Raw genomic sequence first — 72,089 nt, 5'->3', positions numbered from 1 at the left:
CACCTAGAAGAATACAGGAAGACATGCTTGCAATCTTTCAGTTGTACCAGAAGTGGGGAAACCGTCAAGAAAGCTCCTCTTCCAACTCTCCACCAGATGACTGTCGCTGAGGACTCAGGGAAGATGTCCGATATGATTCAACAGTCCGTTTACCAGGCTTTCATCGACCAATCCTTAGTGATGACCAACACGGTATACAATGTTGTCTTCAGTTCCTTGGTCAGCGGAGTAGCTCAGGGGTATCAGGGACCAACGTACGCCCCGCCCATCGTAGCTCCAGTAAGAGGCTCACCAGGAACATCTCACTCGGCTCCTCAGCCGATACCGACGCAACATGGAAGATACAACGCCTTAATGCCCCTAGGGTATAACGGTACGCCATGCTACCAATCGCAAGCGCCGTCTCACTCGATGCCTTGGGGGGCACCAGTGTGGCGGAACCGCCCAACTTAAGCTGGTTTAAGTGCGCCTAATCGCTGTCGGAACAGCAATTATCCGAAACGCACCTAAAACAGCATAAGTCCGGTAGTCCGTCGAGTGTCCCTAGGACTCCTCGAAGGATCCACGGCGTGTTTCATAACCATACATCAGGATAATATCCGCGATGGGATAATATCAACAAACATTACATTTTTACATATATATATAAAAGGTACAAGTTATTACAGGACATAAGTTGAAACAAACTTAGTGATGCAGTGTTAGACAAGCTCTAAGATTTAAACATAAATAGTTCAGGAGAAGATGCGCATGTAGAACTTTTTCTCTAGGGTATTGTGAGACTCAGGTCAATACCCTAGGGCTTCAGGGTCTCCTCCTCTGTAACCTCCTGTGGAGCTTCTGAAAGATAGCCACAAGGGGAAAACCCTGAGTACGGGGTACTCAGCAAGTCTTACCCGACTAACCAATATAATAGTTTTCTTTGGAATGCATGTCAGCCTTTGGGTGTGCTTGGTTGACACAATTTTTGCCGAAAAGCTTACTACGAGTAAAGCCTTAGTTTTATCTTTTATTTGGGTTAAGTCATTACCTAACCATTCTACATGATAACAGAAGTAAAAGCAACCATAGCTGTTAAATCATACATTAATTGATAACAGGAGAATACATATTGCATGAATTGATACTACGATGCTCAACAGTGATCAAGTGCATTCATAACCGAGAATTGCGGCGATCCGGATCTAATTACATCCTGCAGGAGAGTACCCTGATCACCAGCGTTATACGACTGTCCAGGTCGTATCTAACAACCTCTCGATTAGCAAACTCAATGGTTAGGAATACGACTACCCGGACCCAGGGATGCACCCCCCACATGGGACCCCACGTCTGGCCCGATCACCATGTGAGTTTCAGGCTACACCCCTGCCAATCTCCAACACGTCAAGCGCGGGTACGAAGTATTCCTGATCATAGAGTTTACTAATCTACTGGGCTTTACTGGTCCCATACCCAGTAAGTGATCAGATGCTTATCACTTGATCAAAGGTTAAGACAACGAATCAGGCCTTAACCAATTAATCTAGCAGACAGAACTACATCTCTAGCTTCTGTCCGTTTTCACTTTCCAAGTTATCCTTTATAAGCAACATGTATGACTTAAGAGTTTTCCTTAAGGTTGGTAAACCAAGCATTGAAGCAAGTAAGCAATTCTAGACTTGGGTATCTTCTACGGTTTGAACAAGTGGCAAAGATGTCCTTAAAACAAGGCATGATCATACACAAGAATAGGTTTCAAGCAACTCCTAGACTTAGTGCATACATAAAGCAAATAACCTATAACTAGTCACATGAAATAACGACTCCAAAATAGATAGGTATAAATGCACCGGGGCTTGCCTTGTTCGTTAAAAAGATTAGTAGTCTCCGATGGGTGGGCTTCACAAGGAACTAACTCAAAAACTTCTTCGGATTCCGAAGGTCCTTCTGAAAATTCCCAATAATCTCCTTCCGGTGCTTCGGGATCTATGGCATAATACATGCAAGGTTAGCAATGCAAAATTTTGAATAACAGACTATACAACTTTCCTTCATGATAAAGTTGCAAGCCAACAAAGACTATACGACTTATCATGATAAAGTTGCAAGCCAACACACAAAAATCTAAAAAGATTAACCTACAATTTTATTTTTCTTATTTAACCCTCCTTATAGCTTTTTCTTTTTATTTTTAGAAAAAGTTATAATTATTTTCTAACTTGAAAATCTAATTTCCTTTGAGTTAAGAATAATTTGTGATTAAGAAAGTGTTATGTATATTTTATACATTTTATAAATATTAAGTATTTATTTAATTACCTTAAAAGGAAGGCATTAAATAAATACCCAAATTTTTATTATTTTTCTAGGGTGTAAAAATTTTAATGCGTAAAGGAAAATAAAACAAGCCTAACAAAATTGGTTTCACTAATTTTGGACACTCCTAGAAATATCTGTGATTTAAATGGTGTAAAACGGATTTAAACGAATTATTTCACTAAAGGAAATCTAATTTTTTCCGAAATCGCCCGGAAATACTTTTCTCACCCGGCCCTTCTCTACCCTCTCTCACGCGCACTGGGCCCCACGGCGCGGACCCCACCTCTCCTATTCATTCTACCCGCCGGCTCTTTCCTCCCCCCCCCCGACGGGCCCCGCGGGCCGATTTTCTTTTTCCTTCTTCTTCTGCGGCCCAACACCGGCCCAACGGCCTTCTTTCTTTTTCCTCTTTTCTTATGCGAACGCGGACTGCTTCACTGGGCCTTCGGCCCTTTTCTTTTACGGTCGACCGCGCGCGCGTCACTGGGCCTCAAGGCCGCGGCCCAGCAACCGCCCGCGCCCGATCGGCCTGCTTCTGCTCCCCCTCCCCTTCTCTCCACTGACGCGCGGGCCCAGCTCCAGCGCCTTCTTCTTCCTCCCGCCAAAACGCACCCGTGACAGGGGGCGGCGCAACCCGCCGGCTGGCTCCCTCCCGGCGGCGGAACTAGGCCAAGACACCACCTCCAGACCCTTACGCACCCGCGCGCAGCGACAGCTCCCCGGAAGATGGCCGGAGCCATTCCCTCCACGGCGGCGGGCGGCGACTCCTTCGGCCGGTCATGGCTATTCACGACGACGGCACAACCGACTCAAACAACTACCTCTACCCCATCTTAGGACCCTAAGGACTCGACTACGACTACTCAAGAAGGAAGAGAGGCAGCGCGAGGTGGTTCTCACCGTGAGCGGGCGGCGCGACGGCGGCGGACAGAAGCAACGGCGAGCACGGTTACTTTGGCATGGATGTTGGACAACAACTGGTCCGGGGTGTAGCTAAGGTGTCTATGGAGGAGTGGGCGAGAGGAATCGACGGGAGGCAAGACGTGGCGGTGGAATTTTGCTCGGCGGCAGTGCTTGACAGAGGAGAAGCTGGCGGCGGTAAAAAGGACGGCGGTGAAACGGCGGCGTGGGAGCGGTAATTATATGAACGGTTTACCGTGCGCATGGCTGCCACCGTGGTCTACCCCTAGGCTTGCGTGGTGAGGAGGTGGCCTAGTCGTCGTGCTGGCGAGCTACCGAGAGCGGCGGCGGCGACACGTCGAGCTCGGCTCTGCTACTCTCCCCTTTTCTGATTTCTGGCGCCCAAAATTCAGTGCTTCTCCACGGTGGATTTCCAATCCGACGGTGCACCGGTGTCTTAACCGAAGTTGCAGATAATCTTGAGTCCTCCAACTTTTATTTTGGTTCGACCCCGAGATAAACATCCAACACAGTGCAATTTGAATTCTTTTACCAGCTCCGACTTAATTTCTACTGAACTTTGAGTTTCAGTTCGTCAGTTCACAGTGGTGTCGATCTCACTTGGTAAACCAATTCAGTGACCTAAATCTTGTTCTTCCAGTCCAACTTCTTCTCAAACGTGTTCTATAATCTCCCAAGTTTCCATTTTGCCCAAGAACACCTACCCTTCTTGATCTACATTGCTCTGAATTCAAACTCAAAGTTAACCCTATGCTGTCAATTTTCAGACTTAGCTATATTTCAGAGTGTCAGTTAACTGTGATAATGTGCTGACTTTGGGCTTGAATTTGAATTCCTTCCTGTTACTGATCCTGGCCAACAACACCCAAATCTTGTAGTCCAAAGTTCATACTTCAATATGGTATAGTTGTCCTGGTGCATTTATTTGGAAATTTCTCCAGAAATCAATTTCCAAAATAGACTCTGAGGCTGTTTTTCTGCAATTCTATTTTCGGACGGTGAACAGTAAACTCAGTTTTTCTTTTTCTTTCTTTGATTCCTCTGAGATATTTAGCACTATTTCAGTTCCAAATTTTTGATCCTTCAGTTCCAAACACTCTTATACTTGTATTCTACATTTTTGCCAAATTTTTCTGAATTTCAAATTCAAAATTCAAATTTCGGTCAAATTTGACCCGAATTTGATTTTTTTGCCAATTTCTTTTCCTTTTCTTCTGGAATTGCTTCTAATTTCTTAAAGTCATTTTAATGCCTCAAATGGCAGCTGTTACAGCCTCTTCCCCTTAACAGAATCTCGTCCCGAGATTCCTGGGGTTAAATTCTTGGTTTTGAGAATGGAAAGGAAACTGCGTCAGATCAATTATTCTTTCTTTTTCTGTACAAGGATAGTGGGGTGGTGGCTCTTGTTCCTCAGTTCTTGACGGTTTCAAATAATTCCGGATATTTAGACTCTAGGTCTTCAGCTTTTTCCCAAGTAGCTTCATCCGAAGTATGGTTTTTCCATTGTACTTTATAAAACGTGATACTCCGAGTTCGAGTATCTCGTGTCTTTTGATCCAGAATTTTAACAAGTCTTTCTTCATAGGTTAGATCCGGCTCGAGCTCAATTTCTGGATCTTCTAGAATTTCTTCTGGAACTCTTAAGCACTTCTTAAGCTGGGATACATGAAATACGTCATGTATAGAAGTAAGTTGGTCTAGTAATGACAGCTTATATGCCACTGGACCTTTTCGTTCCAGAATTTCATAGGGGCCAATGTATCTTGGGGCTAACTTACCCTTGACTCCAAAGCGTTGTACGCCTTTCATGGGAGATACCTTCAAGTATACAAAATCTCCGGCATGAAATTCCAAGGATCTTCTTCTTTTGTCTGAATAACTCTTTTGCCAGGATTGGGCTACTTCTAAATGTTTGCGAATCTTCTGGACCTTCTCCTCGGTTTCCATAACCAAGTCCGATCCTAAATGTGTCCTTTCTCCTACTCCTGACCAATTTAAAGGAGTTCGGCATCTTCGTCCATATAAGGCTTCGAAAGGTGCCATCTTAATGCTAGCTTGATAGCTATTATTATAGGAGAACTCTGCTAGGGGCAAACATTCATCCCATAGCTTAGAGAAGGTAAGGACACATGCTCTCAACATGTGCTTTAAATCTTGGTACATTTTATTGGTCCCGGGATGAATGGAGAACTTGGACAAATGTGCTTCTTCTAAGATTAATCTCCTCAGGTCCTCATCTTCAGGAACCACTATCCTGTTCTTGAAGTACAGTCCTCCATCCTCTTCTTGATTAAATTCAGGAATCTTCCCCTCGGCTTTTTGCTGATAAAGTATCTTAATCCATGGATCTTCTTTTTGGGCTGTTATAATTCTTTCTTTTAAGGTATCTTGAACCATAATATTCTGAAGTGTGCCTTGTTTTACTATTTCCAAACTTAATTCTTTCATTTCTTCACATAAGGTCTTCAGGTTAGACTGGACGGTAGTGCAGTGGCATTGGGCCTTTCTGCTCAAGGCGTCGGCCACCACATTAGCCTTACCAGGATGATAATGGATTTCTAGTTTATAATCTTTAATCAGTTCCAGCCACCGTCTTTGCCTCATGTTCAAATCCATTTGAGTAAAGATATATTTCAAACTTTTATGGTCAGTAAAGATACGACATTCACTACCTAAAAGATAGTGTCGCCATATTTTTAATGCATGCACTACGGCAGCAAGTTCTAAATCATGGGTAGGGTAATGCTCTTCATGACGCTTCAATTGACGAGAAGCATAAGCAATAACCCTACCTTCTTGCATCAGAACACACCCTATGCCTGTCCCTGAGGCATCACAGTATACATCAAAGGGTTTCTCTAGGTCAGGTTGAGCTAGCACTGGGGCTGTAGTCAGCAATTTTTTTAAGACTTGGAATGATTCCTCACACTCAAGCTTCCATTCAAATTTTATGTCCTTCTTTAATAATTCTGTGATTGGTTTAGAAACCTTTGAGAAATTGGGAATGAATCTACGGTAATAGCCAGCCATTCCCAAGAAACTTCTTACTTCATGAACAGAGGTTGGTGATTTCCAATCCAGTATATCCTTGACCTTTCCGGGATCTACTTCGATTCCTTTTTCGGACAGTACATGCCCAAGGAATGGGACTTTCTTCAGCCAAAATTCACACTTACTGAATTTGGCATACAACTGGTGTTCCCGGAGTCTATTTAGAACAACGCGCAAGTGTTGCGCATGTTCCTCTTCATTTTTAGAAAAGACAAGGATATCGTCTATAAAGACGACCACAAATTTATCTAGCTCCGGCATGAATACTGAATTCATGAGGTACATAAAATGCGCTGGGGCATTTGTCAGTCCGAAAGACATAACCAAATACTCATATAGTCCATATCGGGTTGAAAAGGCTGTTTTTGGTATGTCCTCGGGTTTTATCTTAATCTGATGGTACCCTGACCGAAGGTCGATTTTTGAAAAGACCTTAGCTCCGCACAACTGGTCGAACAACAAGTCAATCCGTGGCAGCGGATACTTGTTTTTGATGGTTACCGCATTCAAAGGGCGGTAATCCACACATAGCCTTAATGTGCCATCTTTCTTTTTAACAAATAGAGCTGGGCAGCCCCATGGTGAAGTGCTGGGTCAGACAAAACCCTTATCCAACAGTTCTTGGAGTTGTATTTTTAACTCCGCTAGCTCTTTAGGTGGCATTCGATATGGTCTTCTAGAGATAGGAGCGGTACCTGGTTCTAACTCAATAGTGAATTCTACCGCTCTATCAGGCGGTAGCCCAGGCAAATCTTCTGGAAATACATCTATAAAATCATTAACCACAGGAATAGATTCTAGAGTCACTGCTCTAGTCTTTTTGACCATTTGGTCCAAACAAGGATGAGCAGGTAATTGGAGCTCAAAAGGGTGGCCTTGGTCATTTTTCATGCTAACGACCCGAGTAACCATATTATTTTGAACTTTATGTTCCTTCATCCAATTTACTCTCAAAATAAGATCTATTCCTTGATCTTCCAGAATCAAAGGGTAATCTCCCACCTTATTTCCTTCTAGGTTTAAAATCACATTGCGAGCTACTTGATTCGTATTCTGTGTGGCCCCAGTAGCTTGAATAGCATACTTAACATTTAATGTATGAACCTCTAGTTGATGTTGTGTAACAAACCTTTTACTTATAAAAGTATGCGATGCGCCTGAATCAAATAAAACCATAGCAGGATAATTGTTAACAAGATACATACTTGCTAGGATAGGTTCTCCTTCTGGAATTTCTTCTACATTCATATAGTGAGCTTGTCCCGTCTTGGTATTGACGAACTTATGACGGACAAACTTTTGTCCAGTGCCTTGGCCCGAGGTCTGAGCCCTTAAGTTTGTGTTTCCCCCAACTTTGGGAAAACGACAGTCTCGGGCGAAGTGCCCTGGCTTCCCACAGTTGAAACAAACCTGTGGAGTTCCTGAAGGAGTAGGGTTACGAAACCCGAGAGGTGGTGCAATTCCAGGACGAGGGGCAGCACTGGGAGCTCTAGCATTCCAAGACTGGAAAGGCCGTTGCTGAAATGAAGGGCGATACATGGGTCGGGGAGGACCTCGATATACCACCTTCATTCTCTGTGGAGCATTCCCAAAGTTTCCAGAAGGAACATTCTTCCTCTTCAATGCTTCTTCTTTCTTCAAGGTTTCATCTAAAATTTTCATCTTTTCTTCCGCGGTAATGGCCGTACTCACCGCAGAGCTATAGTCGGCGAAAGTGCAGGTGGATAACTTTTCCTGCATTCTTGCGTTAAGTCCTCGAAGATAACAATCCCTCTTTCTGGATTTAGTGTTGACATGCTCTGGTGCATATTGGGCTAGGTGGTCGAATTCACTGGTATATTCCAGAATACTGCGATTTCCTTGTTGTAGTCCTAAGAACTGTTCCAGTTTCATTCTCATGATACCTTCCGGCACGAACTGCATCCGGAAGGCTTCCTTAAAATCCTCCCACATAACTTCCCTACCCACTGGCTGCCTGGCCAGATGGCTTGTCCACCAAGTTGCTGCGGGGCCTTGAAGCTGAAGCCCTGCAAATTCGGCCTTCTGAGTGGTAGTACATTGGGGGATTACTCGAAACTTTTGTTCCATGGCTTGAAGCCACTCGTTAGCTTCCAGTGGATGCTCGGCCTTCAAGAACACTGGGGCACGGGTTTCCAGAAATTGGGTGTAGGACACACCCTGCTTCGGATCTCGCCTACGTCCACCGTTGTCAGTGTTCTGTACGATCATCTGGAGTAATTGGGCTTGTTCTGCCCCAGAGTTCATCAAACTGGCTATGGCGTCAGCCAACGTGGGTGCTCTTGGTAAATCCTCTTCCTGACCTCCAGAACCTGAAGCTCGTGGTTCTCTGGGATCCGTCATGCTGCCAAGAGTAACAAGATATTAATATCTAAGGTGCATTTTATCAACAATTTTCTGCACACTAATATGTCACACATCACAGTATGGTCACATACAAACCATACTTTTATACATACTTATTTATAATACATGCCCTGGAGTTACTTTTTACAAAAACCCTTCGTACTACTTGTCCAACACGCATATCTTACAAAAATATATTACAACACTTCTCAGACAAAGTTCACTTTAACCATCATAAGGGAAAATGCCTAGTTCTTCGGCATTTAGTCCCAGTCGAGCCATGGCTTCCTGCAGGATGTCTTGGTCCACGGTCATCAATGTTTGCCCTGGGGGAGCGACTGGTGGGGCTTGATTGACTGAATTTTCGTTCCCGGACTCCGGCCCGAAGTCACTCCAAGTGCGGGAAGGATCAGACGCGGAGGTGCTAACTCCAGAGTTTCCTTCCATTTCTTCAGGATCCTCTTCTTCTTCTCCGCCTGCTGGTTCTTCTTCTCCCCATTGCTGCATGGGTCCATAGCCCTGAGGATCTAGTCCATCAGCATTGGCATTGGCCCAAGCGAACTGTTGATTTCCCGCAGGGACTTCACCCTGGTCGTCCTCCATGTCCACGTCAAACCCCTCCAGATTCTCATGAGCATATAGATCTATCTCAGGATCTGCTGGTGGCACCAGATCTTCTTCCATTTCTATCACAGGTACTAGTTGATCCGCTTCCTCTGGGTTCGGTGGCTGAGGCTCTTCTGGTGGTGGAGGTGGGGGGATATTGACAATATTTTGGGCAGGTGCCTGAGCCTGCATTTCTTCCAAGGCTAGATGAAGTGACAGGATCTCGTCTAGCTGTTGGAACCTTTTCGCCTCCAGCCTATGGACATTTGATTCAGCTTCCTCCCTTGCTCTATCCGCTATGCTCCTGCTGGCTTCGATGAACCCTTGCATCACTCTGAGTTTTTCTTCATAATCCTCAATTCTTCTGGATTGCTCCCGCATTGCTTTTTCCATCTCATGCTCTCTTGCCATTGCCACCTTCTTGTACATCTCTTTGTCATATCGGGCACCCATCAATTCCATCTTAGCGTCTTTGTTCTTCTGCCTCTGGTTATAATATTCTCTGATGCAGGCTTGATGCAAGTTGTACATAGCTGTCATATAATCAGAAGCAGCAGCAACCAACACATCGTGCTCCACTCGGGAAGTGTTCTTCAAAGCTTTAATCCTCCTCCTCCATACCCCGTCATCTTGATGTTTGATAGGATAGAATCGAGCGGAGCTCGACCCTACCTCCACCTTGTGGTTCTCACATAATTCAGTAAGAGCAGTCATGGCCGCCCTTTCTATGGTGTCGTTGAATTCAAAACCCGACTCCATTACCTCCTCCAAACGCCAATTAGGGCGGGTGTCATCATCTGGAATATGCACATACACAGTGCAATATTGCTTGTGGCCAGTATCTTCTTTTCGCCAATAGTACTCCGGGGGATTGTGAAAGCCCAATTCTTGTAACGTCTTCCAAAGCAACTGCACGAATCCCGGTTTATCCAAGTAACGACCGCGGGTCCACCCATCCTTATCCGTGTAGCCTTCTTCAAACATCCTATAAAAGAAACGAGGTCAGGTCTAACGGCACTCACCAAACCCAAAAGTTTTGAAACATGCAATGCAAACATGATGCAACGATTCCTACGTACTTTCAGACTCATATACACACTCGTAGGAAAATTGGTGGCATCGTAATCTCTCCCTAAATAATAAACTACCGAATACTAGCGACATGCAGCAAACAGTTAGCATCTGCAAAACAAACAACCAGTTAACACTACCGCCACCTGTGACTCTTGTTTTTATTATTTTAAAATAGAGTCTTAGTTTTTAAAAGGTAATATCTGTTGATTATCCCAACCTACGGCTCTGATACCAGCTATGGCGGAACCGCCCATCTTAAGCTGGTTTAAGTGCGCCTAATCGCTGTCGAAACAGCAATTATCCGAAACGCACCTAAAACAGCATAAGTCCGGTAGTCCGTCGAGTGTCCCTAGGACTCCTCGAAGGATCCACGGCGTGTTTCATAACCATACATTAGGATAATATCCGCGATGGGATAATATCAACAAACATTACATTTTTACATATATATATAAAAGGTACGAGTTATTACAGGACATAAGTTGAAACAAACTTAGTGATGCAGTGTTAGACAAGCTCTAAGATTTAAACATAAATAGTTCAGGAGAAGATGCGCACGTACAACTTTTTCTCTAGGGTATTGTGAGACTCAGGTCAATACCCTAGGGCTTCGGGGTCTCCTCCTCTGTAGCCTCCTGTGGAGCTTCTGAAAGATAGCCACAAGGGGAAAACCCTGAGTACGGGGTACTCAGCAAGTCTTACCCGACTAACCAATATAATAGTTTTCTTTGGAATGCATGTCAGCCTTTGGGTGTGCTTGGTTGACACAATTTTTGCCGAAAAGCTTACTACGAGTAAAGCCTTAGTTTTATCTTTTATTTGGGTTAAGTCATTACCTAACCATTCTAAACGATAACAGAAGTAAAAGCAACCATAGCTGTTAAATCATATTAATTGATAACAGGAGAATACATATTGCATGAATTGATACTACGATGCTCAACAGTGATCAAGTGCATTCATAACCGAGAATTGCGGCGATCCGGATCTAATTACATCCTGCAGGAGAGTACCCTGATCACCAGCGTTATACGACTGTCCAGGTCGTATCTAACAACCTCTCGATTAGCAAACTCAATGGTTAGGAATACAACTACCCGGACCCAGGGATGCACCCCCCACATGGGACCCCACGTCTGGCCTGATCACCATGTGAGTTTCAGGCTACACCCCTGCCAATCTCCAGCACGTCAAGCGCGGGTACGAAGTATTCCTGATCATAGAGTTTACTAATCTACTGGGCTTTACTGGTCCCATACCTAGTAAGTGATCAGATGCTTATCACTTGATCAAAGGTTAAGACAACGAATCGGGCCTTAACCAATTAATCTAGCAGACAGAACTACATCTCTAGCTTCTGTCCATTTTCACTTTCCAAGTTATCCTTTATAAGCAACATGTATGACTTAAGAGTTTTCCTTAAGGTTGGTAAACCAAGCATGTAAGCAAGTAAGCAATTCTAGACTTGGGTATCTTCTACGGTTTGAACAAGTGGCAAAGATGTCCTTAAAACAAGGCATGATCATACACAAGAATAGGTTTCAAGCAACTCCTAGACTTAGTGCATACATAAAGCAAATAACCTATAACTAGTCACATGAAATAACGACTCCAAAATAAATAGGTATAAATGCACCGGGGCTTGCCTTGTTCGTTAAAAAGATTAGTAGTCTCCGACGGGTGGGCTTCACAGGGAACTAACTCAAAAACTTCTTCGGATTCCGAAGGTCCTTCTGAAAATTCCCAATAATCTCCTTCCGGTGCTTCGGGATCTATGGCATAATACATGTAGGGTTAGCAATGCAAAATTTTGAATAACAGACTATACAACTTTCCTTCATGATAAAGTTGCAAGCCAACAAAGACTATATGACTTATCATGATAAAGTTGCAAGCCAACACACAAAAATCTAAAAAGATTAACCTACAATTTTATTTTTCTTATTTAACCCTCCTTATAGCTTTTTCTTTTTATTTTTAGATAAAGTTATAATTATTTTCTAACTTGAAAATCTAATTTCCTATGAGTTAAGAATAATTTTTGATTAAGAAAGTGTTATGTATATTTTATACATTTTATAAATATTAAGTATTTATTTAATTACCTTAAAAGGAAGGCATTAAATAAATACCCAAATTTTTATTATTTTTCTAGGGTGTAAAAATTTTAATGCGTAAAGGAAAATAAAACAAGCCTAACAAAATTGGTTTCACTAATTTTGGACACTCCTATAAATTTCTGTGATTTAAATGGTGTAAAACGGATTTAAACGAATTATTTCACTAAAGGAAATCTAATTTTTTCCGAAATCGCCCGGAAATACTTTTCTCACCCGGCCCTTCTCTACCCTCTCTCACGCGCACTGGGCCCCACGGCGCGGACCCCACCTCTCCTATTCATTCTACCCGCCGGCTCTTTCCTCCCCCCCGACGGGCCCCGCGGGCCGATTTTCTTTTTCCTTCTTCTTCTGCGGCCCAACACCGGCCCAACGGCCTTCTTTCTTTTTCCTCTTTTCTTACGCGAACGCGGCCTGCTCCACTGGGCCTTCGGCCCTTTTCTTTTACGGTCGACCGCGCGCGCGTCACTGGGCCTCAAGGCCGCGGCCCAGCAACCGCCCGCGCCCGATCGGCCTGCTTCTGCTCCCCCTCCCCTTCTGTCCACTGACGCGCGGGCCCAGCTCCAGCGCCTTCTTCTTCCTCCCGCCAAAACGCACCCGTGACAGGGGGCGGCGCAACCCGACGGCTGGCGCCCTCCCGGCGGCGGAACTAGGCCAAGACACCACCTCCAGACCCTTACGCACCCGCGCGCAGCGACAGCTCCCCGGAAGATGGCCGGAGCCATTTCCTCCACGGCGGCGGGCGGCGACTCCTTCGGCCGGTCATGGCTATTCACGACGACGGCACAACCGACTCAAACAACTACCTCTACCCCATCTTAGGACCCTAAGGACTCGACTACGACTACTCAAGAAGGAAGAGAGGCAGCGCGAGGTGGTTCTCACCGTGAGCGGGCGGCGCGACGGCGGCGGACAGAAGCAACGGCGAGCACGGTTACTTTGGCATGGATGTTGGACAACAACTGGTCCGGGGTGTAGCTAGGGTGTCTATGGAGGAGTGGGCGAGAGGAATCGACGGGAGGCAAGACGTGGCGGTGGAATTTTGCTCGGCGGCAGTGCTTGACAGAGGAGAAGCTGGCGGCGGTAAAAAGGACGGCGGTGAAACGGCGGCGTGGGAGCGGTAATTATATGAACGGTTTACCGTGCGCATGGCTGCCACCGTGGTCTACCCCTAGGCTTGCGTGGTGAGGAGGTGGCCTAGTCGTCGTGCTGGCGAGCTACCGAGAGCGGCGGCGGCGACACGTCGAGCTCGGCTCTGCTGCTCTCCCCTTTTCTGATTTCTGGCGCCCAAAATTCAGTGCTTCTCCACGGTGGATTTCCAATCCGACGGTGCACCGGTGTCTTAACCGAAGTTGCAGATAATCTTGAGTCCTCCAACTTTTATTTTGGTTCGACCCCGAGATAAACATCCAACACAGTGCAATTTGAATTCTTTTACCAGCTCCGACTGAATTTCTACTGAACTTTGAGTTTCAGTTCGTCAGTTGACAGTGGTGTCGATCTCACTTGGTAAACCAATTCAGTGACCTAAATCTTGTTCTTCCAGTCCAACTTCTTCTCAAACGTGTTCTATAATCTCCCAAGTTTCCATTTTGCCCAAGAACACCTACCCTTCTTGATCTACATTGCTCTGAATTCAAACTCAAAGTTAACCCTATGCTGTCGATTTTCAGACTTAGCTATATTTCAGAGTGTCAGTTAACTGTGATAATGTGCTGACTTTGGGCTTGAATTTGAATTCCTTCTTGTTACTGATCCTGGCCAACAACACCTAAATCTTGTAGTCCAAAGTTCATACTTCAATATGGTATAGTTGTCCTGGTGCATTTATTTGGAAATTGCTCCAGAAATCAATTTCCAAAATAGACTCTGAGGCTGTTTTTCTGCAATTCTATTTTCGGACGGTGAACAGTAAACTCAGTTTTTCTTTTTCTTTCTTTGATTCCTCTGAGATATTTAGCACTATTTCAGTTCCAAATTTTTTATCCTTCAGTTCCAAACACTCTTATACTTGTATTCTACATTTTTGCCAAATTTTTCTGAATTTCAAATTCAAAATTCAAATTGCGGTCCAATTTGACCCGAATTTGATTTTTTTGCCAATTTCTTTTCCTTTTCTTCTGGAAAATCTTCTAATTTCTTAAAGTCATTTTAATGCCTCAAATGGCAGCTGTTACAACCAGCAACAGTGGCCGAACCAGGGCAGCTAGTCGATTACAGACAATCTCTGGTCCAAGGTTCTTTCCAGTCGGCCAGTCACCCGACAGTCCCGCAATATCAACCAGCTTCGTCAGAAATTGGCCAGGGGACAGACACTGTAGAAACACTCAGAAGTGCGGCGCTGATGATGCTATACGATGGGACGGCAGATTCCCTACGCCACCAACTGTCAACTGCTCAGCCGGCCACGCAGCCGCAAAATCCGCTGCACACTTTGATCCATCACCCAGCCATCGCACCGCCGATCCATCAACATGTGCCGATCCCTCAACCAGTCGTTCATCAACAGCAAGTGGATTGGACAGCAAGGATAGTAGAGGTGATTCAAGATCAATTCGGGTTGAAACCGAAAGTACAAACCTATCCGTACCAGATGCCATACCCACCTGCCTACGACCTGTTGCCGTTTCCCCATCGGTACAAGGTTCCTGACTTCACCAAGTTCTCCGGGCTGGACGACACATCAACCATGGAGCACATAAATAGATTCATCATCCAATGCGGGAAGGCCGCCACACAAGATGCTTAGCGAGTGCGTTTGTTCTCGTCGTCCCTATGCGGATCAGCCTTCCAGTGATTCACTACGCTACCGCCTAATTCCATTGTCATATGGGCCGATCTGGAGAAGCAATTCCACAAGTACTTCTACGTGGGAGTCCACGAGATGAAACTCTCAGATTTGACCAGGCTCAAGCAAAGGAGCGATGAACCAGTGACCAGTTACGTGCAAAGGTTCAGGGAGATCAGAAACAAGTGCTACACCCTAGTCCTGACCGATGCTCAGTTGGCCGATATCACCTTCCAAGATCTCCTGCCGCACATCAAAGAGAAGTACGCCTCTCAGGAGTTCGAAAGCTTAAGCTAGATCATCCACCGACTATCCAGTCAAGAAAAGTGCGCCCTTTCGACCAACGGAGGAATTTTCATAAGAAGGTGGCATACTTAGAGGGATTTGAGTCAGAGGAGGAGGCGGAAATTAGCCTAGCAGAATGGGTAAAAGGGAAAACACCAATATCATGCCTGTTCGGGAAGAAAGAACCAGAGGCATTCAATTTTGACACGTCAAAGGCCGACAAGATCTTCAATTTAGTTCTCCAGGAGGGGCAGATCAAGCTTTCACCCTACCACACAATCCCATCGGCCGAACAACTCAAAAAGATGAAGTATTGCAAATGGCACAATGCCACGTCTCACGACACAAACGAGTGCAAGATCTTCCGACAGCAAATACAATCGGCCATTGAGCAAGGCAGACTCAAGTTCGAGGTCCCGACAAAGCTAGTAAAGCCAATGAAGATTGATCAGCATCCTTTCCCTACTAACATGGTTGATACGGGAAGAAACGCACTCCAAACAAAGGTGCTGACACCGGAATCGGCTAAGAGAAGCGGCACCGTGGACCCCAGAAATCAAGCTACAGTCGAGGATGTCAAAGGGAAAAGACGAGTCGAAGACGAGGGCGAAGGATCAGAAAGATCACGTAGACCTATCACCTCCCAATTCTTACTCAACAAGTATCAGCAGCAACATGAAAGTTCCAGAAACCACGAAGAAATGATGCCCCGACACGAAGATCACTGGCGGTGCCCGTTCTTCATCCACTGCTGGGAAAATAACCTCAGGTTACCATCAGCCGATAATTGCCCTGAGTGCGGCAGTCAGTATCGAAATGGTCGCCCGTTTAGGAGGTCACGCTCCAGAGATAGAGGATCAGAACCGATTAGCAGAAACTGGCGTGAAAAGGACGATCGGCGCCTTTCAGTGCGTGATCGGCTGGGAGGCAGAGTCGACCGGTATGATCGGTCAGGGGGCAGAGTTGACCAGCGCGAACGGCTGGGAGGCAGGGCCAACACACGTGATTGGCTAGAGGAGATGGCCGATGCCAGGGTGTTGGATGAAAACCCCCTAGGACGAGAACCAGATTGGGAGCACACGAAACCGTAGGTCAAACCGGTGAACCCCAGATGGTGCCCTGACGGTTTGACCAAATCCCAGAAATGAAGGATCCAACATTTGCGCCAATGGGAATAACAAGAAGAAGAACAGAGGCAGATGATGGATAAGAGGGATGAAAGGTCTCGGGTTTGGTGTCCCAAAAGAAAAACCGATGAGGAAGACGACAATCAGTGATCGGCAGCTGACATCGGCATGGTGTTCATCTTGCCGATGGAATTCATGGCCCTCGCCGATCGGGACGATGCAACAAGGATAGAGGAGCAAATGGCGCAATTGGCTTTGGAGCCAATGATAGCCACCTTTGAGAAACCCGAAGATGAAAAACGACAACATCTCAAAGCCTTATTGTGATGACCGACCCCAAATCTCTTGAGTTAATCTTAATCCGAGTCCCCCATCCCCCTACCTCAGCTTCCCGAGTTTAAGTGCTCAACCTCCAGTCCGGTCCCGACCCCTGAGATCCGACCCCTCTCCACTGGTTCCCCAATCCCGACCCCGCCGACCCCAACTCACCCGTCGGATCCTTCTAAGTCTTCCCACAACGCCTCCCTTCAATCTGAGCAGTGGACCAACCGAGACTGACCGGTGGACCCACAAAAATCTTTTCCCCAGATCTCCCGCGACAGATGCACTCGAGTAGCATGCTCGCTTCAGAGTTGCCACGCCGCGTGGCCCAAGTTCTCCGACCCCCGCCGCTCCGCCCCGTCGCCAGCCGCGACCGGATGAATATCTGCGCCCCCTTCCCCAATCGCAGCGGAAGCCCTCTGCAACCCTTTGTGCAGCGCCTCGCTGCTCACACCCATCATCAACCCACCGGACCCCCGGCTGCGGAGCTCGATGCCTCCCGGCTTTTCCGCCGCCCCTCCACAGTTGCGCCGCCCCGAACTGCGCTATGCGACGATTCCTCCGTCGCCAATTCTGACCCCGACCGCGACAGCTCCTTTTCCGCCCTGCCAGAGCTGCGCCCCCGACAGTCTGTTGCTTCGCGCTCGCTCGCGTGACCGCAACCCGCCTGTCTTCTCACCTGTGCACCCTCGCGTCTAGTGCCGTTGCCTCGGTCACGTCCATTAGATCCACCGCCCGACGACGCCCGCCTCCGTCAAATCTCAACCACCAGCAAAACCGCGCCTGCGCCGCCCCGTCTCTGGTGCCCAATGGCCGACGGTGTCCTCCCCGAAGTCCTGCTCTGCCGCATCGCTGCTCAATCGCCGCCCCGGCAGCGCACTCCATCGTTTTTCCCGGTCTTCGCACCGCTCCAACCTTCTCTCTTACGCGCAGCTATAAAAAGGAATGCCAGAGCTCCGCCGGAGTCCCCTTCGCCATCGCTGCCTTGCTGCCGTTCCTCTGCTTTGTGCTCAAAGCGCTACAGCCTAAGTCCCTGAGGAACTCTCCTCTCCATTCCACGCCCGCCCTTCAAATCCACCCCGCCGCTTACTCCTCCGCGCTGCGCAAGAGCTTGCTTGTTTCCACAAGAAGCGCCGCCGCCGCCGCCGGAGCACCGCCAGGCATCTCCGCTGCAAGTCTTAGTGCTCCAGTTCCTCTGCCCAAGTCTGCTCCTTCCTGACCCCAAGCTTCACCTGTGAACCGAAGGTAAGCTGCCGACCCCTTTTCTGCCTCGTCCGACCCCTTCCGTTCGTCCAACCCCTTGTCCTCCTCGTCTGACCCCTTCCATTCGACCAACCCCTTTCTCCGTCTCACTTGACCCTGTCTATTTCGCCAACCCTTTCTTCGCCTCGCCCGAGGGCTTGGCTGTATCCTTTTTCCTAGACCCGAGGGTATATGTGTAAAGATTTGGGGACTTCTTTACGTTAAGTCTGAGGACCCCAGCACATCTATTCCTCTAGTCTAAGGGTCAGATCATAAGTTTCCTTCCATCCGATCCTTTTACCTTGTTCTTCCCCAACCCAAGCGAACTTCCCCACCTTTTTCCGTAGCTTGCTACCAGAGTCTGGGCTAAAACTCGCAAGTGTTGCTGTTGAAATAACCGTCTAAATGCTAACTCTTGCATTGCATTCGTGTAGAGCTGCGTCTCGCTGACGGCTTCTACGAGCTGCACCCAGTGCCGGAAGACGAAGCTGCAACCGAGCTCCCGCTTCCAGAAGCCGATGCCGCCCAAGCAGAATAGCAGCTTCCCTCCTCCTTATTTGAAGGCAAGCCCCGGAGCATGAACCCAGTTTTTCCCAAACTTGCGCATGTCTTCTTCATCTTGTTTGTGCATTTACGTATAGGAGTTGCTTGAAACCGTAGATGCATGACTTAGTTCCCTGATCTGAACACTAGCTGTTGGACCGAGTAATTGCTATGCTTAAATAGGAAGCGGTAAAAGCTGAGTGATCACTCGCGAGTTGTAGGAGTTGGTTGTTTCCTTTCTGTTACAACTATAAGGACGACGGATGGGGCAGGGTTTTGGTTAACTCTTTGGTGGTCGGCTGATCGCCCTGTCTGTCTATGGAACTTGTTAAGGCCCAACAGTGCTGGTGTTTGTGATCAAGTGTTTGAAAGTACTAACCTCATACTTATTATGGGATAAGAAAGCCGAGTACCGGATTGAACCTAGACGTGAGCGGTCCCCCCATTGTCCTTGGAACGGAGTTTCCCCTGTGGCCGCACGTGGTGGCAAGTGTGGTCACAGAACGGCAGAGGCCGGGTCTGTGGAATATTGCACCAAAGGAAATGGGCCCGACACGGGTTAGGGAATTGATGGGGAAGGCCGACACAGGAAGCGACCCTCGGTGGTGCGCGGATGTCGTGAGGTTAGGTTCACTATGCATGGTTAAAGAACTCGAATCGATTCGTCTGCCTCTCACAGTTTGAGACTGCTTGATCGCTATGCTACACTGAGTAATAAAGAAATTTGATGATGACATGGTCTTCATGATGATATATACACCCTTGGTTGGTTCTATGTTTGCTTAGAGTAAGTGCCAACATAGACCGGTTAATGAACCTAGAATCTGAGCTAAAACTTGAAAATAAGGATCTACTTAGTGCTTCTTGGCAAACAAACCCCTCAGCCAAAGAGCCTTGCATGTCTAGAAGTGGTGGAGTAGTTACTCCCGGTCGGTTAAGTCTTGTTGAGCTTAGTAGCTCAGCCTTGTTGTGGCTCTTCTTTTTCAGGTGAAGTTGCTGCTCCCGAGTCCTCTCCTGTTGGCACTTGGCCTCCCCAACTCCCTCCGGATTGGACGGTCGAGTGGGATCCCTCCTCGGACGGCGAGGAGAGGGATCACTGACATCTTGGCAGGCCTCACCAAGGAAGTCCGACCCCGACGAAGTAGCTTCCGCTCGTTTTTTCCTTCTGTCTGTTTCGTTTGAACCTTGTAAAACTCTGATGTTGTTTGTTGTTGAACTAAAATAGTAAATTGGTTTAACTCGGTGGACATGTTGTATTCTCTGGAACCACTCACCTTCGTGTGGGTTTTGCTAAACTCAGTCCTGTCAAAGTGGTTAAATCGGAGGAAATTCGACGGCATCTCGAGTTAGCCCGATTAAGGCCGAGTGTCGCATGTTAGACGACTTAACCGGGCCTTGATTTGGCTAATCTGAGGTGGATCCGCCACAGCTGGTACCAGAGCTGGTTTAGCAAGATAGAGAACACAATAGGCCCTAATCACTTCTTTTAAATAAAAGTTGCAAAGAAACCTTTTGAAAAAAATCTCGTACGATCGTTAAGGATGACTTTAGTACGAGAGGCCCTAAGGGATTTTGGGGTTGTTTTAGGTGGCTAATATGTATTGGTTATCTTGCTAACCTTCCAGCACTTCTCCACGTGTATCATATGTGTGCTGAGTCCGCATCACGAGTATGCGAGGGTTGATAGGGAGTTCTATTCAAAAGACCCTATCATCGCGGTTGTCTCGCCCACGTTTATCATACGTGCGCAGGTTCCGTATGTTTATTCATACGAAGGGTGGTATGGCTCAATTCCAACGAGCCTATCATCACGGTTGTTCGCCAAGTCTATTATACGTGCGCTAATTCCGCATCACGAGTATGCGAAAGGTTATACGGTTCCATTCAAAGGGACCTATTTCCACGGTTGTGTGCTGTCCATGCAGCATTGAACGCATGGGTGTCGTTCCTATAGTGAACGGTAATGTTTGGGGATGCTTTCATGGGTGCTGGCACGAAAGGTTCATGTGGTTGTGTTTTCTGCAGGTACACTAACCGCGTTCGCTTAGGAGACGCTACTAGAACCGACTAGCTACTATAGGGAGAGATGTAACTGTTGCCTTGCCACCGGCACTGATCGCGTAAGACCAAGTTTGGCGGTTGTTTTGGTTGAGAAGCGAGGTAGGCCGTGCATGCGACATAAACTAAAATCTGTAAAGCCACCTCCCAAAAGCAACCTTGCTCGGAAAAGCCCTTCTTCGGTTCTAAGGATTTCTAGCTTCTTCCAGCTTGTTCTCGGTCAAATCCGAGTGCCTTTTCTGTCCGACCCCTTCCTTCCTAAGAGTCCTATCTCATGTTGTTTTGGTTCTTGGTTCCAGATGGCCGCCCCCGGACACGTTTTGTATGGTGCCGATGGCATCTCCCATTCGACGTGCTTGCACTTCGAGGGTTTTCCCGCTATTCTGTGGGACACCTTGAAGTGGTTCGGGTACCAGTCTCCACCCTTGTACGTGGGACGGATGTACATGGAGCATGGCGTGCAGTGGTGCAACGTGCAGGCAGTGGTACCTCCACCTCCTGTGCGGCCTGAGTGGCCCCCGCTCGGAATCTCGATGTACGGTCACGCCTTGGGAGATACGTGGGATTCGGCTGCTCTACAACTCCTCACTCAGTTTTGTCAGCTGCACCGCTGGAGGTCACCTTGGACCCAATTGGCCTGTTCCCTGCCAGGGATCGGCTAGACCCGGCGTGGCTCGACCGCGTCAACAACATCGAGGTGTTGGCCACATCCCACTCGATGGTAACCATCTCCACCAACGTCAGGTGCATGTCAGCCCTATATCGGCTGATCGAGCTTCAAGGCCGAGCCTTGGCGGTCTTGGCTCGGATCGCCGTGGACACTCAGGAACACCTCAACGCTGCCAAAAGAGACATGGTGGGACAAACCTATGAACTCATCCAAAGAGGCATCCAAATCCACGACATGCAAGACCGAATCTCCGAACTTGAGGGAGAAGTAACCGACCTAGTGGATGGCATGATCGAGCTGTCAGAAGAGAAGATGGAAGTAGAGATGGAGCTAGCAGTGGCTAATGCCCATCTGGACGAGCATCACGCCGAGCTCGGCGACATGCATGCCCTCCAGATGCAGTTGGAAGAGCAAGAAGACCCTGAGAAGGTCGAGGGAGCGTCCAGCATGGACATTGAGGAGGACGACGCCCCTTCCCCAACTCACAGTGTTCCCTCGTAGATGGAGAGTTGTAGGGAACAAATCTTTTGTTGTACTCCTTGGCAACCTAAGTTTTGGATAGTCATGTAATAGGTTAGCCTTGAGTTGAGTATTCCCTGTGTTTTGGGGACAACCATGTAATGATCTCAGTTGAAATCAGATCTTAGCTTGATCTCTAACTCCTTTGCAACACGTTTGGGATGCCACACTGTGTGAGTTTGTGCGGTGACCACACACACCCATTTTTCTGTGGGTCTGTCCAAGTTTGGCCGACCCCGGGTCGCGAGGTCGGATGCGCCCGACCCCTCGAGGCAATTCTCCGCCTCGCCCGACCCCTTCTTGAGCGGTTCGTTTCGCCGACCCCTTTTCTTGAGCTGTTTCGCCTAGCCCGACCCCTTGGCCTAAGATCAGATGTAATGGAACTCCTGGAATCCGGCTATGGTTCGCCCGAAGTCGTGTGCAGAGCTAATATAGATGCTAACTAAGATGGCAAGAGGAAGTGTGTATCTCTTTTATAAAGCTATGTTGTGTTGCATTGTCGGCAAGAGTCGCATTGGAGGATTTAACTTGTGCGTTCCCATCTGTTTGGGAATACTTCTGAGCTTATGGAATTGATGGAACGTTGACTCTTGCAGATGGCGCATCGCACCAGATCCGGCTCTGTGCCCAGCAGCAGCGAGCAGAGACAAGATCTTCCCCCGCCCCCGCCTCCATCTCCACTAGAGGTGATCTTAGCGGCTCAAACCGAGCTGCTGAGGCATCTTGTACAGGGGCAACAACAGCAGCAGCCCCATGTGGGAAGGGCTCAGCAGCAGCCGCATGTTGCCCGCTATGAGGACTTCTTGGGGACGCAGCCCCCTTTGTTCCAAAAGACACAAGACCCGCTCGACACAGACGCTTGGGTTTGCACAATCGAATCCAAGTTCGAGCTTCTCACCACCCCGTGCCCCAACCATAACAAGGCCCGATTTGCAGCCCAACAGCTACGTGGTTCCGCCCGGCTCTGGTGGGATCACTACCATGCCATGTTGCCGGCCGACCATGTCGTCAGTTGGAACGACTTCAAGACAGCGTTCAGAGGGCATCACATCCCGGAAGGTATCCAGGAGCGCAAGCTCAACGAGTTCCTGGCTCTTACCCAAGAAAACCGAGATGTCCTGCACTACGCCCAAGCTTTCAATTACCTGTGCCGTTATGCCGGCTATCATGCGGACACAGACGAGAAGAAGTAGGACAGATTCCGCCAAGGGCTAAGTCTGGAGCTCAGAGAGAGGTTGAACCCCATTAAGGTGGATACCTACAACGAGTTGGTCAATTTGGCCATCTCACAAGAGGATTGCATGCAGGCTCTCAAAGCCGACCAGAAGAGGAAGGCCTCCGTGGCATTTCCGAGCCAGCCCGCTCGAAGGTTCCAGATGGTTCCTCCACAGGCACCCAGCCGACCCTAGCAGTCGGGAAGATGGGTTGCCCGACCCCCGCCAGCGGCAGCACCTTGTTTTCCTGGCTTCCAACCACAGGCGCACCGGCCGACCCTACAGCCACCACCGCGTCCTGCAACTGGTCACCGCTACTGCACCTGCAGCAATGAAGGGCATTTCGCTAAGGACTGCCCCAGGAACAGAAATCAGCAGCCTGGCCAGAACCCCATGACGAACAGAGGAAGAAAGCCCAAGGTGCAAGTCCGCCAAGGATGGCTCAACTACACCAGCTTGACCGAGCTCCCCGAAGGTGCGCTAGTGATGACGGGTACTTTCCTTGTCTTAAATTAAGTTGTTGTTGTGTTGTTTGATTCAGGAGCCTCCCATAGCTTCATCGGGAGTAAGACTAGAGAAAGATGTGAGCTGAGTATCGGTCACACTAAAGGATCATATGTGATCTCCACTCCTGGAAGGAAGATAGCCTCAGACCAAATCGTTACTCTTGTACCTCTCCAGCTAGGCCAAACTCTTTTCAAGGAAAATCTTATCATCCTTGACCTGGAAGGAATAGACATCATCCTTGGGATGGATTGGATGACCAGGCACCAAGTGGTTCTAGATGCAGCTGCCCGAACTCTCCACATCAACTCACCCTTTCATGGCAGTTCTACCCTACCCTTGAAACCCCCTAAGTCCGCACTTCCCTGTGCATACCCTCTATCGGAAGCCCGGCCAGAAAACCTCCCTGTTGTCTGTGAGTACCCGGATGTGTTTCTAGAGGACTTGCCCGGCATGCCGCCCGATAGGGATGTGGAGTTTTCCATAGAGTTGATCCCCGGCACCACTCCGATATCCAAGAGACCCTATCGGATGCAACCTGCTGAGTTGGCCGAGTTGAAGACCCAGTTGCATGATCTGTTGGAAAAGGCCTTCATTCGACCCAGTACATCACCCTGGGGTTGCTCGGCTCTGTTTGTGAAGAAGAAGGACGGCAGTCTACGCATGTGTGTGGACTACCGACCCCTCAATGTGGTGACTGTCAAGAACAAGTACCCACTCCCCCGCATTGATGTGCTGTTTGATCAGTTAGCTGGAGCGAGAGTGTTCTCCAAGATCGATCTTCGTTCCGGTTATCACCAAATCAAGATCCGACCCTGTGACATTCCCAAAACAGCCTTCTCCACAAGATATGGACTCTACGAGTACCTGGTCATGTCTTTTGGACTCACCAATGCACCCACCTATTTCATGTATCTCATGAATTCGGTGTTCATGCCCGAGCTGGACAAGTTTGTGGTGGTGTTCATTGATGATATCCTAGTGTACTCGAAGAACGAAGAAGAACATGCCGATCATCTTCATGTAGTTCTCCAACGGCTGAGAGATCATCAGCTCTATGCCAAGTTCTCCGAGTGTGAATGTTGGTTAGATAGTGTCAAGTTCTTGGGACACACTATCTCTAGGAATGGCATAGCCGTCGACCCCAGCAAGGTGCAGGAAGTCATGGACTGGAAGCCTCCCGCCTCAGTACATCAGATCCGAAGTTTCCTTGGACTAGCAGGCTACTATCGGCGTTTCATACCGGACTTCTCCAAGTTAGCTAAGCCGATGACTGAGCTGCTGAAGAAAGAGGTCAGATTCATGTGGGACGACAAGTGTGAAGAAGCCTTCAAGACCCTAAAGCACTTGCTAACCACAGCCCCAGTTTTGGCTCAACCCGACCCCTCTAGGTCGTTCGACGTGTACTGTGACGCCTCTGGCACTGGACTTGGGTGTGTTCTTATGCAAGACAACCGAGTCATTGCCTATGCCTCACGGGCGTTACGACCTCATGAGCTGAACTACCCGACCCATGATCTTGAGTTGGCAGCAGTAATCCATGCCTTAAAAATATGGAGGCACTATCTGATGGACACTCACTGCAACATCTACACCGACCACAAGAGCCTCAAGTACATCTTCACCCAAGCCGACCTCAACATGCGCCAAAGAAGATGGTTGGAGTTGATAAAGGACTATGAATTGGAAGTGCACTATCACCCCAGCAAGGCCAATGTGGTGGCCGATGCTCTTAGCCGCAAGACCTTTTGCAACTGTTTGTCGGCAACAACCTTCACCGAGACACTGTGTCACGAGATGGGAAAGCTCAGTTTGGAAGTTGTTTCCCATGGGACCCTCGGCCACATATCTCTTAAGTCTGTTTTGGAAGACCAAATTGGGTCAGCCCAGTTAAAGGATGAGGAAGTAAGGCAGATTACAAGGAAGATTTCCTTGAAGGATGAAGGGTATAAGCATTTCCGACAGGATGAGAATGGGAAGGTGTATTATGGAACCCGACTGGTTGTACCAGCCGACCCCAATCTGAGAAAGCAAATCCTAGATGAAGCCCATCTCTCCAAATTCTCAATCCATCCTGGCAGCAATAAGATGTACCATGATCTCCGTCAAACCTTCTGGTGGAGTGGAATGAAACTGGAAATTGCCCGGTATGTTTCAGAGTGTGACACCTGCCAACGCGTCAAGGCCAGCCATCTAAAGGTAGCAGGTACCCTGCAGCCCCTGCCCATTCCCTCTTGGAAATAGGAAGACATTAGCATGGACTTCATTGTTGGACTGCCCCTTTCATCACAGCGACATGATTCCATTTGGGTTATAGTGGACCGTCTGACCAAGACCACCCACTTCCTTCCTATCCACGCCACCTACACGGCCAAGAAGTATGCGGGGATGTACCTTGACCGCATTGTCTCCCTACACGGTGTGCCTAGGACGATCATCTCTGATCGAGGAGTTCAGTTTGTAGCACGCTTTTGGGAACAGCTACAAGCATCCATGGGCACCAAGCTCATCCGTAGCTCAACCTACCACCCTCAAACCGATGGTCAGACCGAAAGAGTTAATCAGATCCTTGAGGACATGTTGAGAGCTTGTGTCATCCATTATGGCAAAAATTGGGACAAGTGCTTGCCATTGGCAGAGTTCTCATATAACAATAGCTACCAGGCTAGCTTGAAGATGGCACCGTTCGAAGCCTTGTATGGCTGGAGATGTCGGACACCGTTGAATTGGTCACAAGCTGGAGAAAGACAAACCTATGGTCCTGACTTACTGGTAGAAGCCGAAAAGCAAGTGAAGGTAATTCAAGCAAATCTCAAGGCTGCCCAATCTCAACAGAAGAGTTACTCCGACAGGAGAAGAAGACCCTTGCAGTTTGACATTGGTGATCATGTGTATCTTTGGGTCTCCCCGACCAAAGGAGTGCAACGGTTTGGAGTAAAAGGGAAATTGGCTCCCCGTTACATTGGCCCATATGAGATTGTGGAAATTTGTGGACCAGTTGCCTATCCGATCCAACTCCCAGAACAGCTCTCGGCCATACATGATGTTTTCCATGTATGTCAACTGAAGAAATGTGTCCAAGTCCCAGCCGAGATCTTAGAGCAAGAGCAGCTTCAGATCGAGCCCGACCTGACCTATGCCGAGTACCCGGCCAGAGTTCTTGACCATAAGGAGAGGCGCACCCGACGCCAAGTCGTGAAAATGTACAAGATCCTATGAAATAACCACACTGAAGATGAAGCAACATGGGAAACATAAGAGTACTTGAACAAGCATTTCCCAGGTTTCCTTTCCAACCAAGGAGGTAAGGACTGCACACCCCCACCGGTTACTTCTACATCCGAATCTCGGGACGAGATTCTTTTTAAGGGGGGTAGGCTGTGACAACTGACCCCAAATCTCTCGAGTTAATCTTAATCCGAGTCCCTAATCTCCGTCTCGGCTTTCCCGAGTTTAAGTGCTCAACCTACAGTCCAGTCCCGACCCCTGAGATTCGACCCCTCTCCGCTGGTTCCCCAATCCCGACCCAGCCGACCCCAACTCACCCGCCGGATCCTTCTAAGTCTTCCCACAACGCCTCCCTTCAATCTGAGCAGTGGACCAACCGAGACTGACCGGTGGACCCACAAAATCTTTCCCCCAGATCTCCCAGGACAGACGCACTCGAGTGGCATGCTCACTTCAGAGTTGCCCCGCCGCGTGGCCCAACTTCTCCGACCCCCGCCGCTCCGCCCCGTCGCCGGCCGCGACCGGATGGATATCCGCGCCCCCTTCCCCAATCGCAGCGGAAGCCCTCTGCAACCCTTTCTGCAGCGCCTCGCCGCTCACGCCCATCATCACCCCGCCGGACCCCCGGCTGCGGAGCCCGATGCCTCCCGACTTTTCCGCCGCCCCTCCACAGTCGCGCCGCCCCGGACTGCGCTACGCGACGATTCCTCCGTCGCCAATTCTGACCCCGGCCGCGACAGCTCCTTTTCCGCCCTACCAGAGCTGCGCCCCCGACAGTCTGTTGCTTCGCGCTCGCCCGCGTGACCACAGCCCGCCTGTCTTCTCACCTGTGAGCCCTAGCTTCTAGCGTCGTTCCCTCGGTCACGTCCATCAGATCCACCGCCTGACGACGCCCGCCTCCGTCAAATCTCAACCACCGGCAAAACCACGCCTGCGCCGCCCCATCTCTAGTGCCCAATGGCTGACGGTGTCCTCCCCGAAGTCCTGCTCCGCCGCACCGCTGCTCAATCGCCGCCCCGGCAGCGCACTCCACCGTTCTTCCCGGTCTTCGCGCCGCTCCAACCTTCTCTCTTCCGCGCAGCTATAAAAAGGAATGCCAGAGCTCCGCAGGAGTCCCCTTCGCCATCGCTGCCTTGCTGTCGTTCCTCTGCTTTGTGCTCAAAGCGCTACAGCCTAAGTCCCTAAGGAACTCTCCTCTCCACCCCACGCCCGCCGTTCCAATCCATCCCGCCGCTTACTCCTCCACGCTGCGCAAGAGCTTTCTTGTTTCCACAAGAAGCGCCGTCGCCGCCGCCGGAGCACCGCCAGGCATCGCCGCTGCAAGTCTTAGTGCTCCAGTTCCTCCGCCCAAGTCTGCTCCTTCCTGACCCCAAGCTTCACCTGTGAACCAAAGGTAAGCTGCCGACCCCTTTTCTGCCTCATCCGACCCCTTCCGTTCGTCCGACCCCTTGTCCTCCACGTCCGACCCCTTTCTCCATCTCGTCCGACCATGTCTATTTCGCTGACCCTTTCTCCGCCTCGCCCTAGGGCTCGGCTGTATCCTTTTTCCTAGACCCGAGGGTATATGTGTAAAGATTTGGGGACTTCTCTACGTTAAGTCTGAGGACCCCAGCACATCTATTCCTCTAGTCTAAGGGTCAGATCATAAGTTTCCTTCCATCCGATCCTTTTACCTTGTTCTTCCCCAACCCAAGCGAACTTCCCCACCTTTTTCCGTAGCTTGCTACCAGTCTCTGGGCTAAAACTCGCAAGTGTTGCTGTTGAAATAACCATCTAAATACTAACTCTTGCATTGCATTTGTGTAGAGCTGCGTCTCGCTGACGGCTTCTACGAGCTGCACCGGCGCCGGAAGACGAAGCTGCAACCGAGCTCCCACTTCCAGAAGCCGAAGCCGCCCAAGCAGAAGAGCAGCTTCCCTCCTCCTCATTTGAAGGCAAGCCCCGGAGCATGAACCCAGTTTTTCCCAAACTTGCGCATGTCTTCTTCATCTTGTTTGTGCATTTACGCATAGGAGTTGCTTGAAACCGTAGATGCATGACCTAGTTCCCTGATCTGAACACTAGCTGTTGGACCGAGTAATTGCTATGCTTAAATAGGAAGCGGTAAAAGCTGAGTGATTTCCTATCACTCGCGAGTTGTAGGAGTTGGTTGTTTCCTTTCTGTTACAACTATAAGGACGACGGATGGGGTAGGGTTTTGGTTAGCTCTTTGGTGGTCGGCTGATCGCCCCGTCTGTCTATGGAACTTGTTAAGGCCCTACAGTGGTGGTGTTCGTGATCAAGTGTTTGAAAGTACTAACCTCATACTTATTATGGGATAAGGAAGCCGAGTACCGGATTGAACCTAGACGTGAGCGGTCGCCCCATTGTCCTTGGAACGGAGTTTCCCCTGCGGCCGCACGTGGTGGCAAGTGTGGTCACAGAACGGCAGAGGCCGGGTCTGTGGAACATTGCACCAAAGGAAATGGGCCCGACACGGGTTAGGGAATTGATGGGGAAGGCCGACACAGGAAGCGACCCTCGGTGGTGCGCGGATGTCGTGAGGTTAGGTTCACCATGCATGGTTAAAGAACTCGAATCGATTCGTCTGCCTCTCACAGTTTGAGACTGCTCGATCGCTATGCTACACTGAGTAATAAAGAAATCTGATGATGACATGGTCTTGATGATGATATATACACCCTTGGTTGGTTCTATGTTTGCTTAGAGTAAGTGCCAACTTAGACCGGTTAATGAACCTAGAATCTGAGCTAAAACTTGAAAATAAGGATCTACTTAGTGCTTCTTGCCAAACAAACCCCTCAGCCAAAGAGCCTTGCATGTCTAGAAGTGGTGGAGTAGTTACTCCCGGTCGGTTAAGTCTTGTTGAGCTTAGTAGCTCAGCCTTGTTGTGGCTCTTCTTTTTCAGGTGAAGTTGCTGCTCCCGAGTCCTCTCCTGTTGGCACTTGGCCGCCCCAACTCCCTCCGGGTTGGACAGTCGAGTGGGATCCCTCCTCGGACGGCGAGGAGAGGGATCACTGACATCTTGGCAGGCCTCACCAAGGACGTCCGACCCCGACGAAGTAGCTTCCGCTCGTTTTTTCCTTCTATCTGTTTCGTTTGAACCTTGTAAAACTCTGATGTTGTTTGTTGTTGAACTAAAATAGTAAATTGGTTTAACTCGGTGGACTTGTTGTATTCTCTGGAACCACTCACCTTCGTGTGGGTTTTGCTAAACTCGGTCCTGTCAAAGTGGTTAAATCAGAGGAAATCCAACGGCATCTCGAGTTAGCCCGATTAAGGCCGAGTGTTGCATGTTAGGTGACTTAACCGGGCCTTGATTTGGCTAATCCGAGGTGGATCTGCCACACATCCTTAACTGAATCTTTATGGGACTACAGGATGGCCTGCCACGGGGCCACTAAAATATCCCCTTATGAGTTGGTGTACGGTCACGAGGCAGTATTGCCTTGGGAATTAAGGACGGGGTCCAGGCGCACATCGCTTTAGGATCAGTTGATGGCCGATGACTATTACCTCCTCATGAAGGGGGAGCTCGACGATTTGGCGGGTCAGTGATTAAGGGCCCTGATCAGCATTGAAGAAAATAAGAAAAGGGTGGCCAGGTGGTACGACAAGAAGGTCAAGGTCAAGCAATTCTCCCAAGGAGATTTGGTATGGAAGTTGGTGCTGCCAATAGGGTCTAAAGATCCCAAATTTGGTAAATGGTCATCTACTTGGGAAGGGTCGTACAGAATCGGCCGATGCGCTCCGGAAAATGCGTACATATTAGAGACTATCAAAGGAGAAGAATTCACAAGAGCCTTAAATGGAAGGTATCTGAAGAGATACTATCCCAGCATATGGGTAGATGCGTAGCTGACGATATGGTGTGTCGAGACGTTGTGGCCGACTCCTATTGACTCGTGTTCAAATAGCCGATGCGAGGAGACATCGCCTCGAGGACGGAATCTTTGATCAGTATGGCCGATTCATTATTCGGTACAGTAATAGGATACATGGACAACAAGGTACAAGTCGCCCTTAGACTAAAAGTACCAATACATTCATTGGTCATGGTTTTTCTTAATCTCTCTCTCAATCCGGCCTAGCTCTATTAGAAGGCGGGTGCTTTTTTCCTCCAAGTTCTCCATGGCGGCTTCAACAGCGACTTGGCGAGGAAGTTGGTGGCTTCTGTCGAGAGGCGGTTGGGATGTCCCTACCATGGCATCCTCGAGGGCAACCTGACGAGGAAGCGGATGACTCCTTTTGGTTGGCGGCCGCCTGGAACAGTTGACATCCATGTGATCCAGGATCTTTTGGACATGAGCGGGGATATGATCTTTGAGTTCTTCGTGATGAGTCCTGATCAGATCTCTGACTGCCTGCGTCAGCGGTTCGTCGGAGTGCATAACCTCGATGGCTCATTCCAGGCCACGACTAAGGCGTCTCGGCAGAAAGGTAACGAACAACCACCCATCGTCAGATTGATTGAAATGTTAGACGGAGGAACAAAGGAAGATTTCGTACCTGATTGACGGAGAAAGAAGAAGAAGAAGAAGAAGACATCTCTGCGCCTAGTCTGAGAGTATGGAAATCAGACTACTTGAGGAAAATAGGATGGGCGAGGTGAATGCTTTTAGAAAGCAATACGGGGGTCTCATACTTATAGAAGGAAAAAGATGAGGGGTTGGTAAGACACGTCCCATCGGAGTAAAGGATCATTAGATGAAAAGGCTGCCACAGAGGACGGTCAAGTTTGAATTCGCACGTCAACGGCAAGAGGATATTAAATGTTTGTACAGAGCATTCAATGTTTTTACAATTCACCCAAGGAGGGCATTAATAGCCGCAATCGCTCGCTACCTAACCTGATCGGCCGAGTCTAAAGTCCTCTGGTCGTCATCAGCTGATCCAGGGACTTCTGGCATGTGACGATGGAGTTTGATTGCTTCATGGGCCAGGTTCTGCCTCTCCTGCTTCAAATCGGCAATGACAGAAGGTCTTGAAGTTTCTTCTCTTCGGCGGCTATGGCCTTGGTCATCTGCTCCATCTCCTTGGTGAGCTCTGCCCTTCGCCGTTTGAGGCGGTCTATGGCGCTGATGATATCTGGGCGGGAGTTTTCGAGGAAGCTGATTCTTTGGTGCACTTCTTGAGCTCGGTGTTTATAGGAGTCCTCCTCTTCATGTGCTTTTGCTAATTTGGCACGATCGGCCATGTGCCGTAAAGCTCTAAACACCGGGACCCGCATTGACTCGATATACGCTGCGGGTGCCAGAGCTTCTTCTGCCTCTTCTGGGGCTCGACCTCTGATTTCGCTGAAAAGAAGCCGAATCGGCGAGGCATCTTCCATCAGTCAGCCGATATCATATTGGAGGACGGTCCGTATGCTCTCGAGCTTGGCACAGATGTCATCAGGGATTGAACTCAGTGCAACTTGGCGCGAGGCGACCTCCTCATCGTCAGAAAGTGCAACCGCAAAGGAAAAGAGACTGTTGTTGGGGGTATCCTGCTTCTAAGAAAAATAAACAATAAAGGGATGGGTTAGCCAACGGTAATAGAAAATCGGCCAATTTGGGCAAGAGATGGGTTAGCCGACGGTAATAGAAAATCGGTCGATTTGGACGTCAAGTATCTTACCTCCTTGAAATGGATTTCTTCTATTTGTGCCAATGGGAGTGCTACCCTCATCTCGGGAATTGGCGTGGCTGGCTCGTCAAAGAAGGAGGATTCGATGATTATCAGCGCCGTACTTGGGTCGGCCTCCTGGAAAGGTACAGGAAATAGATCTTTATAAGTATAAGGCAAATGATTAAGTCTGATGATAGACAATGACTGCTATACCTCTGCGAGTCGTCCGGCCAGTGGTTGTTGAAAGGGCACGATCGACGCACCCAGAGTAGCCTGCATCAAAAATCAGTTAAATTTTGATTAAGTATTAAGAAGTTGGGGCTAAACAGATATCCTCTACCTCAGTGGGAGGGATTGCCGGCGTCTCGGTCTCTAACTGGAATGTGGCCGATTGCTATGGAGATTGTGCTGGGGCGATTTGCGCAGCCTAACAGAAAGGAAAAAAATTAATACCGACAGGATACTTAGAAGAGTGCGAAGTGTACAAAGTTACCTGAACGGCTTCTACCAACAAAGATGCAACAGCTGCTCCAGCTTCTGTAGCGGCCTGGGGATCGACTTCTTCGATAATCGGCAGAGTCGATGCAGCTAAGGATTCAGACGATGCCACCGCCGATGGATCGGCCGATTCTATACGGACACGCACCCGGCGGCTCGTCTTCTTTGAAGAAGTTATCTTTAGCTTCTATTTTGATCGGGCGGTGGTGATGTCCTCAATGGTTGGGGCCTGAAAGCCGATAAGTGGAAATGATGTATACGGGTACCGATTTTCTATCGGCCTGCCGCTTCGGCTACACGTTGGAGGAAGTCGACTTCCAGACTGTAAGGAAAAATAAAAGCTAGCGATAAATTCATAGTATAAAAAAAATGATATCGATGTGTGTTCATGAATATAGTAACCCAACAAATAGAACAATAAGAATGTGTGTTCATGACCCTAAAAGTATCCCTGAAAAAAGGGTTATGTCAATGTGCACCATTGCTGCGGGGTTTTTTTTGTACTTAGGCTAGCTGCATGGTGTATATATAGGGAAAAGAGGAAGATAATGTTGCTTGGTCTTAGCAATCAGCGGTCAGCATACAGACAGATTGGAACTACTAGTAATGAAACAAAAAGGAAAAAAAATAGATGGGATCTAGTAGTAAAATGGTGCTATTTCTGTATCATTATAGTTCAGATCATGCTGTGAAAAAATATAACTGAACAATAGTTCTGAAATAACTTATTTAGTTCTAGTGGAAATGTTGCTATAACGGATAAACCTATGTAGACCAATATTTATTTATTTTGGGATTCTTAGCCCACCAACATGGCTAAGCAAGTAGGAACCGCAATATTCAGAATCATATTTAACTTCGGTAAAAGTATAAAAGGTACCACAACCAGCTTTTCTCTTTAAATTTTTTAACATCTGGCACTACCTACTCTACTCTGCAAAATGGAGCAAGAAGACAGAATAATGAAGTAGCAATGGCAATCAGTGTCAATCTGAATCTACATTCAAGCTCTATTCTTGCAAAAAGCTCTCCCTACAAGATTCCAGTTATTATTCAGCAAGATAATGAGAGAACTTTGTCTATCTATATCATGTAATCAACATCAACTAGGCCTCTTTTGAGGTTAATGTGGCAGAGCTTTCAGCTTAAATATTTCCAGAACATGAACTGTTCACAGCATTTGGAAGATACAGATACTTGTCCAGCATAAATAAACATTTACATGACTGATGAAACCAAAATTCACAGTTAGTCATCATTCACTTGGGTCAAGAGAAAGGAAACTTGTAAATGAGATGCTTATCGTTTAGGAAATACGAACGATTGCATTTCAATCTTATAACCCGGATGCCAAATATCTAAATTGTGCAACTTGGGTAGCTGCACACAGAAACTAGCACAAGTAATGGCTCCTCCCTACTTCCAAACATACTAGGATCAAAATGAACATTCCTACAACAGAAATGGGACAACTTCCTACCGGATCTTTGCGTATTTGTACACATTTCAGCATCAAAAGCTCTTATAGACAAAAGAAAAGAGCAAAAGGCGGCATCTGATGGCTGATGGGGAGGCGGAGGTGGTAGGAGAGTCCGAACCTAGCAAGTCCGCCGCGTAGAAACTGCGTTAGGTCGTCATTCGCTTGTGTCTGCAGCTTTTCCTCCCCAAGATCTGCAAGAATTTTTGCGACTGTGAGGTGAGGTGAGAAAAGGAGAGGAGAAACCCTAGCATGGCAAGGAGAGGCTGGCGAAGGAGGACTTACCTGATGCGGAGGCGGTGGAGGAGACCGCAGCAAGGGGTGCGCGATGGCGGAGTACTGCAGACGACTGCAGCACCGAGGGTGAGCACGAAGAAGATTAGGGAGTTGACGGAGGTGAGGAAGACGACGAAGGCGAAGCAGGCGATGAGGTCCCTGAGCACCTCTTTGTCGGAGAAGGTGCGCCCGAATGCGGCGAGTGGTGACTGCAGCGGCAGCGGAGTCGAGTCGGGGGCGTGACGGGGAAAATCGCCAGGCCACGGCAGGTTAGGTCCGTTTTCGCGCGGATGTTGGGCTCGCTCGGGCTGGAAAACTCCCCGCAGGCTTGGGTCAGAAAGATCATGCGTGGAAGGTTTCCGCGTGGGCTTCCTCCGCAGGGAAAAGGCCGGGAACACCGCAGGGAAGCGGGCAACTTTAACATATAGCAAACACAGTATTGGTAAGGCAAGACCACATCACTAAGTCTCACTCCAAACGTGAATAAATGGCCGCGCATGCAAACCCCCCCCCCCCCCCCCCCCCCCCCCCCCCCCCCCGGGCCAGCAGTCACATCGTCCAGCAGATTTTTCCTTGGCACCTTAGGCCTTGTTTACTTCCCTCCCAACTCCCAACTTTGGCACTATGCAAACAGAAGATTCCCCATCACATCAAACTTGCGGTACATGCATGGAGTACTAAACGTAGATGAAATCAAAAACTAATTGCACAGTTTTGTTGTATTTTGCGAGACGAATCTTTTGAGCCTAATTAGACAATATTTGGACAATAATTCACAAATACAAACGAAACGCTACAGTGGTGCTACAGTAATTTGGGTGTACCCAAGTTGGGTAACTAAACAAGACCTTATTCCTCTCTCTCCTCGTAGCACCACCTAAAAACAAACGCTGAAGCTGCCCTTACAGACGGACGGCAAATGGCGACAACGTGGCCGGGCTGAGGGGGCGCCGCAGGCACCCCGGAACCGGAAGGAGAGTCGATGAACAACCAGCAGCCATGCAGCCTCCGCTGCAGCAAACGCAAGCAGGCGAATGTGTGGATGGTGCCCCTCAGCCTGCAACTTCTAGGGATCTTAGTGAAAAGTTTGTGCTGGTCTATTTATTGGCAGAGACCCTTCCAAATGGTGCTGTCACTCAATGGAACTGTTCTATATGTAAGGAACCAAACAGTTTGCATAAAGGATTCCAAAGCCCAAATATGCCCAAAAGGCATAGATCCTCAGTCACTAATTATATGGGCCCCACATGTCAGTGAGGGTAACATTTGAAGTCACTCAGACGATCCATTCTAAATATGTTGGCAGATTTCCAACACAGAACATTGATTTGTGCCCAAAAGGCCAAAACAGTACTTGACAGACCCCCAGGCAGCTATTTAACCGGTCTTCACGAACTACCACTGCATGCCAAACATAGCACCAAATAATTACAAGATACAAACGAAGCGCATATCACAAACTTCAGCAAGCCACGGGTTACATCTGCCATCTCAAACCAGCAATAATATGGAGATTGTGAGACCCAATCAAGGGCGTAACTGCATCTAAAAGAGCTCGAGTTTCGCATCTAAAAGAGCACGACTTTCCTTCCCCTGATGTAACTGTATCTCCGCTTGCGGCCAGATTTGGGTTCAAAGCCCAACTCATCATCAGATTTATCCTTATCCCTATCCTCAAGATGGCACCAGCGAGGCATGGGCACAGGCCACCTGCAGTTAAATTCAAAGGAAAATAATTTATGTCCAAAACTTGACCCCAGCTTAACATATAGTAACATGCATCAGAATACCAACCTGTTTAACTTAGTATTCCTATCTGTATTCATTTTCCAGAAAGGCGAACCAGAGGGATCACTATCATTGCCAACTTCACCAAATTTACTGTCAACATACCAAAAAAAATATTATGCTTCAGCAAGCTTCTTAAAATGTACCAAAAAAGAACAATGTGATATGCACTTGAATACCTTTTTGTTTCAAACGATGCTAGAATTTCGCAAATGTCCTCCCAAAACAGGAAAGGGGTTCCTATTCTCTGATCATAGAAGTTCATGCCAATGACATCCCCATCAAGATTAACAAGAGGGCCCCCAATCCCAACCTAGCAAGTTGACATGAACAAGCTGTGATTTCTATTCCAAATAGGTATTGCTAGGCAACTCATTCCAATGCAACTATATACTTCCTTTGCTCAGAAATACAAGGCGTATTTTGTCCGTACAAATTCAAGTTTTGACCATTGATTAAACCAATAATATCTAGGTTGTCAAAAAAATAATGATACTGTTAGATTCAGATTCCAAAGTACTTTCTCATGGCCATATGTTGTAACTACAAGCAAAATAATGTCAGGGGAATTTACGGTAAAAGCTCGCTTTTAGACAGTCAAATTATGCCTTGTAAAAAACAGGAGTATTTACTATCACCATGAAAAATGAGGCAATAAAAATACAAGATTACCTTACTGATTTTACATGTGGAACGTGCGAGGAAATCGCAATCAAGGGTGCCTGTCCAGGAAACCAGATTCCCAATAGTAGCCATTAGCGCTCCTGATTTGAAGCAACGCCCTACAGCTGCTACTTTAAAAGACTTTGACTCTGTCCAAAAAAGCTCAGTATTTGATGCACAAGGAGCAGGGTAATCCTTGACACTGACTAGAGCAATGTTGTAATGTAGACTATAATGCTGCAACGTCCCTTCTATGCATTGATTCTCAAGCAACACTTCAATCTGCAAATAATACAGTGATGAGATTTAAGCAGAACCTTAAAAGAACAGCTGTTGCAGAACAATGAGCACCAACCCTCAAGTTTTCAACAATCTTGTTCTCATCACCAGAATTTCTAACCAAGCTTGCTGATGTCAAAATTATCGTAGATCCATTCCACTCAATAGAAAAACCCGTGCATGCAAAAAACCTTTTTTCTCCTGTGTACCATGATTCTGGTTATCAGCTAGTTTGTACTCAAAACAGAAATGAAACAGTAATTGGCACGTCAATGTAAAATCACCATCGTATGAAGCCAGTGCGACAATACTGCGATTTATGTTAGAAGCTCTTTTGCTGAATTTTCTCCAAACACCTTCACCATGCATGTCGCCAAAAGTTTCTTCAAAAGTATTTACCAAAATCATGCCATCTGGAGAAATATACATTGTTGGATAGTTGTTAGTGGTACAGGAGAACTGTAAAAGGTCAGCAAAATTAGAAGCACTTACTCACCTCCTAACATGGAGGATGGTAACTTAGGGTAACCCATGGAGTCTAGATCTAACAGTTCCTGGTTGACAAAAGCTCCATGTACTGGTGCAACAAAGGTCAAGTGATCAGTGCTGACAAATACTAAAGGAAAAAAGTCTAGATTAAAAAAAACTTGACCTCAGGGGGGAGACGACCCCTGGGCTTTGTTTTAAGAAGCAGTACCAGGCTTCGAACATGGACTGGCAAGGGGGTTTCAACGACCCCCCAAGTTCACTGCTCTAACCAGTATAACTCATGAGAAGCTGGTAGGAAAAAGTCTAAATTACTCCCTCCAACTATGGATCAAGTCCACATGACTTCCTAAATTATAAAACAGTTTACTTGACCCCCGGGGTTTCCAAAACCAGCACACTTTTCACCTTTGACACCCAGCTAAAACCAGTTTTGGCCACCTGGACGGTGGATTTGCTTGTTTTGATGACTAGGATGGCCACATCATCATCCATTGTCCACATCTGCTCTCGGCGTCTTCCTCTTGTTGCCGCCACCCTCATTCTCATGCGTTCTGATGCGGCACGGTGCAATCCGCTGCTTACCTGCCACAGCAGCTAACTGGCAATGCCACGTGCTGGTCCACATGCCCGCTCGCTGCAGCTGCCCGCTTCCTCACGCTGCCAGTGCAGCCTGCCGTAACCTTGACCCAATGCTCGGGGTAATGCACATGGATTCAGCAGTGGCACCACCAGCTCCTTACTCCCTGGCCGCGTCCTCTCTTCCCGTAAGTTGTGAGTGGCGCCGTTAACTGTCGAGCGCAACAGACGAGGCACCACTGGCGATTTACTCCCTCATGCAGCAAGCGCACGTGGCGCGGGTGAGTGTAAGGCCAGCAACGGCGTCGTGGAGAGAGAGAAGTGGCATGGCCGTGGTGTGCTGCTGATGTGCTTGCCCTGCTCTCATTGGAGGCAAGAATGGAGAGGGTAGGGAGGGATCGAACTTGCTTTGCTGTGGTTGTTGTTGCTCTGGTGGGGTTGATTAGGAAGAGATGAGGAGTAGAGTTGCTTGGTGGTGGCTGATTCAAGTCTTGGGGAGAAAAGTTGTGGGCCATGGCTTGGGATTTGGCCAAGAGCAGCAGGAGGATCTGATCGCATTGGGGTTTTCTGGTGCTTTACGTTTGGGGGTGGAGGGAGTAAGATGTGGTTTGCGGTTGCTGCTTGAATTGGTACTGGCATGTGCTTGGTCTGCGCTGATTGGAAGGAAGGGAAGCGGATAAGCTGCAGCAGCATGCCTCTTGTTCGTGGGAGGAGAAGCAAGAAGAGAAAGAGGAGCTTCAGCTCTGGTGGCCTGCGGTGGAAGAAGAGAGCAGGAGAGGGGTGACGGCGGCAGCTAAGGAGGGGAGAGAAGAAGAGAGGGTAGAGCTGGCAGCAGATGGTTGATGATGTGGCCATTCCGTTCATCGAAACAAGCAAACCCACGTGGCAAAACCGGTTTTAGTTGGGTGTCAAAAATGAAAAATGAGCTGGTTTTAGAAGTTTTAGAAATTTAGGGGGTTAAGTAAACCGATTTATAGTTTAGGGGGTTAAGTGGACTTGGTACATAGTTGAAGGGAATAATTTGGACTTTTTCCTATACTAATAGTATACACGGAAAGTAAATTCACAAAATTCTGCGCACAACGATCAGCATGTAACACTAGTTATATCATGATAACAACCTGAGAAACAATTCACATTAGAATTTAGAGTGCATGAACATACCCAAGATGTAATGTACATATGCCCTGATAAGATCTAAAAATATAAGGGTACAAGTGAAAGGGCCAGACTAGTTGATATACAAATGTAAACTCTAGACTTGCACAGCTTCTAAATAGGTATGAATTTTAAGCAGTCTGAGGAATGCTTGCGCACTCACCTTCTGGATGGCTGTTATATTTCTCACATACGGGTCCAATCCTGCAGAACATAAAATGACTAGTTGAGTACTAACCAAAAAAGTAAAATGGATCAAACCCATGCATTAATACGCAAAATGGTGCCAAAACCTACATGGTAGAATCATAGGCAAGTAACAAGATAGAGAAATGAGGACCTCAAGTCACGTTGAAAATGTTTCATGAAAACACATGATCATAATGCACATTCCAAGACACATACAGTTTTCAAGATTGGCACAAGAAATATTACTTACAAGACAACAGTGAATGCGTGATACATGCCAAAGGTAACCATATGTTGGTTGAGGTGGCAAAGAAACAAGTTAATATTAAAAGTAAACACTGAGAAGTGCAAAACTCAGATGCCATATAGGCTAAGGAACAGCAGCAAATGATCCAGATTATTGCATGCATATGTTGTCTGGCACGCAAAAGGGCTAACCATATAAGCTCTTTTAGGAGAAGAGCTAAGGTAGAATAGAGCAGGTGAACTAATCAAGGGCACATATCGATTAGACATACCTGTAAACCTTTGCAACACCAGTCTTCTTTTCCTGGGATGTCCAGTAATGCTCCAGATGCTTGAGAATTGTGCCCCATGGTAGGAAAACAGCTCTTCTCATGGTCAAAAAAAGGTTCATGCCAACAACCGTCCCATCAATAGAATGAACTGGCCCACCCTCCCAAGCCTAATACCACAATAAAGGTGACAGGCAACAAGGGTTACATTTGAACAAAATGAGGTTGTATAGAACAACAGTTAAATATATAATAAAAAATCATTTTTATTGCCTCCATGCAAAACAGCATAACAGAAATAGAATAAAATGCTGATATCGTCATGCAAGTGTACCTCTGAGATTTTACAATCAAGATCTTCATCATCCTCAGATACCCTTGAATCATCATCCAGTTCCACACTCTTGGTCACTATTTCACCACAGACGCCACGCCCTATAGCTACTAATATCTCACCATGGGCCAGAATTTCCGGTGCACTTTGGAAAGGTCCAACTTGAACATCAAGGAAGGCATGGACATTGACAACAGCAAAGTTGTGATCTAAATCAAATTGACCCACAATCCCCATATACACTTCATTGCCTTCATGTCGCACTTCAATCTACAAAACAATAAGGCAAGAAATGAGCACACAATTATCTGAACTAAGCAAATCAGTAAAGGATGATTGTCAGCGCCAACCTTTAAGTCATCATGGTCTTCGTTTGTACCATCGAGGGCTCTGACCAAACTTGCAGAAGTCAGAAACCTTGTAAGGTGACCCTGATGTTCCATAGCTATGCCCGAGCATGAAAATAAGATTCTGTCTCCTACAGAAGATCGCAATTTAAATTATTTATAACTGGTGGCGTTTCAATATATATTTGTTGAATAACTGAGACGACTAAGCATATATAATCACCATCGCACAAAGTAATAGAGGCAACACGTTTAGATAAATATGATTTTAGCCCATCACTGAGCCCAGACCGAACATCTTGATTAGAGTCCCCAAGGAAGCGACCTAGTTGAAGGAAATAAAACATTAAGGCAACTGTGAACAGTGAATAATCAAATAAAGCTCTGAAAATGTGGGGGAAACCTAGCAGAAAAGAGGAAGATCTAGCAGACCTGAGAACAATGATTCATTCTTGCAAGCTCTTCTGTTCTTATGAATGCATTTAGTGAGATCAGCACCGCCCCTCTTAGCTTTCCGCATCTTTTTCAAGACTGGAGCAGAACTTTCTTTTAGAAATTAAACAATAGGGCAAAATGTGGGGCCATAAACGGTGAATCAACAATATAAAACTATAACCAAGCAACTAATCAGGAACACTAATAATGGCCGTAATATGTCAGGGTTGCTGGTCCTTGACTTGCCTGAAACACCAACATTGATAATTTTGGTTGGGGTCCCAGAAGGTGGTCAGATAGCATCATTTCTTAGCTCAACTATCAGCTATCAACTATAGCATGGAGTACTGACATGTGCACTGTTACACCTGATGTCTAGGTGCCAACTTGCTCCCCCAAAACATACATGTATGATATCATCTTGGAGCAAAGGGCGTTACCACAAAGACAACTGAAAGAAAAGAGCTCACTTAAGCCTCATTTTTTTTCGTGCATGTTGTAGTACACTGGGATTAAGGTAGTCAAACCTAGGCTTTTACCTTCAATTGGACTATATGCAACATGTTCTCTTTGACTACTTAATCTAGACCAGGCATGCAAAACCACCACGGAAGCAGTCAAGCAGCCGTATATGCAGCCGCAGAAACGAAAAGCTCTCATTTTTAAGATTTCCTCTTGTCCCTCTACAAGAGGCAATGCAAACAGGTAGGGAGGTTTTGTAACATAAAAGGCAGGCGGGGTAGCTGAAACAAGCTCTTGATGATTCAAAAAAGGAACACTACGGAACTAATCTGAAACTGCGCGAGGATATTCCATGTGCTGCTGTTACTCTGGTAGTGCTGCTTATTGATTAGAAATCACACTAGATTCTTTAAGCAGGTCTCTAAACAAAGAACACCAATACTGTACCACCTAATCAAGCTGATTTCGGCGTTCCCCTTTCCCGCCGCAAGTTTTAGGTCAGATCTAGGGCTTCAGGTGCCTGAAGTCACACAAGTGGAAGGGATGAGGAGGTCGATGCACGTACCTGGTGTCCGGCCTTAGAAGGCGCGGCGCAGGGTGGCGCAGCGCAGGATCCCCCGGCCGTCGCTCGCCTGGAGAAAGAGAGGGAGGAGGAGGCGGAGGAGGGGAGAGGGGCAGCCGGGCAGGACTCCCAGGAGACGCTTTCAAAATCAGATGAACATGAAGATCTCTCCTTCAGTGAAGTAGTTGTCGCTGGTGTTAACTGGTCCAACAATCTGCAACACAGTCACAGAAGTAAGAAACAGATCAATTATATAAGCTCAGTGAAGCAAAGGAGGAGCAAAAAAAGATGGCCACTTACCTGTCTCAGTGTCTCGCGGGCGAGGGCGGCCGGCGGCGCTCGCGGGCGAGGGGGCGACGGGCGCGGGCTGCCGGCGGCGCTCGCCGCTCGCGGGCGACAGGGCGAGGGGGGCGGGCGCTCGCGGGCGACAGGCGGAGGCGGACTGGGCGAGGGGGCGAGGGGGCGACGGGGATTTGGGGTTAGGGGTGCGGGCGTGCGGTGCGCTGGCCGGGAGACGGGGAGAGAACGGAGAGTTATATAGTAATTGTTGTGGATCTGGGCTAGTTTTTAAGGACGAAATGTATACTTCGGACCCTAGGTCACCCGCAGGAGAGTTCGCACCCGCCATGTGTCGGGTCTCAGAACCCGAGACCTGTGGGGGAATTTCGGATCCGCCCCTGCTCCCGTCAAACCCGCATGTCTCGGGTCCAGACCCGCCCGATTGCCATCACTAGTGCTACGGCACATTTAGGTGCCGTGCTAATAGCAAATCATACCCACCCATGGATCCTAGATGGATAGGATTTGCACAGGCTCATCCAATTAGCAATGTTTAGAAAAATTCCTAGAAAAAGTAAAATGTTACAAAGTAAGTCCTAATGCATGGCACATCCACAGCGAAACGTTACATCAATTTTCATCATGGTTTGAAAGAGAGAAGGAGAAAAAATATCGTGCGTCAGTCGATCTTTCGTCCTCCCACCAGCAAACCTACACCGTCTGATTTCGCAACGGTGTCAAATATGCTGGAACTTCCAACGGTGTTGGAACTTCCAACAGCAGATAAAGCACTATACAAATTTCAAATGCAAACTTGTTTTAGCAGAATCTATTGAATCAAAAGTTCATCAAAGATGTAGAGGTGATCCCTACAAGAGAAAACTCACAAACTCGTGGATATATAGGGACCAAACAAGTTCTAAGTTAACAAGAACTTGAAAAACACAATAAACACACGAGACAAATGGTTTTGTTTATCGAAGTTCATTCCCACAAAGGAAACTATATCTCCGTTGAGAAGCTCACAAAGAGTCGGATCCTCACTAACCTTTTACATCTCCCAATAAACCACAAAGGAAGATTAGGTTAGTCATTATAAATCCTCCAAGAGGATGGGCAATACAAACTTTCCGGGCGCACCATAACGAGAGAGCGCTCAAACAGGCAGTGCCAAACTGTCTAGAAGCAAGCTTCAAGGGTAAAAAACGTGAATCGAAGACCGAAGATGCTTCAAGTGCTCTTGAGATGAACAAGGTTGACCTCACACTCAAAGCTAGAATCACACACCTCAAACCTTCCTCTCACCCAAGTCCTAGCTCAAATCTCTTAAGGATGAGCTCAAGAAGGGAGTAGGAGGGAATATTGAATGCTCAAGGAGGTGTTGAATGCTCAAGGAGTTTGAGGTTAGGTTAGCAACAAAGGAAGAGAGAGGTGAGGGGGTATAAATACCCAACCCCTAAAACCTAGTTGTTAATGTGCTGTTAAAGTGCCTGTCGGAACTTCCGACGCTATGAAAATAAAATCCGTTAAGTACCCCTTGTCGGAAGCTTCCGACCCCACGTCAGAACTTCTGACACACACAGAAACTGTGAGAAACATGCTAACGTGCAAAGTTGTGGTATCTCTTATGGGTGGTTAGCATCTCAAAATAACACTTAGACATCTCAAGCCAACCAGCCGCATCCCCTTTACAGTACGATGTTACTATACTCAATTTCAAAATTAAAAAAATATAAATCATTCTTCTTATATGCTCCAACACTATGCTTCAAAATATTTTGGGATCCTTCTTCATACCTTTGTATTTCTTTTACTTTAAGCCTATCAATTTCTCAATAAAAATATTAGTCCCTTAATTATGCATGTAATCAACACCAAAAACCGTTCAGGGGGCCAAGATGCACTTTCACTCCCGCGCTGCCTCGCCTCCACTGTCAGATGAACCGTCACCATTGGGCCATCCTTCAACCCGAAGCAGCAGTGCAATGGCAAGCAATGGTGCCGGCATGTTTGGACGAGAAGTGGAGGAAGGAAGAATGCTCGACAACCATTGGATTCAGTGACAGGCATGAATCTTAAAGTAGAAGTTCAATAAGAAATTATCTTCCGGAAGATGCATAGATTTTTCGAGCAAACAACAGCTCCGCACCTCTGCCTATGGGTGCACACTGCAATGTTGCTAACAGCAGCCTCAAGAAGGAGGTGTGGACAGACTTCAGCCACAGCCAGCAGAGATAGGTGTCACCTATGCCACTCCTTGAAAGACAAGATGGTAATTGGGTGAACGTGGTTGCCTGCCTAGGCTAGCGCACGGCTTCGTGTTATATATGGGAAATTCCCAACAGATTACAAGAGTTTGCATAATGTGTGGCACAAGATATAGTTGGTTTAAACCTCCTCTATCTATACAACATCTATTTGTAACTCAAGGTTTAACCAACATATCTATGTATCCAAAAACATCACGTTCATTTGACGTGTTAACATAAAACTCTTTTACAAGAGAGAAACCAAAACCTATCCTTTAATAGCCTCCCTCAATCTTAACCGGGCTTGCTTCTGAGGTTTAGATTGCCTTTGAATTTTTCAAACTCCCGTACTAGAAGTGCCTTGGTGAAGCCATCCGCCAATTGGTCTTTTGATGGAATAAACCGAATCTCCAATTGTTTTCTTGCTACTCTTTCTCTCACTAAATAAAAGTCAATCTCAATATGTTTAGCAAGAGTATGAAAGGTAGGAATAGCTGACAAATAAGTGCACCAAGATTATCACACCATAAATAAGGCGGTTCTTTTAATTTCGCACCCAATTCTAATAGTAAAGCTTCTACCCAAATAGTTTCGGCTGTAGCATTGGCCAATGATTTATACTCTACTTTAGTGCTTGATCTAGAGACAGTTGCCTGGCACTCCATGAAATTAAGTTCAAACCAAAATAAGCAGCAAATCCACCAGTAGACCTTCTATCATCAATGCTACCAGCCCAATCGTATCAGAGAAAGCACTTATCAAAGTAGAAGATGACTTGCATATCTCAAGCTCAATATTCAATGTTCCTTTTACATACCTTAGAATTTGTTTGATAGCCGCCCAATTAATAGTTGTGGGAGCATGTAAAAATTGGCACACTTTGTTAATAGCAAAAGTCAAATCAAGATGAGTATGAGTTAAATACTGCAAAGCCCCAACAATATTGCGGCATTTTGTACCATCTTCTAATAATAATAACATTCCATATTGACAGGATAATTTTTTGAGGTTGCCAAAGGTGTTGGAGAAGACTTACAATTTGTCATGCCAACTCTTTTCAACACATCTAACTCATACTTTGTTTGTGACAGTATAATGCCTCCCTGAGTTGGTTTGACTTAAATGCCAAGAAAATAATTTAGATTAACCAAATCTTTAAGAGAAAAATCTGCGCGAAGATCTTAAGCAAGGCTGAAATTGCATCCATGGACGACCCTGTCACTATGATATTATCATCATATATGAGCATAAATATGGTTGTGTTCGACTTGGAATAAATAAATAGTGACGCATCAGACTTGGATGCTCTAAACCCAAGATCAAGTAATTTCGAACTCAATTGTGAATACCAGGCCCTGGGAGCTTGCTTTAACCCATAAATAGCTTTATCCAACTTACAAATATAATTTGAAAATTTTGTATCCTCAAAGCCTGGAGGTTGTCTCATGTAAACATCTTCCTCAAGAACACCATGAAGAAATGCATTCTGAACATCTAGATGCCTCAAACACCAACCTCTTGAGACGGCTAGAGTTAGCATAAGTCGAATAGTAGCTATTTTCACAATAGGACTAAAAGTATCTTCATAATCAATACCATATCTTTGCTTGAATCCTTTAGTGACCAATCTTGCTTTATAATGATCTATACTCCCATCAGCTTTTCGTTTCAATTTATACACCCACTTATAATCAATGAGATTGTTACCTTTAGAAGGAGGAACCAAATGCCAAGTCTTATTTTTGTGAATTGCCATAAGCTCCTCTTCCATTGCTTTTGTCCATCTTTGATCCCCAAGTGCTTCTTGTAGAGTATGTGGCTCGCCTATAGACGAGAAGAAACCATATCTGATAGTCCTATTAGTATATTTTTTATTTAACAATGCCACTTTGAGATCTAGTCCTTGGACGAGGAGTATTTGGTGCTGGAAAGGATACAAACTCAGGTTCTCTAGTTAAATTTGGAGCCGTAAAAGATCCCAGCAAAACAATCCCCACTGACTCCGAGGTGCTGAGTATGGGCGCGGGTGTGAAACCCACCTGTCCATGTGCTCCACGAGTTGATTGGGGGCTGGGCACGCTCCCCGCCATGCGTGGCTCACCACATGGCTCGTCAGGTGCGGTGCGCAGCTTGCCAGGTGCGGCACGACCCGCCGAGCTCAGCTCGCCCGCCTATTGCGTCCCACCACGCGGCTCACCAGGGACGGATGCGTGCGGCGACGCGTGTGGAGACCGTAGGATTCAATGCTTGTCAGTGCCGACACATCATCTTCGGTTCCAGTGCCTACCGGACTTGCTTCATTGTATGTAAAACTTCTTGTTTCTTGCCCATTTTGAATGATGTAGACATCATTTTGTGCCAAATTTTCTCCTGATCGCTCCTGCACATGTGACACAGCACTAGAACCATGATGTGGATTATGATCATCAGTAGTATTAGCATTACAACCTACATAACCGGAGCTATTATTCAAAAGATGATCTGGTGAAAGAAGGATTTCTTGACGGAGACGAGCACCAGCATTTTCATGCAAGGTTTCAAAGGGAAAAATAGATTCATCAAAGATTACATCACGTGAGATATACACACAACCAGTAGGAATGTCAAGACAAATCCTTTGTGAATAGAGCTCTAACCAAGGAAGGCACATCGTTTTGAGTGGAAAGCAAGTTTTCTTGTGCTGAATGGCCGAAGATTTGTGCAACATGCACACCCAAAGACACGAAGAGTGACATAGTTGGGTTTTTTCTGAATAAGAAGCTCTAGTGGTGTGTGATAATTGATGATTTTTCTAGGCAGGAGATTAATCAAATAAGTGGCAGCTAGGAAAACTTCATCCCAAAATTTCAAGGGCATTGATGTGTTAGCAAGGAGAGCAAGCCCAACCTCTACTATATGCCTATGTTTTCTTTCTGCAGAACCATTTTGTTGGTAAGCATGACGACATGAAACTCGATGGGAGATGCCAATTTTCTGGAAAAAAAGAATGCAAGCCCTCATACTCTCCTCCCCAATCCGTTTGCATGGATAAAATCTTCCTATCAAACTTGTGCTCAACAAGGTTTTGGAAATTATGGAAGACTTGGAAAACTTCAGATTTTTTTGAAGCAAATAGATCCACGTTATTTACTACAGTTATCAATGAAGCTCACATAGTATGTATGTCTACCAACACATTCTGGAGCTAGACCCCACACGTCGGAATGAATTAATTGGCGAGGAAAAGTAGACACATTATTGGAATTTGCATAAGGTAATTGATGGCTCTTGAATCTTTGACAAGGATCACAAACTGAGTTACTACTAGTATCATCTAGAAACGACAAATTATTGTTCTTCAAAACATGCCTAACAATAGGAAAAGATGGATGACCCAAACGACTATGCCATCTATACAAGGACGGCTTATTAACTCCAAACACTACTTTACTTGTGCTTGCTTCAGAAGAGTTGGGAACTAAGGGATAAAGGCCTCGTTCACACCTACCTTGATGGAGAGTTTTCTTCGTTGCCGGTCCTTGATGCAGGAAAACTTTGGATGAAATTCAAGGAATATATTATCATCAGAGGCAAGACGATGAACTGAAGCAAGGCTTTTATGAGCACTAGGAACATGCAAAATATTTTTCAGTAAAAGATTGCGAGCTGGAGTATGTAAACTTGAATGACCAATACTTCTAATTTTCATACCCGAACCATTCACTGTGTGAACCTGATCATAACCGCCATACTTGTCACGTACCGTCATCTTGTCCAATTCATTGGTAATATGGCAGTCGCACCGCTGTCCATTTACCAGTTAGTATCAACACCATAGGCAGCTAAGCTTGACTTCTTGTTGTTTGATGGCTGAAAATCTTCTTCAAATCGATGCCAACATTCAATAGCAGTGTGATTTGTCCTGCCGCATATCTGGCACCGTGGTCTGCTTTACTGTCCTCTAGACTTGAAACTGCCTGTTGGATTTAGTAGCCCGGCAGCCCACTAGGGGGTTACCCAAGTGGTTGATTTGTAGGTAGGGAGGATCGTGAGACCAAGAACTCGAAGGTAATCACGAGAACACGAGGATTTAGATAGGTTTGGATCTTTGGAGAGTAATACCCTAGATCCTGTGTTTTCCTGGATTGTATTGCTGAGAGTTGACATGGGATGCCCTCGAGAGGCGCCCTTGGCTGCCTTATATTGGCTCATGACCTAGGGTTACAAGTCGGTTTGAATCTAATCTAGCCAGTTGTTACATGGAAAGCAATCTGAGTCGGATTATAACAAGTATCCCACAATATCCGAGCTGATTTGAATCGCCTGGCCTCCTTGACTTGTGCTCCAAATATCTTCACGTCCTTGGCCCGCACGTTCTAGTCGGGCGGGCACACTTGTCAGGACATTAGGACATGAAGTTAGTGATGTGTGAGGCGACTTCAGACTTGTGAACTAGAGAAAACATCCAACAAAAATACGAGAACTCGTCTAAAATGACTAGGTAGTAGCGATAACCAGAAATGCTAGCAACGGAAGAAGTCCAAACATCACAGTGAACTAACTCAAAAGGACTAGAGCTTCCGAAGCTGGAATGTGAGAAAGGTAACCGCACATGTTTCCCTAATTGACATGAATGACATAGAGTGTGACTCTCTTTATTACAGGCAATAGATGAAGTCTGTCTAAGTGTAGCGATGGTGGCAGGACCAGGATGACCATGACGGAGATGCCACAAACTAGAGGAGATAGCGAGGCCGGCGTGCGGCGATACAAAGCTGGATGCTGGAGGCATGGTGTAAAGATTGCCGGCGCTATTGCAGTGAAGAATCACGTGTCTTGTCGTAAAATCCTTGACAGAAAACCAAAAGTGTCAAACTCTATGGTGCAGTTATTGTTCTTAGTAAACTGGCAAACAGAAATCAGATTATGAATTAAAGAAGGGGCAACAAGGATATTGTTAAGGTGAAAGTGGGAGGTGGGGTGGTGAGGGTGGAGTTGCCACGGCACATGATGGGAAGGGTGTGACCGTTATCGACAGTAATGGAGGAGTAAGAGGGAGGAAGGCAGGAAAGAAGAATACCATCCCAAGATGACATCTGGCCGGATGCACCTGAGTCAATGACCCAGCCGTCGTTCTGCAGTGTCATCTAGTTCAAGGCGGCAACCAGGCCCGCCTGGTCCCAGGTTGGCGCCTAAGGGGGCACCTGAACGGGGGCGTAGGCGGTGTGGGCCTGTGGAGGGCGGCCGAGGAGGCTAGAGGCACCGGCAGGCCAGCCCCCACCACCCTGACCGCCGGCCTGCTGGAAACCTGGGGCGCCGTAGGAGCTAGGCCCCAGACTGAAGCAGAACCACGGGTCGATGGGCTGTGGAGGCCCACCGCCATGGAAGCCACCACCGCCAGGGGGTGCTTGGAAACCGCCGCCACCCTTCTTCTGCTGCCACTTCTTCCTGTCACCGCCGCCGCTACTATTGCAGCCGCCACAGCTAGTCCGGATAGAACCAGACGGCAGGCGACACCTGCCTTTACAGCTGGAGGATGAAGACGACGAAGAGTTCTTGGCGAAGAGGGCGGTGGATACAGCTGGAGGATGAAGACGACGAAGAGTTCCTGGCGAAGAGGGAGGTGGAGTTGGAGATCTTCTCCTCGTTGGCGAGGCGAAGTTCCTTCAGGACGAGCATGTCTCGTGCCTGGGCGAAGGATGGGAAGCCGACAATGGAATTGGCGATGTCATCGGTGGTGTTGGAGAAGCGTGGATTAAGGCCACGGAGGAGATTCAGGACAAGAACGGGATGGCCGACATCGCAGAGGGCATTGACGAGGGTCTTCATGCGACTGTAGTACTGAAGCGTCTCCACATCAGCGGAGACTAAATGTGATGCAAATATCAGTCCTAGGAGGCTGATAACACATTTATTCAACAGATAGTTCAAATACCGTACAACTCCCGAGGGAGTAGGCGTGAAAGCCACGCCGCGATAAGAAGCAAATAAATAACAGCAGCGAGCCAAGCGACTGACAAAAGACAACACTCGGGACTACACGGCAGCAGAAGCATCTTGCAAAGGCCAACAGCACAGGTAGCGTTGGGTGTGGACACAACCTCCTACTCAAACTCCTCGGCGACGAAGTCCAGGTCTTCCTCTGTAGCAACGAAGCAAGCGTGAGTACAGAAGTACTCAACAAGTCCAACCCCATCCACGGAGGGGGAACAATCAAAAATATGGACAAGATAAGTCAAGAATAAGGCCGAGGTTCATTTTGCCATAAAGCTAGGTTTTCAACACATGCAAGGGTTCATTTTCAAAAGACTTTTCGCAAAGCTTTCCCTTTTGTAACCGAAACATTAAGTGGGGTTGATCCTACACAAAGGATCCAATTTTTTTATTGCTATCGGACTCCCCGTTCGCCATAGCTCACGGCACAACTGCCGGACACTTCCAAAATCTAATGCACGCCATAAAATCCATCCCTCTCCAAGTGCTAGTTATGTGACCAAGCCGTAACTCGTCCAATGCCGTGGACATGGCTATCCAGATAGGTTTTAACTCTACAGAGGTTGTACACTTTTCCCAAGAGTAAGGTATCGCAGCATGATCACCTTAGTGCCGGTGCGGATCCTAACAAAGCCATTATCCACCTTAGCTAAGACTGACTAGTCCACACGGAAGCGACCAAGGGGTTAACGACCTACCAACGAGGTCTTAACCGGGACTTAAGTCACAAAGATCTTACCCCTTTTCCATAGGCTCCCATTGCTCACCAGCTCACCCGAAGACTAACAGTTTAGCTAGTGGCATTTATGCTAAGCCGTCGCCCATACAACGGTCGAGTTGTTGCACGATGGTTTAATTAGGCAAGATGACACATCAACTCGGTCCTTAATCATGACAAGATGGATATCTCCCAACCTTGCTCAACCAACAAGGTACGAGCCCAATATTCTGGCATTTCACACAAGAAACACCCATCCATCTCGTCTAATCATTTCTTGCCTTTATACCCGAAAACATATTTTCTCATTTGAAAACACTCACACATTTATTCTCTAAATAAACCATTGTAGTCATGATTGAATTTGAGTAACAAGGTCCTAAGCATTCTAGCAGTAATTATCATCTAAACAGAGCAAGTCATATTTAGAGATAATTATAGGACAATCAAGGAATGTTCATAACAATCAAGGGTGGCTATCCAATCATGTCTTGTAATAAAACAATATGCACTTTTATAAAATAGGCCAATAGGTTATGTTTGAAAAACTAGGAATTGAATATGCATCAAAGGGTGAGATTGGACTTGCCGTCCTCAAAGTCTTCCGGGAGTTCTGGCTCGTGCTGCTGGTCCTCGGGCTCGGGCTCGCGGTCAAACTCCTCCTCGTGCTTGTGACGACCATGGTCAAATCTTTTGAGCTAATCTTAATCCGAGTCCTTAATCCCGCTGACTCAGCTCCCCCGAGCTTAAGCGCTCAACCTCCGATTCCCAGCTCCGACCCCTGAAGACCCCCAACCCACTCCGCCGGTTCCTTCTAAGTCTCAACAACAGTGTCCCTTTCAATCTTGGGCAGAGGAGAAACCGAGACTGACGGGTGGACCCGCAATCTTTTCCCGGATCTCCCGATGCAAACGCACTCGAGTAGCATGCCCGCTTCAGAGCTTCTCCGCGGCGTGGCTCCACTTCCTCGACGCCCGCCGCTTTGCCCCGTCGCCGACCGCAACCGGATGGTTTCCCGCACCCTCCTCCCCAATCGCAGCGGAAGCCCCTCTGCAACCCTTTCTGCAGCGCCCCGTCTCGCTCGCGCCCTCGCCGGCCACGCCTTGGTGCTCCGTCGCCGCTGTGGCAGAGCTTTGCCGCCTGCTGCATCAGACCACCTCGCGGCTCGTACCCATCATCATATCACCGGACCCCCGGCTGCAAGGCCCGATGCCTTCCAGCTTTTCCGCCGCCTCTCCACAGTCGCGCCGCCCACGAATGCGCTACGTGACGATTCCTCCATCGCCAACCCCGACCCCGGCCGCAACAGCTCCTTTCCCGCCTTGCCAGTGACGTGCCCCAGCAATGCTGCTGTTTCGTGCTCGACCGTGACGCCGTTCGCCCTGTCACTTCGCCTGTTGCAACCTCGCTTATGGCGTCGTTCTTCCTGTCACACCAATCAAATTCACCGCTCGACGATGCCCGCCTTCGCCAAATCTCAACCCCGGCAAAACCGCGCCTGCGCCACCTTGACTCCAGTGCCCAATGGCCGAAGACGCTATCTCCGAAGCCCTGTTCCGCCGCTCAATCGCCGCCATGGCAGCGCACTCCATCTTTTTCTTCCCGATCTTCGTGCTGCTCCAACTCTCTCTCTCTCCCCGTGCAGCTATAAAAGGGAATGCCCGAATCCTACTGAAGTCCCCTTCGTCTTTGTTGCCTCGCCGCCTTGTTTCCCCTATTTCGTGCTTGAGCGCCACCACCTAAGTTCTTGAGGAACTCCCATCCCCGCTCAACACCCGCACCTCCCAATCCACCCAGCCGCCTACTCCTCCGCGCAGTGCTAGAGCTTCTTTGCTGCTCACAAGAAGCTCCGCCGCCGCCGGAGCACTGCCGGACATCGCCGCTACCCAAGTCTTAGTGCTTCAGTCCTTCCGCCCATGTCTCCTCCTTCCTGATCCCAAAGCTTCACCTATAAACCGAAGGTAAGCTACCGACCCCTTTTCCGTCTCGCCCAACCCTATCTGTTCGCCTGACCCCTTTTCCGTCTCGCCCGACCCTATCTGTTCGCCCGACCCCTTTTCCGTCTCGCCCGACCCTGTCTGTGAGCCGACCCTTATCTGCCTCGCCCGAGGACTCGGCTGTATCCTTTTCCTTGACCCGAGGGTATATGTGTAAAAAATGGGGACTTCTCTACATTAAGTCTGAGGACCCCCAGCATAGCTATTCCTCTAGTGTAAGGGTCAGATCATAAGTTTCTTCCCATCCGACCCTTTTATCTTGCTCTCCACCAACTCAAGTAAACTTCCCCACCTTTTCTGTAGCCTTGCTGCAAAATGTCCGAGCTTAACTGCAAGTGTTGTTGAAATAACCGTCTAAACACTAACTCCTGCATTGCATTCGTGTAGAGTTGCACCTCGTTGACGGCGTCTACGAGCTACACCCGGTGCCAGAAGACGGAGCTGTAGCTGAGCTGCCAGTTCCAGAAGCCGACGTCGCCCAAGCGAAAGACCAGTTCTCCTCCCCTCCGCTTGAAGGCAAGCCCCGGAGCATGAACCTATTTTTCTCTAAACTTACACATGCCTTCCTTCATTTGTATGTGCATTTACGTTACAGGAGTTTTTTAAAACCTTAGATGCATGACATAGTTCCTTTGATCTGCACACTAGTTGTTGGGCTGAGTAGTGGCTATGCTTAAATAGGAAATGGTAAAAGTCGAGTGATTTCCTGTCACTCGCGAGTTGTAGGAGTTGGTTGTTCCTACTTTTTCTACCATCATAAGGACGATGAACGGGGCAGGGTTTTGGTCAACTCTTTTGGTGGTCAGTTGATCGCCCCGTCTGTCTATGGAATCTGTTAAGGCCCGACAGTGGTGGTGTTCGTGATCAAGTGTTTGAAAGTACTAATCTCATACCTAGTATGGGATTGGGAAGTCTAGTACCTGATTGAACTAGGGCATGGCTTATACCCCTGTTGTCTCTGGAACGAGGTTCCCATGGTGCATCATGTGGGTGCAAGTGCGGTCACAGTACGGTAGAGGCCGGGACTGTGGAGCATTGCATGCCAAGGGAAGTTTGGACCTGACACGTGCCTTTGAATTGATGGGGACGGCCGACACAGGAAGTGACCCCTTGTGGTACGCGGATGTCGTGAGATTAGGTTCGCCATGCATGGTTAAGAAACTCGAATCGATTCGTCTGCCTCTCACAGTTTGAGACTGCTTGATCGCTATGCTACACTGAGTAAAGATGGAACATGATGATGCTATGAACCCGATGCTTGTTCTATACTTTGTTGTTGGAAACTATGGTTGTTAAGCATAAGTTGCCAACATAGACTGGTTAATGATCTTAGAACTTGAGCTAAAACTTGAAAGCAAGGACCCATTGTAGTCGCTTTTGGCAAACAAAACCTCTCAGCCAAAGAGCCTTGCATGTCTAGAAGTGGTGGAGTAGTTTACCACCGGTCAGTTAAGTCTTGTTGAGCTTAGAAGCTCAGCCTTGTTTGTGGCTCTCTTTTCAGGTGAAGTCGCAGCTCCTGAGTTTGCTCCTGTTGGCACTTGGCCGTCCCAGCTCCCTCCGGGTTGGACGGTCGAGTGGGATCCCTCCTCGGACAGCGAGGAAAGGGATTACTGATGTTCTGATCGGCCTCATAAGGGACATCCGACCCTGGCGCTAGCTTCTGCTGTTTTATCTTTCCGCTGCTTTTGAACCTTGTAAAACTCTGATTTTTGTTTTGATGTTGAACTAAATGGTCAAATTTGTTTAACTCAGTGGACCTGTTGTATTCTCTGGAACCACTCACCTTCGTGTGAGTTTGCTAAACTCGGTCCTGTTAAATGGTCTAATCGGATGAAATCCGACGGCACTTCGAGTTAACTTGACTAAGGCATGAGTGTCGCGTGTCAGGCGACTCAACTATGCTTTAATCAAGGTAATCCGAGGTGGATCCGCCACAGCTGGTACCAGAGCTGGTTTAGCAAGACAGAGAACACAATAGGTCCTAAACACTTATTTTAAATAAAATTTTGCAAAAGAAAACTGTTGAAAATCTCGTACGCTCGTTAAGGATGACTTTCGCACGAGAGGCCCTAGGGGATTTTGGGTTGTTTTAGGTGACTAATACTTATTGGTTATTTTGCTAACCCCCAGCACTTCGCCACGTGTATCATACGTGTGCCGACTTCCGCATCACGAGTATGCGAGGGTTGATAGGGAGTCTATTCAAAGGACCCTATCATCACGGTTGTTTCGCCCACGTCTATCACATGTGCGCAGTTCTGTGTGTTGATTCATACGAAGGGTGGTATGGTTCGATTTCAACGAGCCTATCATCATGGTTGTTCGTCCACATCTATTATACGTGCGCTGATTCCGCATCACGAGTATGCGAAGGGTTATACGGTTCCATTCAAAGGGGACCTATTTCCACGGTTGTTGTGCTGTCCATGCAGCCTTAAACGCATAGGTGACGTTTCTATAGTGAATGGTAATGCTTGGGGACGCTTTCGTGGGTGCTGGCACGAAAGGTTCAGGTGGTTGTGTTTTCTGCAGGTACTAACCGCGTTCGCCTAGGATACGCTACTAGAACCCGACTAGCTATTATAGGGAGAGACGTACTGGTTGCCTTACCACCGGCACTGACTGCGTAAGACCAAAGTTTTGGCAGTTGTTTTGGTTGAGAGGACAAGGTAGGCCGTGCATGCATCATCAACTAAAATATGTGAAACCACCTCCCTAAAACAACCTTGCCTTGGAAAAGCTCTTCTTCGGTTTTAAGGATTTCTAGCTTCCTTCTAGCTTGTGCTCGGTCAAATCCGAGTACTTTTCTGTCCGACCCGTTCTTCTTAGAGTTTCTATCTCACGTCGGTTCGGTTTTGGTTCCAGATGGCTGCTCCAGGACACATGTTGTACGGCACTGACGGCGTTTCCCACTCGATGTGCTTACACTTTGAGGGTTTTCCTGCTATTTTGTGGGACACCTTAAGGTGGTTTGGGTACCAGTCCCCACCTTTGTACGTGGGACGGATGTACCAGGGGCACGGAGTGCAGAGGTGCAACGTACAGGTGGTTGTACCTCCACCCCCTGTGCAGCCCGAGTGGCCCCAGCTCGAAGTCTTGACTTGCGGACACACTCTGGAGGACACCTGGGAGTCGGCTGCTCTACAAATCCTCACCCAGTTCTGTCGGTTACACCCGCTTGAGGTCACCTTGGACCCAATCGGCTTGTTTCCTGCCAAGGACCGGATGGACCCGGCTTGGCTTGATCGCGTCAACAACATAGATGTGTTGGCAACCTCCCATTCACTGGTCACCATGTCTACCACCACCAGATGCATGTCAGCCTCATATCAGTTGATCGAGCTTCAAGACCGAACAATGGCTGTCTTGGCTCGGATAGCCATAGACACCCAAGGCCTCTTCAACGCCGTCAAGAGAGACTTGGTGGGACAAACATATCAACTCATCCAGAGAGGCATACAGATCCATGACATGCAAGACCGAATCTCCGAACTCGAGGGAGAAGTAACGGACCTGGTGGATGGCATGATCGAGCTTTCTGAAGAAAAGATGGAGGTCGAGATGGAGCTAGAAATTGCTAATGCTCATCTGGACGAGCACCACGCCGAGCTTGATGCTATGCATGCCCTTGAGATGCAATTGGATGAGCAAGAAGATCCCGAGGAAGTCATGGGAGCGTCCAGCATGGACATTGAGGATGGTAACGCCCCTTCTCCGACTAACAGTGTACCCTCATAGATTGAGAGCTGTAGGAAGCCAATCTTTTGTTGCACTCCTCGGCAACCTGAGTTTTGGATAGTGGTGTAATGGGTTAGCCTTGAGTTGAGTTTTCCTCCTGTGTTTTGGGGAACCACAATGTAATGACCTCAGTAAGATCAGATCTTAACTTGACCTTTGACTCTTTTGCGACACGCTTGGGATGCCAGGTTGTGCGAGTTTGTTCTATGACCACACACCCCTTTTTCTGTGGGTTTATCCCAAAACTTGGCCGACCCCGAGTCGCAAAGTCGGATGCGCTCGACCCCTCGAGGCAGTTCTCCGCCTCGCTCGACCCCCTTGTCGTGTAGTTTGCTTCGCCGGACCACTGAGTTCACTGTTTTGCTTAGCCCGACCCCTTGGCCTAAGGTCGGATATAGTGGAACTCCTGGGATATGGTTATGGTTCGCCCGAAGTCGTGTGCAGAACTAAGATAGTTGCTAACTAAGATGGTAAGAGGAAGTGTGTATCTCCTTAATAAGAGATGGGGTTGTGTTGCCTTATCGGCAAGAGTCGCATTTGAGGATTTAACATATGCATTCCCACATGAGTGGAACACTTCTGAGGTTATGGAATTAATAGAACGTTGGCTCTTGCAGATGGCGCACCGCACCCGATCTGGCTCTGTACCCAGTGGCAGCGAGCAGAGGCAGGATCTTCCTCCGCCTCCGCCCCCACCTTCGCTGGAAGCCCTCCTAGCGGCTCAAACGGAGCTGCTAAGGCACATTGTACAGGGACAACAACAGCAGCCCCATGGGGGAAGGGCTCCGCAGCAGCCCCAAGTTGCTCGTTATGAGGACTTCTTGAGCACGCAACCCCCTTTGTTCCAGAAGACACAAGACCCGCTCGACGCCGACGCCTGGATTCGTGCCATCGAATCCAAGTTCTCCCTCCTCACCGCCCATTGCCTGGAGGAGAACAAGGCTAGGTTCACCGCGTAGCAACTGCGTGGTTCTGCCCTCCTTTGGTGGGATCACTACCACGCCATGCAGCCGGCCGACCACGTCGTCAGCTGGGAGGAGTTTAAGACGGCGTTCAGGGGCCATCATATCCCTGAAGGTCTCCTGGAGCGTAAGCTCAACGAGTTCCTGGCCCTTACCCAGGGAAATCGAGATGTCCTGCACTATGCGCAGGCTTTCAATGATCTATGCTAGTACGCTGGGTACCATGCGGACACGGATGAGAAGAAGCGGGACAGATTCCGCAGAGGGCTAAGCATGGAGCTCATAGAGAGATTAAACCCGATAAGGGTGGATACGTACAACGAGTTGGTCAACTTAGCCATCTCACAAGAGGACTGCTTGAAGGCTCTGGCAGCCGAGAGGAAGAGGAAAGCTCCACTGCCAACGCCCAGCCCACCTGCACAGCGATTCAGAATGGTTCCCCCACATGCACCCAGCCGACCCCAGCAGTCGGGAAGATGGGTTGCCCGACCCCCACCAGCAGCAGCACTTCGTTATCCGGGATTTCAACCTCAGGCACCATGGCCGACCCCACCACCGCCACCGCGCCCTGCAAATGGTAATCGCTGCTTCACCTGCGACAATATGGGGCATTTCACCAAGGACTGCCCCAGAAATCAGAATCAGCGCCCAGGGCAGAGCAATGCGATGCTCAACAAAGGGAAGAGGCCCAAGATGCAAGTTCGCTAAGGTCGGCTGAACTTCACCAACGCAGCAGAGCTTCCTGAAGGTGCACCAATAATGACGGGTACCTTTCTTATTCACAGTTTTTCAGCTTTGGTTTTGTTTGACTCAGGAGCTTCACATAGTTTTATTGGAAGAAGGACTAGTGACAAATATGGGTTAAAGAAATGCCAAACAAGAGGATCTTTTAGGATATCCACCCCGGGTGGGGTAATCACATCTGATAGGATGAGTGTCAACGTGCCTATCCAGCTAGGCCGAAACCTTTTTAAGGAGAATCTTGTTATCCTCGATCTAGAGGGGATTGATGTCATCCTAGGAATGGATTGGATGACCAGGCACCAGGTTGTGCTAGATATCCCAGCCTGAGCTATCCACGTCAACTCACCCCACCAAGGCCCCTCTGTTGTCCAATTGTCTCGCCGAGAAGATGTAAATTCTTGTGCGTATCCCGCAATTGAGACCCGACCGAAGGACATCCCTGTAGTCTGTGAGTACCCCGACGTGTTTCCCGATGATTTGCCAGGCATGCCGCCCGATAGGGATGTGGAGTTTTCCATAGAGTTGATCCCCGGCACTGCCCCTATCTCCAAAGGACCTTACCGGATGCCACCCGCTGAGTTGGCCGAGTTATAAACCCAATTGCATGATCTATTGGAGAAAGGCTTCATCCGACCCAGTACTTCACCTTGGGGTTGCCCAGCCCTGTTTGTGAAGAAGAAGGATGGGAGTCTACGCATGTGTGTGGACTACCGACCCCTCAATGCGGTGACTGTCAAGAACAAGTACCCACTTCCCCGCATTGATGTTCTGTTTGATCAGTTAGCTGGAGCAAGAGTATTCTCCAAGATCAATCTTCGTTCCGGTTATCACCAAATCAAGATCAGACCCTATGACATTCCCAAGACTGCCTTCTCCACCAGATATGGACTCTACGAGTACCTGGTCATGTCTTTTGGACTCACCAATGCACCCGCCTATTTCATGTATCTCATGAATTCGGTGTTCATGCCCGAACTGGACAAGTTCGTGGTGGTGTTCATTGATGATATTCTGGTATACTCCAATAGTGAAGAAGAACATGCCGAACATCTTCAAGTGGTTTTTCAACGGTTGAGAGATCATCAGCTCTATGCCAAATTCTCCAAGTGTGAATTTTGGTTAGGTAGTGTCAAGTTCTTAGGACACACTATCTCTCGGAATGGCATCGCAGTTGACCCCAGCAAGGTACAGGAAGTCATGGACTGGAAGCCTCCCACTTCAGTTCATCAGATCCAAAGTTTTCTTGGATTGGCAGGCTACTATCAGCGCTTCATACCGGATTTCTCCAAGATAGCTAAGCCGATGACTGAGCTGCTGAAGAAAGAGGTGAAATTTGTGTGGAATGACAAGTGTGAAGAAGCCTTCAAGACCCTGAAGCACTTGCTGACCTCAGCCCCAGTTTTGGCTCAACCTGACTCTTCTAGGCCGTTTGACGTGTACTGTGACGCCTCTGGCACTAGACTTGGGTGTGTTCTTATGCAAGACCACCGAGTCATTGCCTATGCCTCACGAGCGTTACCACCTCACGAGCTGAACTACCTGACCCATGATCTTGAGTTGGCAGCAGTGATTCATGCCTTAAAGATATGGAGGCACTATTTGATGGGCACCCACTACAACATCTACACTGATCACAAGAGCCTCAAGTATATCTTCACTCAAGCCAACCTCAACATGCGCCAAAGAAGATGGTTGGAGTTGATCAAGGATTATGACTTAGAAGTACATTATCACCCCGGCAAGGCCAACGTAGTGGCAGATGCTCTTAGCCGCAAGACCCTTTACAATTGCTTGTCGGCAACCCACTTCACCGAGACTCTGTGTCATGAGATGGGAAAACTTAAGTTGGAAATTGTTTCCCATGGAACCCTTGGTCATGTCTCCCTTGAGTCTGCTTTGGAGGACCAAATCGGGTCAGCACAATTAGAGGATCCGGAAGTCAGGCGAATCAAAAGGAAGATTTCATTGAAGGATGAAGGGTATAAGCATTTCCGACAGGATGAGACTGGGAAAGTGTATTATGGAAACCGACTTGTTGTACTATCCAACCCCAATCAGAGAAAGCAAATCCTAGATGAAGCTCACCTCTCCAAGTTCTCAATCCATCCTGGCAGCAATAAGATGTATCATTATCTCCGTCAAATCTTCTAGTGGAGTGGAATGAAGCCAGAGATTGCACGGTATGTTTCAGAATGTGACACCTGTCAACATGTCAAAGACAGCCATTTAAAGGTAGCAGGTACCCTGCAGCCCCTACCTATTCCCTCTTGGAAATGGGAAGACATTAGCATGGACTTCATTGTTGGACTACCCCTTACATCGCAGCAGCATGATTCCATTTGGGTAATTGTGGATCGTCTTACCAAGACTGCCCACTTTCTTCTGGTTCACACCACCTACACGGCTAAGAAATATGCGGAGTTGTATCTTGACCGCATTGTTTCCCTGCACGGTGTGCCTAAGACGATCATCTCTGATCGAGGAGTTCAGTTTATAGCTCGTTTTTGGGAACAGCTCCAAGCATCACTGGGCACCAAGCTCATTCGTAGCTCGACTTACCACCCTCAAACCGATGGTCAAACATAAAGGGTAAATCAAATTCTTGAAGACATGTTGAGAGCTTGTGTCATCCATTATGACAAAAATTGGGATAAGTGCTTACCATTGGCAGAGTTCTCCTATAACAATAGCTACCAGACTAGCTTGAAGATGGCACCATTTGAAGCCTTATATGGTCGGAAATGTCGGACACCGCTGAATTGGTCACAAGCTGGAGAAAGACAAACCTATGGCCCTGACTTAGTAATAGAAGCAGAAGAACAAGTGAAGATAATTCAAGCGAATCTCCAAGCCGCCCAATCTTGACAGAAGAGTTACTCCGACCGGAGAAGAAGACCCCTGCAGTTTGATATTGGTGATCATGTGTATCTTCGAGTCTCCCCGACCAAAGGAGTGCAACGGTTTGGAGTAAAAGGAAAACTGGCTCCCCGTTACATTGGCCCTTATGAGATTGTGGAAATTTGTGGACCCGTTGCTTACCGGATCCAACTCCTAGAACAGATTTCGACCATTCATGATGTTTTCCATGTATCCCAACTAAAGAAATGTGTCCAAGCCCCAACTGAGATCTTAGGGCAGGAGCAACTTCAAATTGAACCCGACCTGACCTATGCTGAGTACCCGGCCAAAGTTCTTGACCATAAGGAGAGGCACACCTGACGCCACGTGGTGAAAATGTACAAAATCCTATGGAATAACCACACAGAGGATGAAGCAACATGGGAGACAGAAGAGTATCTGAACAAGCATTTCCAAGGTTTTCTTTCCAGCCAAGGAGGTAAGGACTGCACACCCTCATTGGTTGCTCTTACACCCGAATCTTGGGACGAGATTCTTTTTAAGGGGGTAGGCTGTGACGACCATGGTCAAATCTTTCGAGCTAATCTTAATCCGAGTCCCTAATCCTGCTGACTCAGCTCCCCCGAGCTTAAGCGCTCAACCTCCGATTCCCAGCTCCGAACCCTGAAGACCCCAACCCACCCCGCCGGTTCCTTCTAAGTCTCAACAATAGTGTCCCTTTCAATCTTGGGCAGAGGAGAAACCGAGACTGACGGGTGGACCCGCAATCTTTTACCGGATCTCCCGATGCAGACGCACTCGAGTAGCATGCTCGCTTCAGAGCTTCTCCGCGGCGTGGCTCAACTTCCCCGACGCCCGCCGCTTCGCCCCGTTGCCGGTCGTGACCGGATGGTTTCCCGCGCCCTCCTCCCCAATCACAGCGGAAGCCCCTCTGCAACCCTTTCTGCAGTGCCCCGTCTCGCTCGCGCCCTCGCCGGCTGCACCTTGGTGCTCCATCGCCGCTGTGGCAGAGCTTTGCCGCCTGCTGCATCAGACCACCTCGCGGCTCGTGCCCATCATCATATAACCCGACCCCCGGCTGCAAGGCCCGATGCCTTCCGGCTTTTCCGCCACCTCTCCATAGTCGCGCCGCCCACGAATGCGCTACGCGATGATTCCTCCATCGCCAACCCCGACCCCGGCCGCAACAGCTCCTTTTCCACCTTGCCAGTGATGTGCCCCGGCAATGCCGCTGTTTCGTGCTCGACCGCGACGCCGTTCACCCTGTCACTTCGCCTGTTGCAACCTCGCTTGTGGCGTCGTTCACACCAATCAAATCCACCGCTCGACGACGCCCGCCTCCGCCAAATCTCAACCCCGGCAAAACCGCGCCTGCGTCGCCTTGACTCCAGTGCCCAATGGCCGAAGACGCTATCTCCGAAGCCCTGTTCCGCCGCCCATCGCCGCTCAATCGCCGCCATGGCAGCGCACTCCATCTTTTTCTTCCCATCTTCGTGCTGCTCCAACGCTCTCTCTCCCCGTGCAGCTATAAAAGGCAATGCCAGAATCCTATTGGAGTCCCTTTCGTCTTTGTTGCCTCGCCGCCTTGTTTCCCCTGTTTCGTGCTTGAGCGCCGCCACCTAAGTTCTTGAGGAACTCCCATCCCCGCTCAACACCCGCACCTCCCAATCCACCCAGCCTCCTACTCCTCCGCGCAGTGCTAGAGCTTCTTTGCTACTCACAAGAAGCTCCGCCGCCGCCGGAGCACTGCCGGACATCGCCGCTGCCCAAGTCTTAGTGCTTCAGTCCTTCCGCCTAAGTCTGCTCCTTCCTGATCCCAAAGCTTCACCTATAAACCGAAGGTAAGCTACCGACCCCTTTTCCATCTCGCCCAACCCTATCTGTTCGCCCGACCCCTTTTCCGTCTCGCCCGACCCTATCTGTTCGCCCGATCCCTTTTCCGTCTCGCCCGACCCTGTCTGTGAGCCGACCCTTATCTGCCTCGCCCGAGGACTCGGCTGTATCCTTTTCCTTGACCCGAGGGTATATGTGTAAAAAACGAGGACTTCTCTACATTAAGTCTGAGGACCCCCAGCACAGCTATTCCTTTAGTCTAAGGGTCAGATCATAAGTTTCTTCCCATCCAACCCTTTTATCTTGCTCTCCACCAACCCAAGTAAACTTCCCCACCTTTTTTGTAGCCTTGCTGCAAAATGTCCGAGCTTAACTGCAAGTGTTGTTGAAATAACCGTCTAAACACTAACTCTTGCATTGCATTCGTGTAGAGTTGCACCTATTTGACGGCGTCTACGAGCTACACCCGGTGCCAGAAGATGGAGCTGTAGCTGAGCTGCCAGTTCCAGAAGCCGACGTCGCCCCAGCGGAAGACCAGTTCTCCTCCCCTCCGCTTGAAGGCAAGCCCCAGAGCATGAACCTATTTTTCTCTAAACTTACACATGCCTTCCTTCATTTGTTTGTGCATTTACGTTACAGGAGTTGTTTGAAACCTTAGATGCATGACATAGTCCTTTAATCTACACACTAGTTGTTGGGCCGAGTAGTGGCTATGCTTAAATAGGAAACGGTAAAAGTCGAGTGATTTCCTGTCACTCGCGAGTTGTAGGAGTTGGTTGTTCCTCCTTTTGCTACCATCATAAGGATGATGGATGGGGCAGGGTTTTGGTTAACTCTTTTGGTGGTCGGTTGATCGCCCCGTCTGTCTATGGAATCTGTTAAGGCCCGACAGTGGTGGTGTTTGTGATCAAGTGTTTGAAAGTACTAATCTCATACCTAGTATGGGATGGGGAAGCCTAGTACCTGATTGAACTAGGACGTGGCTTATACCCCTGCTGTCCCTGGAACGAGATTCCCATGGTGCATCATGTGGGTCCAAGTACGGTCACAGTACGGTAGAGGCCGGGACTGTGGAGCATTGCATGCCAAGGAAAGTTTGGACCTGACACGTGCCTGGGAATTGATGGGGACGGCCGACACAGGAAGCGACCCCTTGTGGTGTGCGGATGTCGTGAGATTAGGTTCGCCATGCATGGTTAAGAAACTCGAATCGATTCGTCTGCCTCTCACAGTTTGAGACTGCTTGATCGTTATGCTACACTGAGTAAAGATGGAACATGATGATGCTATGAACCCGATGCTTGTTCTATACTTTGTTGTTGGAAACTATGGTTGTTTAGCATAAGTCGCCAACATAGACTGGTTAATGAACTTAGAACTTGAGCTAAAACTTGAAAGCAAGGACCCACTGTAGTCGCTTTTGGCAAACAAAACCCCTCAGCCAAAGAGCCTTGCATGTCTAGAAGTGGTGGAGTAGTTTACCACTGGCCGGTTAAGTCTTGTTGAGCTTAGAAGCTCAGCCTTGTTTGTGGCTCTCTTTTCAGGTGAAGTCACAGCTCCTGAGTTTGCTCCTGTTGGCACTTGGCCACCCCAGCTCCCTCCGGGTTGGACGGTCGAGTGGGATCCCTCCTCGGACGGCGAGGAAAGGGATTACTGATGTCCTGATCGGCCTCATCAGGGACATCCGACCCCGGCGCTAGCTTCCGCTGTTTTATCTTTCCGCTGCTTTTGAACCTTGTAAAACTCTGATTTTTGTTTTGATGTTGAACTAAATGGTCAAATTTGTTTAACTCAGTGGACCCGTCGTATTCTCTGGAACCACTCACCTTCGTGTGAGTTTGCTAAACTCGGTCCTGTTAAGTGGTCTAATCGGATGAAATCCGATGGCACTTCGAGTTAACTAGACTAAGGCATGAGTGTCGCATGTCAGGCGACTCAACTATGCTTTCATCAAGGTAATCCGAGGTGGATCCGCCACAGCGCTCCCCCTCGGGTACTCCGCGATCTATGGCACACACAAACAAGCACAAAACAAATAAAAAGAAAATAAGATTTTACCCGTTGACCTTCGAACAGAGAATGCGAACGTAAAATAGGTGGAATGGGTATTTTCATGAAATTTTGATATGGCTTGGTGGAAGTATACTGGAGGATGACGTGGTCGAATTTGGGATCAATTGGAGGAAGTTTGGCGCATGAAATGACGAGTTAATAGAGTATTAGGGGCTTAAAAGAAGGTTTAGGACCAAACCACGAGAAACCAGGGACCTATTTGTAAATATTTCTAGGAGTGGAAGGGCATATCTGTGAAACAACCTTTGAGAGAGGTGGAAGGGTTATTTCACGAATAAAGAGAAGTAGGGGGTTAGATCAAAATTGTGGGGGTGATTTTCTCCTCTTCTTCCTTGGTTCAGGAACACAGAAGGACAGGGAGGAGATGGTCAGCCGGCGGCCGGCCGTGGCTTCCCAGGCGGCGAGCCCCACGGGGAGGGAAGGTGGGGGAGGGTGAGGGGAGCCCATTTTGGCTCCCTTACCTTGGGCGGCGGCACCGGGGAAGGGGCGGCCCGTGGTGGCTTTTGGGAGGTGGCGGCAGTTGGCGGCGGCTTAGCACGGGAGGGAGCAAGGGGAGGGGCGGCGAGCGTGTGGGGGAGGTGAGGGAGGCCGGAGCATCGGCCTTTTTATAGGCCGGCGGGGAGGAAACGACGGACGGCGATGTGGGGGCCGACGGCTCCGGGCGGCGCGGTAGGGGCCGTCGATATGGGCAGGGGAGGGGCGCCGGCACGAGCCGGCCGCCGGGGGGGCGCGCAGCCCGAGGGGCGCCGGCGCAACCGGCAGTCCTGCGAGGCCGGGCCTGGCGGTGCGGGCCCCGGGGCACCGCGGGGGCCGGGGTGGCCGGGCGCCAGAGAGGAGCCGAGCGCCGGGGGGGTCGGTGCGCAGGGGAGTGGCGCCAGGAGGATGGCGCTAGGCGCCAGGAAGAAAGGAGGAGGAAGAAATAAGAAGAAGGAAGAAGGAAGAAGAAGGAAGAAGAAAGGAAGAAAGAGAAGGAGAAAAAGAAAAGAGAAAGAAATAGAGGAAAACGAGAAAAATGAAGGGAGCGCCAATGGCGATTGCGGAATGTGGTCAGGGCACGCGTGGCGGTCAGTCAACCAGCACGCGCAAAAATTACGGGAGAGGATAAAATGATGGTTGTCAGCTTTGGGTGCTGGGACAGCAAAATCGCCAGGAAGATTTTGGATTTTTGACAGCTAAATGGTAACAAGATTTTGAAACAATTTTTAGCGAGTGATTTAAGTTTGTGATTTTTGCAAATGTTACAAACCTACCCCACTTAAATTGAATCTCGTCCTCGAGATTCGGCTAAATCCTGAAGACATGGGGAAATTCCTTCTTTAACGCGTCCTCGCGTTCCCAAGTAGCTTCTTCTTCGCCATGTCTACTCCATTGGACTCTGCAAATCCGGACTACTGAATTTCGTGTCCTCCTGGTGACGGTGTCTAGAATCTTGACAGGTACTTCTTGATATAGAAGGTCCTTTTGCAAATCTATTGTATCCACCGGTACTTGCTCCTCCGGTACTCTTAAGCATTTTCTTAGCTGAGAGACGTGAAATACCGGGTGTATATTCGAGATTTCTTAGGGCAATTGGATACGGTATGGCACAGCTCCAACTCTCTTTAACTCTTGGTATGGTCCAATATACCGAGGGGCTAGTTTCCCTTGTACCTGAAACCTTCGAGTACCCCGAATCGGGGAAACCCTGAGGTAGACAAAATCTCCCTAATTGAAACTCAATTCCCGTCTCCTCTTATGTGAGTAGCTCTTCTGTCTGGACTGTGTTGCCTTCAGCTTCTCTTGGATTTCTACCACTCGGTCTTCTGCCTCTTTGATAAAGGTAGGTCCCACTAATGTGCGTTCTCCCACCTCGGACCACATCAAGGGGGTCCTGCACTTCCTCCTGTAGAGGGCCTCAAATGGCGACATGCCTAGACTGGCTTGGTAACTGTTGTTGTATGAGAACTCTGCATAGGGTAAACTCTGTTCCCAATCCTTGCCATAGGTAATGACACATGCTCTCAACATATCTTCCATAATTTGATTTACCCTTTCTGTCTGGCCATCAGTCTGTGGGTGATAAGCTGAGCTGAAGTCCAATTTAGTGCCCATGACCTTATGCAGATTTCTCCAAAACCTAGAGGTAAATTGGGTTCCTCTATCAGAAATAATTCTGCTAGGCACACCATGCAGCTTTACTATATTGTCAACATAGAGCCGAGCTAGTCTTTCTCCACCATAACTGGTCCGTACAGGTAAATAGTGAGCAACTTTAGTGAGTCGGTCCACTATTACCCATATGGAGTCATTGCCCTTCTGAGTTCTGGGTAAGCCTACTACAAAATCCATACCGATCTCATCTCATTTCCAAATCGGGATAGGTAATGGTTGCAGTAAGCCTGGTGGCTTCTGGTGTTCGGCCTTGACCCTTTGGCAAGTATCACAATGGGCGACAAACTGAGCTATGTCCGCCTTCATCCCATTCCACCAGTACTTCTCTTTTAAGTCCATATTCATTTTGGTGGACCCAGGATGGATGGAGTATGCCGAGTTATGGGCTTCATCCATGATGGTTTGCCGGAATTCACCTTCCTTGGGGACACAAATTCTATTCTGGTACCACAAGGTTCCTTTGTCATCCACTCTGAAATCTGGTGCTTTATTTTCTCCGGTCTGTTTGCGGCTTCTCACTAAGTCTTGATTTGAGCCTTAGGCTTCTCGGATCTTATCCTCAAAGGTGGGCTGGACACTTAGCTTGGGGCTGGTATTCTGGGGAATAATGTGCACATTTAACCGGGCCATTTCTTCTTGCAAACGGGTATCCTTGGGTCCGAGCTGTCCGTAGGATTTCCTACTTAAGGCATCAGCCACAACATTAGCTTTGCCGGGGTGGTAGTGGATTTCCAGGTTATACTCCTTCACCAATTCTAACCACCTTCTTTGCCTTAAGTTCAAATCTCGTTGAGTGAAGATATACTTTAAGCTCTTATGGTCGGTGTAAATCTCACACTTATTCCGAATCAGATAATGTCTCCAGATCTTGAGGGCATGCACTACGGCTGCAAACTCTAAGTCATGGGTTGGGTAATTCTGCTCATGAGGCTTGAGTTGGCGGGAAGCATATGCCACTACCTTCCCATCTTGCATGAGGACACATCCTAAGCCTTGTCGGGATGCATCACAATAAATGACGAAGTCCCGCTGAATATCCGGCAAGGTTAACACCGGGGCCGTTGTCAACCTCTTCTTCAACTCTTGGAAGCTTTTCTCACAGGATTCTGTCCAGGCGAACTTCTTATCCTTCCTGAGCAGCTCCGTCATGGGCTGGGCTATCTTGGAAAATCCTTCAATAAACCTCTTGTAGTACCCAGCTAAACCAAGAAAGCTTCTGATTTCACTGAAATTGGTGGGTTGTTGCCAGTTGGAGACAGCCTCAACTTTCTCCGGATCAACTGCTACCCCTTCTGCGGTCAGGATATGACCAAGGAATGCCACTTTCTCCAGCCAAAATTCACACTTGCTGAATTTAGCATAGAGTCGGTGGGCTCTCAATTTATCTAACACCACCCGTATATGCTGCTCATGCTCTTGGACACTTTTGGAGTAAATAAGTATGCCGTCGATAAAGACTACAACAAACTTATCTAACTCGTCCATAAACACCTTGTTCGTGAGATTCATGAAGTAAGCAGGTGCATTGGTCAGTCCAAAAGACATCAACGTGAACTCAAATTGACCATAACGGGTGACAAAGGCCGTGTTCGGGATGTCGCTCTCCTTAATCTTGAGCTGATGGTACCCTGACCTCAAATCTATCTTGGAGAAATACTTGGCTCCCTTCAGTTGATCAAACAAATCATCTATTCAAGGGAGAGGATATTTATTCTTGATAGTGACCTCATTCAGTGCGCGATAATCCACACACATCCTCATGCTTCCATCTTTCTTCTTGACAAAGAGTACTGGGGCTCCCCACGGGGATGAGCTAGGCCTGATAAAACTACTCTACTGTAATTCGCCCAACTGTTTCTTCAGTTCTGCCAACTCAGATGCTTCCATTCTATAGGGTCTCTTGGCTATAGGAGAGGTTCCAGGAATAAGGTCGATTATGAACTCTATATCCCAGTCTGGGGGCATTCCAGGTAGTTCTTTAGGAAAGACATCAGAGTATTCACTCACTACTGGGACCTCTTCTATGACCTTGTGTAATAGCTGCTAATTTAGTCATTTAAATGACTTTGGAGAATTAAAAGCAAATTGAGAAGAAAAGGAAAAGAAATTGGCCGAAAATCAAATTCGGGTCAAATTTGGCTGAAATTTGAATTTTAAATTTGAAATTCAGAAAAATTCGGCAAAAATGTGGAATGCAAGTGTGAGAGTAATTAGAACTTAGGGATCAAGAATTTGGATCAAAAATGGTGCTAAATAGCTCAGAGGAATCAAAGAAAGAAAAAGAAAAACTGAAGTTACTGTTCCTCGTCTGAAAATAGGATTTCAGAAAAACAGCCTCAGAGTCCATTTTGGGAATTGATTTCTGAAGAATTTTCCAAATAAGTGCACCAGGACAACTATACCATATTGAAGTATGAACTTTGGACTACAAGATTTGGGTGTTGTTGGCCAGGAACATGGAAGGGAACAATTTCGAATTGTAGCTCAAAGTCAGCACATTGTCACAGTTAACTGACAGTCTGAAAATGGTTAAGTCTGAAACAGCAGCATAGCATCAACTTGGGACTTGAATTCAGAGCAATGTAGATCAAAAGGAGTACTTGTTCATGAGCAAAATGGAACTTTGGGATGTTATAGAACATGTTTGGGAAGGAGTTGGACTGGAAGAAGAAGAATTGGACCACTAAATCGAAGCACCAAGTGAGATCGACACCACTGTCAGTAACTGACGAACTGAATTTTTGATTCAGTCAATATTCAGACAAACCCGAGAAACATCTCCAAAATTCAGCTGGTTTGATGTTTATCTTGGGGTGGAGCCAAAATAAAAGATGGAGAGTTCGAGTTTATCTGCAACTTTGATTAAGGCACCTGTGCACCGTTGGATTGGGAATCGGCCGTGGTGAAGCTCTAAAGATCACGGGCGTCAGAAAAAGAAAAGGAGAAGCGGTGACAGAGCAGCGGGACGTGTCGCCGCCACCGTCGTCGGTCGCTCGCCAGCGCGTCTAGCTAGGCCACCTCCTCACCACATAAGCCTACGAGTAGGCCACGATGTCGCCCATGCGCGCGGTGAAACACTTGAATAACTACCGCTCCCGCGCCGCCGTTTTCACCGCCGTCCTTTTTACCGCCGCCAGCGTCTCCTCTGTCAAGCACCGCCGCCGAGCAAAATTCCGCCGCCACACCACAGCTCCCGTCGATTCCTTCCGTCCACACCTCCGCCTACACCCCACCAGCAACCTTAGCAACTTGTCGCCCAGCTTCTTCGCCGTCACACCTTGAACCACCGCCGCTTCTGTCCGCCGTCGTCGCGCCGCCCGCTCACGGTGAGCACCACCTCGCGCTGCTTCTCTTCCTTCTTGAGTAGTCGTAGTCGAGTCCTTAGGGTCCTAGGATGGTGTAAGGGTAGCTGTTTGAGTCGGTTGTGCCGTCGTCATGAATAGCCACGACCGGCCGAGGGAGTCGTCGCCCGTCGCCGTGGAGGGGATGGCTCCGGCCATCTCCCGAGGAGCTGTTGCCGCGCACGGGTGCGTGAAGGTGAAGGGGTGCCGACCTTGTCTAGCTTCGCCGCCGGTGGGGCGCCGGCCGGCGATGAGAAAGAAAGGGGAGGAGGGGGAAGCAGGAGGCCGGGTGCGCGGCCGTTAGCTGGGCCGCGGCCTGGTGGCCCAGTGAACCGCGTGCGGTCGGCCGAAATCGGAAAAAGGCCGGAGGCCCGGCGCAGCTAGCAGGCTGACGTCGCGAAAGAAAAAGAAAAAGAAAGAGGGCCGTGGGCCGGTGCCGGGCCAGAGAAAGAGGAAGGGGAAGAGAATCGGCCCACGGGGCCCGTCAGGGAGGAAAAAGGGCCGGCGGGTAGGATGAATAGGAAAAAGTGGGGTCCGCGCCGTGGGGCCCAGTGCGCGTGAGAGAGGGTAGAGAGGGGCTG

At 48.2% G+C, this 72,089-nt stretch overlaps 1 protein-coding gene across 2 annotated transcripts; it reads right to left on the bottom strand.

Moving 5' to 3' along the window:
* Nucleotides 1-35,979: 35,979 nt before the first annotated feature.
* On the bottom strand, nt 35,980-43,031 carry LOC117860474 (uncharacterized). Of its 2 annotated transcripts, XM_034743774.2 has the most exons (15): nt 42,892-43,031; nt 42,595-42,805; nt 41,565-41,663; nt 41,356-41,457; nt 41,136-41,263; nt 40,786-41,055; nt 40,455-40,621; nt 39,911-39,951; nt 38,021-38,101; nt 37,809-37,937; nt 37,601-37,725; nt 37,255-37,527; nt 36,762-36,895; nt 36,589-36,675; nt 35,980-36,504 (listed from the first exon to the last, which is right to left on the bottom strand). In XM_034743774.2, the coding sequence occupies exons 3-15, from the start codon at nt 41,650-41,652 to the stop codon at nt 36,363-36,365; spliced, it is 1,767 nt and encodes a 588-aa protein (XP_034599665.1). In that variant the 5' UTR covers nt 41,653-41,663; nt 42,595-42,805; nt 42,892-43,031; the 3' UTR covers nt 35,980-36,362. The 2 variants fall into 2 exon arrangements, with proteins under 2 accessions (XP_034599665.1, XP_034599666.1); XM_034743775.2 differs by lacking the exons at nt 41,356-41,457; nt 41,565-41,663 and having other exon boundaries at nt 42,892-43,030.
* Between the last annotated feature and the right edge of the window lie 29,058 nt (nt 43,032-72,089).

The sequence above is a fragment of the Setaria viridis genome, chromosome 6, assembly GCF_005286985.2.
Source record: "Setaria viridis chromosome 6, Setaria_viridis_v4.0, whole genome shotgun sequence".
Lineage (NCBI taxonomy): Eukaryota > Viridiplantae > Streptophyta > Magnoliopsida > Poales > Poaceae > Setaria > Setaria viridis.
Note: the sequence above shows the minus strand (reverse complement) of the source record. Positions and strands in the feature narration are given on the sequence as shown.

Coding starts and splice junctions, on each gene's coding strand:
- LOC117860474 (XM_034743774.2), bottom strand. CDS start 41,652: ATGCGGAAAGCTAAGAGGGGCGGTGCTGATCTCACTAAATGCATTCAT. Junction 38,102..39,910: donor ATATAACAGCCATCCAGAAG/GTGAGTGCGCAA, acceptor TTGTTGCACCAG/TACATGGAGCTTTTGTCAAC. Junction 37,726..37,808: donor CGCACTGGCTTCATACGATG/GTGATTTTACAT, acceptor CATGGTACACAG/GAGAAAAAAGGTTTTTTGCA.